Here is a 72,089-nt window from a genome sequence, read left to right on the forward strand (position 1 = left end):
CTTAATCTTTTTTTCCAACCATCCCCCTCACCAAGATGGGGCAAAGATGAGATTTAACGTGCACCTCAGATGAGAATTTACCCTTCATCCGTCTCCATGCTTGCTAGTCCCCCTTTAGCAGTTGGTGGCCAATTCGTGCCTTAAATACGAACCGTCACCGAGCGTTGATGTTCTTAATTCCGCAAGAATTATTTCGCTCTCGTTTCGTTAACATCAAAAATTAATTTTGATCGCACGGTTTAATGTTTGCTTTAAGTGGTGGTGGATGGCTAACGTGTCCCTTCCAAAATAAAAAGAAAAGCGAATACAAAAACAGCTACATCCACCAGTGATGTTTGAGTCCGAGGAGTTAAACTAAGTCCACCGAACAAATCAACATCGGACGGGGAATCGTGATTCGTACGTAAAGCAGCATGACAAAAAAAAACAAATCATGAAGCTTAAAATCCCAAAAAAAAAAGTAACATCGTTTACCGAAGCGTTTTGCCAGTCAGTTTTATGTGCATTTTAATGTTTCGTGTGCATTTTCGTTCAGGTCGAGGCATCGCTTGGGAGACCTGCTCCTCGCTTTCCGAGTGGGACAAGGTAACATCAGCGTCCATGTCCTCGTCGCGCTTGGACGGGTGCGCATCTTGCTACGAAAGTGAAGGCACGAAGGCGAGAAGAAAATCAAATCCCACTGCAGCCCGCTTATCTTGGATTTCGATGGATTACGTTCCTGTTTTTTGTTTTGTTCTCTCGCCCCGTTGTGTTTTGTTTCCCTGCTTCGGTAAGAGCTTCCTCCAAGGGAAGGGCGAGAACCCTCGGAGTCGGAGGGGAGTTGAGAGATTGGGGAGGCATACTTAGCATAAAGCAGTTCCGTGTCGGCATGGGACATATTCAGCTGGATGAAGTGAACACCCGACCAAGGTGATGGATGGTGGCAACCATGAGCCTCCTCAAGATAGCCAGTCGAGGTGAGATAAAACAAGCGAAATGGGGGAAAAAAGCGACCGAAAAACCTCATACGACCGATACGATTATCGCTCGAATATCGTGCGGATCAAGAGTTTTGTTAATGGTAATGGATTTAACGGCCCACGTGCGTGTGTGTTTTCGGTTATTGGTTAATTGCCCACGATGGAATCGTTTAGCGAAATCGCGCGCCCCGGAATGCGTTCCACACAGACCCGTGATCACACCTCACACATCAGTCGGCAGGCAAATTTTGCCGCCGATGAAGCAATTTTAATGCTCGCGGTGGGTTGAAAAGTACCGCTAAAATGCATTCGATGTTAAGCAAAAGCCGAAATTATTCCGGAAGAAACGAAACAAAAAAAAAACTGCACTTCACTGCATCCAATTTGGGTGTGCTGTGTTTTAGCCATTTTGTTTGCTATTATACCTTTTTGTACCAGCGTGCAATAAACCCACAACATCTCGTTAAATGGTGGCTGCTCAAAACAAAAAAAAAGAGCAAAGATACCTAAGAAAAAACCACATCCATCTTTAACTACCTTCGACGGAACATTCCAAGGTCAGGAAAGACGTAATGGTTCAACGCCTCATTACAAACCAATATTTGCCCTCTGTGAGCGATTCGTTCCATGTAAGCTTCTTGTGCGTAGTGCTGCAAAACACCCCAAAACCGGTCACACATATATTTATGAAAACAAGAAAAGAGAACCGACCATCCTTCACCAAAGCCACAGTGGTTACCAGCCCGATTGTCTCACAGCCAGAGACCTCCCCATTCTCTGGATCTCCCGCGTGGGCAATAAAACTTTCCGGTTTTTTTTGGGACACACGATTTCGACGCATTTATTGGATGCTGTGGTGCGTTAAGAACGATGGTGATCTACGATATCCCGCCTGGCGAGGGTCTATCGATCACCAAGATTCTGATGGATCATTTAGTTCCCAGGTTACGTGCCAAGGTTACGTCCGCGCTTGATGTCCCGAGATCGAGCAATTCCAATATGTCTGCAATGCTACTGCAAAACGGTTGGTTTCGACCACCTGCCTGTGGGTTGTCAGTAGTAGTGGTCGGCAGGGACAAGGACAACGGACGGAAGCGCATCACACCTCAAGAACCCTGCGGAGGTGTTAGACGCAAACAGCGCGGAACCAAACTATTTCGCCAATGCCGTTGCGCCTGCTGGCGAAGGAAGGATTCGTTCCACCCCGAGTACGAGATGTATGAATGTACGAGCGGAGATTTATGACGCCATCGTTACGCTGGAAGACGCTAATTGGGGTGTGGGCAAAGGTACAGTGTTGAATTCTCCAACGTACGAGACGGAATCGCTTCAACTTCTCCGAACCGAACGATGTGAAGTCTTCAAGGACTCGTGAAGATATCACAATTCGCTTGCCTCCTCAACTGCACAGTTCGCTTGCCTTAATCCACAGTCGTTTCCTGCCCCGGAATCGGTATCCTGTACGCCTCCCACGTCGGGGAGTTTGGTTTTATGGTGCTCCATAAAATGGCAATTTCTTACCACTAATAAATGCACATTAGTCGCGTTAACCTGCTCATTACGCCTCGGCAAACGGCTGCTGCACGCATCGTCATCCGACGCTACGTACGTCTCGGGATATTCAATCGACACTCCCGCGGGTTATTTTTATTGAATTGTGCTAAAATTCGTCTTACGCTCCGTGGATGCATGCGTGCGTCGATTCGTGTCACTTAGCGTTTAACGATCGATCTTTACGACCATCGTACGGTGGATCGTACCGCAAGTTGCTGGATTTGCCAATCCTCCTTTAAGACGTACAACGTACTGCAAAGAGGCAATCGCAACAAATCTATCCGATTCCGAGCCATCAATCGTGAACGATGTGACGTGAACGCGGACGCGGTAAATCTACGTTGGACATCCGTACACATTCCACCACTTATTGGAATAAAGCCTCACAACAAGGAACCCTTTCCAGTGGTCATCGTCTCACATATAATGTCGTAAAAATATCACAGTTTTATTCTCACAAAAAAAAACAATGACGGTACCTCCTGGCTAAGATCAAACCAAACAGCTGAAACAATTGCGAATTGCCTTAGGAAAAGTCCTCACTCATTGCTGCAATTGTCATGTATGTATTCCGGGTGCGGATTGGTACGGAATGGTCATAAAAATGGTTTCATTTTTATTACACTGCACGGTTGTGGCACTTTCTTCTATTTGTGCTGTTTTTGCAAACGCTCGTACTTCGGTGTGTCCTTGTATTATTGCGTTTAAAATGTGTGCATTTGTTCGCTGCAATGTTCCGTGTCGGCATGGGTGAATAGTTGTTTTATAGCGCCATAAAGGCAATAAGCCAACATCTATGGCGGATGAATCATTGTCGGGGATAACGCTTACGTTTGCGAGAGGCATCCGATCGAAGCCTTGTTGTAGCCGATGCCGATGATCGGAACATTCACATCGTAAAAAGTAACCATTTGCTACTTTTACTGATGCTATTAGCAGCTTCGGTGCTTGCATATATCTTTTTCTCAAATCCTTTCCCCTAATGTTTGTTCATTATTTATTTTATTGTTTAAAAGGCAAAAGGATGGTATGAAGTGATTTTTATGGTACAAGCTTATTTAGAGCTCAACCTCGTTTTTAGCTGTTTGGTGTGCTTTTGTTTCATTTACTGGAAAGTAATAATTGTTGAGTTATTATTCTTTTCTTTTACTGATGTTTATTGTGTTATTAAGGTGATGTATCATTTTATGTGTTTCAAGGGTATCGTTCAGTATATATTTACATACTGGGAGACAATGAGATGAGATGGCAAAGGAGAGCAGAATTTACTGCTTCATTCATAATAGTTCAAAAATTTATTGGTGTATTTGTGTCATTTGATGCATGAAGATTACAAAAAAAATTAGAGAGAACATTAAGGTAGTTCATATCAAGATTCCAGAGAAGAAAGATCCTTAAGGTCCATCCAATAATTTCTTAGGTTTTTGAGAATAATTGATTAGGCGCGTCTACACGATATTCTCGATTTTTTTGGTAGGTGAAGAGCTCAACAAAACTATTCTTCTACTATTTCTATAGATAAAAACTGCGTCAAAAAGTGGATATAGACATTGAAGATTGCATATTAATATCTCGTCACCATCCCCACAGAAGAGCGTCTTATGATCTTCATCAATCTCAAATGACTCTTTTTAAAAGTTCCAGATACTCAAAACAATGCCATTCCTCTTTGGAAACTTGGAAACAGAACCCGAAATTCGTTTAAGTTTAGGCCAATTTATTCTACTTGAAAATGTACCATAAAATATCCTCATACAAGAAAAAATCTCTAAATCGAAGGAGATCTCAACAAAAAGATCGAACGGACATCTCGTTGGAATCTGATTAAAATGTTTTATTTGCATTAACACCAAACGCACAACACAAGCGTTTTGCTGTACGTCAAAATCGTAAATTCAATTTCCTTTTACTCAATTAGCCACAGCTATTTAGCGCGAACGAACGCATGTCTGCATCCGCTCCCGAAGATGTATGATGATCGCTGCCCGTACACATCTTCGCAACGAAACTTAACGAATTTCCTGTACCAATGGCAAAACGCAAATTGAAACATTATTCTGCAAAAATAATCTTCCCTGGCGGTCCCGACGGGGCCACAGCGAGCCCCTTCTCATCCTACCACAAAACAAAACCTGTCAGAATGGCTTTCCACGGTTCAGCGGGACTCAACGGTTGATCCTTTAACTGCGCGGGATGCGAAAGCATCCGTGGCAGTGTATGTGAAATCAAGTGAACCTTTCATCACATCTCACATTCTGGCAGTTTTGCAAAAAAAACCAAACGGATTGCCACGGTCATCGACTTTGACTTTTAACTTTTTTTTTGACGCGCCACCGCCAGAAGGGCCATCAGGAACGGGGCACGGTTTTGCAAGAACCGAATGGCTCTCGTACCTAATCTCACGAGCTGCACATGGGAAGCGCATCATGGAATGGAAAAGAGCAGCTAAGGATCACTCCTGGGGTGGGATGCAAAACAAAAAAAAAAAACAAGGAAAGAGAAAGAAAAAAACAATCTTTCAACATGAAACTAATCGAAAAACACTCGCAACGAGGCGAAATCTCCCTATTTAAATTGTCAAAATCAAACAGATTATGCCGTCGTTGTACGTCTTTGCCCGTACCATGAGAAGTGGATGCTTTATTTTTCTTTCGCTACACCTCACGGTTGGAAGGGACTGTATTTTTTTCGATTTCGCAAGGAACCCGAAGACTTCACACGGCATCCGTTTAACGAGGAGTGAATCTGCCTTCGCTGGCACTGGCGACTTAGACCGGCGACTACGCTTCGACTTATCCCATTTGCGTAGGTTCAGGGCCGTAGCAACCTTTTTCCGCAGGTAGTTACTTTGCACCGGCCTACGACGAACCAGGAAGACGCAAAATTCGCCAGTAAAGATATTGGCAACAAGAGGGGAAGAAATAACAGAAAAGATCAACAGAACGGAAGAACTGGTACTGGATGGTAAGAGAAAAATAAGCGAACAGCTAACGGAAAGAAAACATTGCTCAGAAATAAACCGAAAAACGTAAGTATGTAGGCATCTTTGCAGGGATTAAATTAATCTCGGAAGATATTTCAATTCCGTTTGCTTTCAGCCGCTGCTTAAGATGTAGGTTTTAGTTGTCACGGGAGGCCGACCCTTGCCACGGTGCCGACGGTTTTTTGATGGCCGTGCATCAGCCCCCCTGAAGCAAGGTGCCGAGGACATGAGCGCGTCAGATAAGCTGCATGCGATGCTCGGCCTGGCCACAGCTATGCAGAAAAACACCGTGTCCCATGCAAACGGTGTGGACACACGGTGGTAGATAATTGCATTTTCTGTATATGACATTTAAATTAGGTCTTAGGAGGGCTCCAGTTTGTTGAGCTTTGGTTCCAGCTGCGCACAAACTTACACGATGGGTTACCACCCCTATTCCGTTTTCGATACATTTTGACAGCACGGAAAGGCCAACAGACGAACGAAGCGTCATGCCCATTCCCGTCCGATTGGAAACGTGTTGCAGCTTCGAATAAATTCATGCTTCCGTTTGGATGCGCAATACGTCCAAGGGACAAAAGGTGTCGAAGGCTATTATCGGTATCGAATAGGATTTAACATGTTCTTAAAACCAGCCTGCAGCTTAAAAAGATAAGCTGATGCGCGTCTTATGCAAATCGCGTAAATGTCACGATGGTTTTGGGCAATTGGAGATGAAGATACGGTTATTACATTTGGAAATTTACAGTATTATTGCCATTGAGGTTAGGTCAAAATTATTTTGAAAATCATTGAGAAATTTAATAATACTTCTAATGATTTGTTTAATTAAAAAAAAGGAGTTATTCCAGCACAAGGTTTTTGAGGGTTAAAAAAAAGCAATTACTAATTAAAATTTCTAGGAAACTGTCTTCTGAAAATTGTACTCACTTCAGTTTCAGACTTCAGCAAAAAACAACACAAAAGCACTGAAGAACTGCTATTTCTTATGCTATAAGTAGGTCTATTATTATAGCATAGTAATAGTAGTATTAGTATCTCATTAGTATCTCAGTATTAGTAGTATCTTCAAACCTCAATATTACCCTTGGACACTATGGCGCCGCTGAGGAGGTATAATTCTTAATTCGCCCCTGAGCTAAAGTCATTTGATCGGAGAAGAAAGGAAATTAAAAGATTTTATTGACACTTACTCAATGCTATTAGTTCTATTGAGAAAGGATTTAAAATATATCAATGTGTATCAGTGTTCAAACTATTCTTAATTCCCCTTAAATCATTGTAATCTTGTATCGTACATCTTTGCAACATATTTATATTCCGTATTCATTTTTTTGTTCAAACTCACTACATTGCACATGATTATGGGTTGAAAAAGTTATTACCACTCCTTAAACGCCGGAGATCAATTTATTATATCTCAGGTTCAAATGTGAGAAAACCTCATCTGTTAGTTGCATGATGGACATAATTTCTAAATTGGACCGTAAATTATTTATCCCCCCCCGCCTAGGTGATCTTACCCTTCGCTCGATTCTATGCGCATGTTGTACAACCGCCATCAAACCGTCATAAAAAAGACTCGATCTTATCTAAATTGCGGTCACCTCTTCGTGTTCAACAAGTATGAATTATTTCAAACCTCTTTCCGCGATCTTGCCCCGTAGTTTTCAGTATCGCTGGTCGCGTAGTTGCACTTTTTTTTTGCGAAATTACATTTTTCCTCAAACGGCATCATTAATGTTTGCTATTTGATAAGACATCAATTAATATCCGGCTTTATGGAGTTGCTTAACGGCCCGGTCGCAGACGTTTATTGCTTTCTAATTAAAAAACACGGAATCAGGATTCGACCGCCGTGGCGTGGAAACTTTATCCATAAACCTAAATCAAAGGACCTCTCCTTAACCCGGTGACGTGTCGATCGGATCGATTGAATTTACTGGGCAAAGATGAAAAAGAAAAAAAACCACGGCACCGGCCCAAGTGAATGGGTACACGGTTGTTAACACGGGCGGATTACCGATCGGAATGGTTTGCTGTTTTTATTCGGCTTCACATTCCATGGCACCGTAAGCAGCTATAGTCGTAGTGTGACCTCAACGATCGCACTAGTCGCGTCGAGCTGCGCCGCTATCGTCGTACGCGCTGCAGTCATGCAGACCCCGCCATGACGAATATTGGTTCGCGCGTCGTAATAAAACTGGTAAAACGGCTTTAAAACTAACATAAATCAATCTCACTGCCTGGGTTTTGCAAAAACCATGGCCAGAGTTGCATCCCTGAACGGTAATAGAGTGGGAAGATCAAATTCGTAGACTGCAGCTGCAGTCAGTAAAGGGTTCTTAAAACTTTTATTTACTTCTCATCGGTTTAGGAATGGAAATATATTTGCTAACACAGAAACATTTTGTTTTTAATGTACTAAAATAAAATGTAGTAAAATAATCTCGAGAAGTAGTACGATGCCATAAAGAAGGGCTGGCTTATATTCTATATGAATGCTATAATTTTTATAGCAAATCTCATTTCCAGTTTCTATATCTGCGTAAAGTAAATTAATGGTCAGCCTTTGTTGTAATACATTTGTCCAGCTACTGGCCGATGCATCCTCACAGTTGTCGGGCCGTTTCTCTTCTACGTTTTGCAAACCTAGCGGGTGGTACTACATTCGGCCATGATGATTTCGCCGACTTCTAGACCGCGAATGGCAACCGTTTAGCTTGGTTGTGCAATGTGTGTTTGATTTTTTTTCATCCCTCTCATTCATCTCAAAGTCTCTTACTTTAAACGATGACTGCAATTTGCCGTAAATGCCCATAAGATTAAGCCCCACGCCATCGCCATAAACTCCGTTGAGGTGAGTCAGTACGGACGGTTACTTCGCACAGTACGAAGCAGATATCAAGCACCAATCCTGAAGGCAAGCAAGGGCAGAATCGTTAGTGTGCGGCGTTAGCGTTTCGCGTACATGTACCGCGGAATCGGGTGATCGCAGACGGAGGTAATGTAGCGATTTACTGAAAGATACTGAATCAGCTATCCTTCCTACCTCGCCTACAACAGCACACCGATAAGAAGATGGATTGGAAAAGTAATAAATAGAGAAGATAATTTTGCTTACATCATAGCGAAAGGGAGCCGTTTTTTGTTGTTGCTGTTATTGAAGGACACACAGATCTCATCTCTAACCAATTGACAAGAAGCGATTGGAAGACGCGACACGAATCACGCGACCGCAGGCAGCTTAGATGCAGCACAAGCGTATGCATTTCCACAGTGTCGTACGACACATCGGTGCCGTTTGTGCACAATGGAATGACGCCACATTTGGCCTCATTTGCCATTCATGAGTGGAGACCAAGATGTGATCGATTAAATGCTGATTGCATGATGCAAGAGCATACCTGTAATTACTGCTGCAAAACCGTACTGCTTTATGCATGCCGGCCCCCCAAAACGATGGCGGTCAGGTAGGCCCCAGACCCTGGAGGACGATTTCTTCTTCCTTCGCCGATTCGGACGTTCGAACGTTCGAACGGACAGCGGCTAACGATCGGCACGCTCGATACTAATTATACGTCCCGGCTAAATGATTCATTCGGCTCGCTAACGTTAATTAAATTGAAGAAGGATTATCATTGCAATGCGACCGGCATGTACGGTGGACGATCGGGGTCGACCAGGGTCAAATGGGGGTTCCGTCGGCCGTCGACCACCGCACGAAGATGTCTAACGTATATAAATATTTTAGCCCGGTTAAGGTGACCACTCCGGTCGTGCTTTGGCGGATGCGAATAAATTACAGCTATTGGTTCGGTATTGGAAATTGTGATGATGTTGTTGTTTGCTCGACGGTATTTGAAAAATAATAATTTTGATTCATAGGAATGAGTACTTCACGGAAGGGAAAATCTCCTCAACACATTGATCCAATACCAACAATGTAATTTTCTTGCAGCTCCATGATATAAATAAATAGAATAACAATATTCATATATAAAATCTCTTCACGTTATCTTATCTATTGTTCCAACAATTTTGAATATTAAAATTTCTATTTTTATTAGCATCTCTTTTCCTCGCTTCATTTTTAATTGTACTAAGCTAGGATGAATAATTTGGAACAAACTTAAAAAAATGTTTATTATTTATAATACCTTCCATTTTTACCAGTAAATCCAGGCCGTTCTAAAGGTATAAACAAAGCTTTTAATTTTTTTATTTGAATTTCCGAAAAATTTTATCCAGATTATTCAGGTTTTACCTTCGATTAAAAAAATCATCAATACTGATTTACCAATCAATAAATCAATCAATCATGATGAGCTGTCATTTATATTGCATAACAAAAGAATTTTCACTGAGAATAAATAAAAAAAATTACTATAAAGCATGCAAGAATCTTTTTTTTTGATACTTGTGTAGCCAGATTTGCAATTTTTTTATCTATCGACTTATTAACCAATTCTTTACTTTGTTAATTTTGTTTCTTTTTCAGAACATGCGGTTTTTATGTTTTATTTGTGTAATATTTATACTCGATTGTTCTTCATTTTTATATTTACAAGTTTTGAGTAGTATTTTGTATGACTTTTATATAAGATTTACTATTTATGTATCTAAAATATTGTTTATCAAGTTTACATTATACAAAACCAGAAGTAAAAATAACACACGTCTAACATATAAGCCAAAACAATTAAACTTCTCATTAAAATTAAATCATTCGCACTCAATGTACAATATTTGAAACCATTAAATATGAAGCGTTTCTACATTGTAACAAATTCCTTCGTTACGTGTTTCGTTTTCATTCCGCGTTACAATGTTTATGCTGAACGGTTTGCGAATGTAGAAGCAGCTGTTTGTAGAGAGTAATTATTTCATTACCACTAAAGATCGATCGATACCCAAGCCCCAAAAACGGTTCACCAGGGATGGCGAAGGAGCAATGAAAGGTAAGAAAGAAGTTCTAACAGCAGTTTGTGAGTAAGAACGCAAACAGTTCATGATTACGGCAGGTTGCATAAGAACCGATGCATGCACAAAGGGGGCATCGGTGGAAGCAATAACTGCTGAACGTGGCGAGCAACAACCATCGATCGCTATCGAATGTCTTCTCGATCGTTTCGGCATCGTGGCATTCGTTTGGCGTGTCGAGCAAAATGAAGTTAAATCAAGTTGAAAGCGTACCCTTATACGGTAAAGCGTGTAAACTACATTGTAAGGGAACGTTCCTATGCAGCAATATTCAACTATGAGCTTTTAAAGTGGGGATAAATAAATAGAGAGTTCTATTTATTAAAACATCGTTTTTATTTTTAATATATTATAAATATTATTTACCAGTTGGTAAGATACTTTACTAATAAATTCGATATTTGTCAAAAAAAAAAATTAGGAAAAACCCTTTGCAAAAAATTTGACCACTTCTTCGCTAATAGTGCACCACGAATAGCCCCAAACACTCCCCCAAAAATACACCCCCTCCCCAGAACAAAACAAACAACAATGAAGTGGCTGCAAAGAATGTTGTGTAGTGTCTGGTCGTAATAAAACCACTTACCGATCGTAGCTCACGCTGCACGCCCTTATCGGAATCATAATTCCTGTTGCCGCCACTGCATCCTTACTGCAACTTCATCCCATACAGCACCCATTGATGCAATACCGAAAACCGCTAGGAAAACGTAACAGTTCGGTTTGGCCACGGGCAAACTTCACCGTACGGGCGATGCCCCAAACCGGCCGCACACCCACCGAAACCATTCTTTGGGACGAGTTCTTGCGGAGTTTCCACGAGCGTATTCCACGGTTTCCGCGGGTCACCGTAATGCACGTATCGGGTGCACGGCTCGATACCTTCGGCATCTTTATTTACCGCGCAACATGACCACAACCGTACCGCTGTTGTTGCTGGAATTATATAAAGTATAATAATTTATTGATTAAATTGTTTATAATTTCGCTTTTTATGAAGATATTAAACCGATAAGAGCTCGCCCGAGAACGAGGTCCGCTGGTTTGCCTGACTTCATTCAATCTTTTTCGCCATTTTGGTTTGTGTGCTCTTGTACCCTTTGACTGAAACCCAATTCCTTAAAAGCGCCCGTGTTTTTTGCAACCGTTCTTCCGTGTAAGTTGCCTGCTGGTACGAAGGGGCATCAATGTTCTTTCCGAGTCGTGTCGTTACGGACTTGGGACTTGCGAACTGTGCGAGTACTTCCCATACTTTCCTCGTGCCAGTTGATGCAAGATGCACTTTTCCTCACCGGGTAGGTGTATTATCTTTTTAACTTCTGGTCTCTTCCTCCCTACCACCCTCTCACAAAAAGGGAGTTATCATCAAGCTCCTTTTTTTCGTTGTTGGTTTGGGAAGGCCCATCACGACTCGTTTCGTGCTGTTCAAATAATAAACTTTTGGTAGATCGATTTTCGTCGTCGTCGTTGTCGTGTTTTAAACCCTCACACTACTGGTTTACCACCACACTATTCGGACCACCCCGCATAAATTGTGCCTTGTTGTGGCCGACTGCAACAATGGATGCGCTGTGCAGTGTGTGTGCAGCTCGACGAAGACCTGAGCCCGATCGGCCATCGCCAATGAGCCCTGACCCGAAGCGCTCTCCGACAGAAACGCATTGTTCTGGGAGGATGAAAAAAGATTAATACTATCTTAATTGCAAACAAAATTCAACACAAAACATCTACCAAAAAACAAAAAGCGAGAGCGAACAAAAAACCAAAACCAAAATCGCGATCACATCCATCGAAATGTTGGCTCATTTTTGCCGGTTCTGGCTCTTTTCAGCTGTTTGCCCGATAAAGGATCATACACTTGGTGGTTGGGTGTTTTTTTTTCTGCTCGATGTAGCGCAATAAACGTTTAACTTGCGATAGCGTTGTGTATTTTGTGATTCAGGAATGCGTTTTTTTTTTGCTTTGGGGTTGCTTTTGAGGTAATCCATTTAATGGAGGATGGATCTTATTGTTTGGTGAAAAGATTTCATTACCAGAAACAATCTTGTTTGTGTGTGCGTTGGCGATTTTTGTTGTTGTGTGCTTTCGTGAGAGAGCGTTAAAAACCAGATGCTATCTAAATTACCGAAAGATATTAAAAGGAAGAAAAAACAGATCGTTTCAATATATCATCGTATCTGATCAGTTGGAAATGTATTTTGTTTGAAGATAAAGCAAGAAGTTGTTTTTAGTATCGGTTTTTTTTTGGTTGTGAGCAGATTGAAGCTGATAGTGGAAGAAAGTGCATTGCTTTTAACGAATTTAATTTAATTTAATTGAACCATTATTTTAAAAGAAATTTATCAAAAAACTTTTCAAGGATGCCCAAAAGTGACCTAAACGCAAATCCGAATGTCTAGACATTGTACAATGTTTGATCTTTGTGAGCAATTTTTTCGGTCTAAGATGAACCATATAGGTGTTTTATACCAATTTCTACACCTTTCTATAATCCATTTTATGCATTTTACAGGAAAAACTTGTTCAAATGTTCCAAAACTCAGTTCAGTTCAAAAGGCAAATGGAAAAAAATGAACAGTAAAGGATAAGCTTGTTTAAATGTTTGTGAGACATTGCAAGTGGTGAGTCCAAAGGACCGAAAAGATTCATTTTTTTCATGGTATGCCGACCTTGATCGAGCACATTAATATGCAAAGCACAAAAAAATATGGCAAAATGAAAATATCCCAATATTAGCTGTATTTTCGGACATTTATCCGTAACATAACAGGTCATGGATTACACGGAGTAGGTAATTTTACAACTGTATTAAAGTTTGAACAGTTAAACATGTTACAGTTAAAGCATGTATTTAATACTACCATAATCACTAGGAATAAATGTGTCCGTTAAAAATAAATAAATGCAAAGCTTGGCGATCGATGCGCACCCTAACATGCATAAAAAAGTTTTATAAGTGTCTCACAAGTCCTCAAAAAACATTTGAAGTTATACGAGAAAGAATTCAATTATGAAACATTTTTAGAATAAGACTGGGATTTGTTAAGGATTCTTAAAGATGTTTGTACCAATTTATATAAAACACTGTAAAATTTATAAAAAAAAGCATAACTAAACCAAAACAAAAATTGGGACATGATATTTTTTTACATTAAGCTGAAAACGATAAAAATTTAAATTCTGTTTTTTTTTATTCACTCCAAACTCCAAACACGATCGGCACTCTATGATCTCTCCTCACCGAAACCAATTCAAAAAGCCTTGAAAGCCAGGCAAGGTGCAACCAATGCAACATTCTCTAGCGCACATTCCACCCCTACTGGAAGTCCAAAAAAAACGGTATTCAGCCAAATACAAACGCTCAACTCGTGATGCAGCTCACGATTTTTCTTTTGCTAACGTATCATTCCGACGGCAAAAGTTAACAGTAACGCAGGTAGCAAAATTGAAATAACAACAAAATAAAAACTCCGCAGCCCTCCAAAATAAACCGAAATCAATAAAATGATTGCACTCGGGGTAGGTGGAAGTTTTTCGGAAATTAAATAGTACCAATGCCTAACAGGGTACGCAGTGAATAGAACACTTTAGATAGTAAAAACGTTTCGTTGGTGGTTGCCCCAATACTGGAGGACTTACCATTCCCATTGCGGCCCGCAACCATTGATGCCTTTGATGGCAATTGGAAGGGTGAAATTGATTTGTTGCCGGATTGCTGCTGCCCGGATGGTTTGGCAGGCATTCGGTGAAAATATTCCCACCTCGTATTTGACACTCGACCATATTCTACCTCCCAAAGTCTGGATGGGTATTTTTCTGCTTCGCTACGCCGGCGGTCGAAAGGGAAAAAGTTGCAAGTCAACATCGACGATTACCGATGCACGATGGGCTGTGTGGTTGATGGGTCCATGATGATGGTGATGATGATGATCAGGATGATGATGGTGATGAAGTGGCTGACGTGTGGATTCTCAAGGCGCACCTCCCTGAAGAGTGGCTCTGCGCGTTCTCGAGTGTGCTACACCGGGCCCGGTACGAATCCGAACCGGTGGTCTCGGTAGCAAAACATATGCCGACCGTAAAATTCTATGGGAAATCGTTTAGCTACCGGTATTAGCGGTTAATTTAATTCCCATCCAATACCGACAGCTCGAGGCTGGCTACGACCAGTGTGTAACGCATCCAGTTGGTAGGGACAGGCCGTGTGTGTTCTGTGTTGGGCGCAGTTGAATGCGTCTACAGACATTATTGGAGTTTTTGGGCAGCGGACGGGTTTGATGCCAGCGAAAGGGTGTGCGTGTGCATGTGCATGATTTTGGACCGGGTGCAGGCTCCTCATTGAAGCGTGAAGGGATAGACAAACCGATCGCCGGTTGGTGCATTGATGCTCGAGCAGATGACATGCTAATTCGGTGGAAACGCCATAAGGAAAGCTAAAAAGTGCTTCCGAATGGAACACATGCGTGTACCTTCTGGTAATTTAATGAATTTAAATCATTGCTGAAGTTTGGTAAATTAGGTCGTAGGATTTGTTGCTTAAGAATATGGAATCACGGCAATACGGCCAGGCCGTTCTTTATGATTAAAAAAAAATTGAATCACAGAAACAAATACAGGATCTTTGAAAACTTTGTTTAAATCTTTTGGCCTAAGGAGAGGTTTTTACTCAAGAAATCTTAAAATTAAAGGAGTGTACTCTTGTTAAGAGAAAATATTGACAACCGTATGTGAAAATAAACTCTCAAACTGAGAGACTATGCAAGCTTTTCTTCACTTTATAGGTTTCTTGGTAAATATACAGTGTTGTTGGTTTCCAAAGCTTGAGTTATATATGTCTTTTTTTAGCTACTAACGTGAATTTTTGGGACAGATATAGATGAGGAAGTCTTCTTTCTGGAAGAATTCTTACATTACCTTCGTCATACACAAAAGAATTAAAATTATGCGAGTTGTTATAGAATTTTAAATTCTAGAAACAAAATTGGAGATATTTTTTTTTATAAAAATGTGTAAATTCAAGTAACTTTGAAAAGATTTCCGTTTTCAAATGTTTTAATAAATTGGTGAACATTCCACATCTTACTCTACAAATTCCTGTTCAACTTGAAAAGAGACTGTAATTGTAGTGTTGGGTGAATCTAATTCCTGACTCTCTCTAATTGACTCTGAATCTCTATTCTGAAGATTCATAAAGCCTCATTGACCGTCCCCATTTAATTTAAGTTTGTTGGCAAAAAATCATTCAGGATTCATGAATCTTTGAGGATTCATTAGAATTTTGAAAATTGATTACTATGATTCACTGTTGATTCATATGAATGATTCTTTTCAAAAGATTCAATAAGGACAACATTAATTGTATTGTATGGAAACGAATCCTCTACAGAGTTTTGTAACGAACGGACTTTAATTCGCAAAAGTGTGCAGAAGTATGATATGCTATTATTCCATCATGTGGAGATACAACATATTCCAGATCAACTTGAGAAGAATCCACAAATTACCTAATTTTTTGAAAAAAAAGAAAAAAATGTCAAACAAAACAAACTAATAGTGGAGAAAGACTCATCGAGTACCTGACGTACATTACTAGGCGATCGATTTCTAACTTTTCATGTAATTTTTTAAATGTATCTCTCTATCGATTTGTAGATTTAAACATTTTATCTGATATTTCAAAGATCTTGACATTCATAGTATGTTTTTATAGATTTTTTTCCTTAAATAAATTAAAAATAAATTCCTTTCCCTTCCCTCATTTTTAATTACTTCACTTTATTTGTTCCCATTTTGCACCGTAACCTTTACGTAAGATTCACGCAGGGAAAATGGTTCATTCCGTTTCCTTAAACAAACTCTATTGCTTACCTGCATCTGCATAAACATATCCTTGGAACGTAATAACGGAAACCGGCTTCGGGTTCCGTTTATATTTTTGCTTATGGACATTAACCGTTTGCCGGTTTATGGGTATCCCTTTGTCCCTTTTTAAGGGTTGTTTGTAGGGAATGTTATTTTTAAATTAAAAATCAATTTCAGCTCAATTTCTTTGACCTCCGGCAGAGTAGGAACTGGTCCGTTTTTCCTATATATTGCTAACCTTTACCTTTAGGCACATTGTAAATTATCTGTTTATAATTATTGCCGCTGCAAGAGTTGCGAAGCAATTAAAACTGGTTTCAATTTTAAAAACCGAAAAAAAAAATCATAATTATTTTAACATTTACTTGCATTGCTTTCCATTCCGTGTGCTAGTCATTTCAATGCAATAAATCTTGAAACAATAACAAAACTCTATTACCTTAACGATATGATCAGTACAGAAAGAAGGCCAACCATACACTTAAAGCTCTTATTTATTTGACTCATTTATCGCCATAATACGCTTCCCAGAGCCCCATTGATGGATGCTAGATGATCTCTTACTGTTGCTTTTTTTTTCTTTAGTTGCCGTTGTTTTGGTTCATCCAAACAAGCCCCGTCGAACCCTGTACGATCGGACACCAATCAATCATATTCTGCTGGACGGAGCTATGTTCCCATAAAAAAGTTGATTACAAAAACCAATAACTCAGCGATACGCTACGATCGCGAAGGGGTTTGCCCGGTCACGCTTGATCAGATCTTTTGCTCACTGTCGTTCGTTTACGTTCTCGGCCGTTCATGGTCGGCGTTATGCTCAGGTTGGTTCCGATCTCGCTAGCGCATCTCGAGCAGATAATTACAAAGTGTATCACATCTTCATCGGTTTTTGTTGTTGCGCGCAACAAAGCTGCATGTTAAATGAACACAAACGAAACGGACACCCGTACCGAAATGGTTCTACCGTACCCCGGAGCCACGTTGGTAAGCATGACCTGGTACGAAATCGTACCATAACTTGACCGGCGGAAGGCAACCAAACCAAAAAAAAAACAACCATGAAAATAAAGATCTCAGTTCGGGGTTCTCCGTTCGATAGCGTCGTTTGTTCTCAGTCTCACTTTGTATCGACCATTTGCTATGCAGACCAGCGATTCATCCGATCTGGAGGCGCCCCAGTCCCGGGCGGCAGTGATAATTGGTTCGTAACGGTCATCAGATATTTTTGATGTTTTAATTAACGGAAAAATCTTGCTCTCTCTCCCTCGACTCAAAACTCTCGGCAAACCATGGCGAGGCTTCTGGTGATCCCTTCACAATTTGTTAGCTTAGTGTGGGCATCGTTTCGGGTTTGGTCAGAGCAATCGAGTGTTCAGAACTTCCTACTTACCACCCTGGCTTGGGTAAAGCGAACCATCCGACATACGATGAACGTTTGCACCGTAGCGAATGAGCCCTACCGTGAGGGCCGTGTCTGGTGCTGGAAGCTTCATCAAAACCAGCAGTGGCAAGGCAGTTCGATTGAGCGCTGTTGGGTTGTGCCCGTTTATGGCCATCGCTCATCGACAGGCCAGCCAAAGCCGAATCCACTTAATCTTAATAATTAAGAGGAAACACAAAGCTTCGGGAACTGTGTGGATCTATTTGAAGGTTCGATTTAGAAGTTGCCCCACCGTAAACTGCACAGACACCGGCACAGATTAAGCTTTCTGGAGAAGGAATTTTTGTTATGGAGCACAAAACGGGTGCCACGGATTCGAGTGGTTCTTAAAAGTGATCAATGATTTATGGAAATTTTCATAGTTGCTTTAAAAGCTTAATTGAATAAATATTTTATCACCGATTGGTTGGTGAAGCGTGAACTTTCCTACTTCTGCTGGGCGGTTACGGTTACCGTACGAGTGCATCCTCACTGTTTGTGGATGCAAATTGGTGCAGCAGCTTGAAAGGGCAGCGGCAACTTTGGGGCGCATAATTAGTACCCAAAATCGTATGCGAAAGTATGCCAGAGTGTGAGCAGGAAATTAACTAACAGCGAGCTTAATTATGATACGAATGATTTATTCACTGTTCATATTGTTTACCGAGGGACTGGGCAGGTTCGTTTTAATGTGGAGAATTGTGGAGTTGTCGAGAGAACCTCTTTTTTTTCGAAGTATGAGAGCATATGTTTTCGTTAAAGTGAGGAGGTCTGAAAACATAATCATCAAGTGTGAAGTTTTAAGTATAATTAAAAGCTTTTGTCATTAAAAGTTGCATCCTCAGTATGTAAGATAAATTTAATTTAATTCATGATATTCTCTTCAGACTTATATTTAGTAGTTGTAGTTGAATTTCTGCAAATTCTACAATTAATAAAGGACATTTTCCAATATATAATACCTGCAACCAGTGCAACAACATTACCAAGAACTCCCGCTCAATTTTCTTGTCCTTTCCAGAATCACAGTCAAACTATGAAACAAATATGCAAACACAGGATCGTCATTTCAACGCTCACTTCCAATGAAATTGCATTTAGAGGCACATTGCATCAGGAACAGTAGTGCATGAATGGCAGTGAATGTTTGATGAATGAATCCTTCCGATCAATTCCAATAGATCCCGCTGCCAATACTGTGATTATTTAGCATCGAACGTACGCATCATATTTACCCAAAATCCTCCCTTCCTTTAACCCCCCTTCATCCCATTTTCCATCCCCGAGAAAAGGTCAACCCGGGTGGACATCGGATTGGATTCAATTTCAATGGCACACATTCGATCGGATGCCATTGCGAGCAGATGCGTTTGCCTAGCGCCTATAATGGTCCGGTAATTATGTTAAAAGGATAATTCGCTTATGGAAATTAGAAATTAATTAACACATCTCACGGAGATCGGACGACGCAAAACCTGGTGCAAGGCATACCGCCAAAACATGTCCACGGGGCCACTTTCGCACCCAGCAGCGCGCGTTCGTCCATGTTTCAGATTGGTGCTCCGCATAATGGCGCTATTTATCCGATCGATTTGCAGACTAATTCGCTATATGACGAAAGATTACCGCCACCGGAAGTCAATCAACGGGCGTCGGGAAAAGCCAATTCCGGCCCGTGCTACATTATTGATGTGTACGGACAGGTTTCGTTTGTCTTTGCAAGCCTTCGGATACGGATGAAAGCGGCGAAACTATGGAACGATGTGGCTAAATGGAACGGCACAGCGGGTATCGGTCAATATTTGCCTACCGGTGCACCTTAAAGATGGCAAACATTGGACGGGTAGAGAGGTAAGGCTTCTCAAGCATTCGCTGTTTTGTGTCCTTCCTATTAGCGGCGTTCTGGTGAATGGTCAGTGGCGCCTAACGTCTAGACAGACATTAAAGTTGTGGTCCTTTGACGAGTTGGTGGCTTAGAATCGGAGCCTTAAGCTGAGATAGGAAAGAAGGTAAGAAATTATTTACTGATGTACAGCAACCAATATTTAGCTATAATAAAACAAAATACTAATTAAATAAGTGAACACGTTTAATATCATCACTTGAGCTAGTTATACAATTAATTTCATTACCATTTGCTTCCCCAATTTATATCGCCTGTTTAAGCTGCAGCACCCAAAAGCTGTTCAAAGCATCTCCGAACAGAAATAAATCATATTTGTCACGGCAGTCGTTAGATCACAGGCAGCAAATAATATTCATGCCTTAAATATCATTTGACATACTCTTGTTTGGCGTTACGCAAAACCCACCCCAAAGAAAGCGTTGACATGAACCGCATCATGATCATCATCACCATCCAGCCAACAATGGCTTACGCAATGTGTGTTAGTAAGACAGCCAAAGATCTGTACAAACAAACGCCCGAAACCGATCCGATAGAAGAACTCGCATTTCACCTAATGCGCGACGGGATTTCCCTTTCACCCTGGTTTATTTTCCTTAATAGACTTTTGTCCCGTTCAACCTGCACCGCCGTTACATTTACGTACGAAATTGACTAAATTTCATTTGATTTCACCGGTGGCAGCACACAAGATTTGGCCAATTTCTATTTTGCGATCTGCAACCCGCTTACCCCGGCAGGGGGGGTTTTATGAAGACAAATGCACAAACAAACCATGTGCCGTGGTGCTGGTAGCATAAACGGGCTGGAACGGGAGTGAAAAGCTTCCAGTGGAAAACCCCGAAACCGTGCACCCGAAACTAATGCAGCCGGACGAATTTGGGGCTAGCGAATGGAGGCGATTCAAATTAACCTCACTTCCCGGTACACCCGGTTCGATGACAAATGAGCCATCGAGGGTAAGCTGCATCGGAGTGGGATGTGAGATACTTTTGCGGTAGCCAAACCGCGGAGGTTGTATTATAAAACGCGCCTCCGACACCATCAAAGGCATCAGTTTAGTTTGTGCTTTCCAGTGAACAGGAATACAGCTTGGAAAGATGAAGGTAACATTGGCTAGGAAGTTCAAGAATGTCCGACGAAACAGGTTAAGAACAATGCGTTTCTCGTTTTGCAGTTTTTCTACATTGTTCCCTTCGCAGTGGCGTTGACCTGTGCAACCGCAGCTGCTGACTCCGGTGCGAGTAAAGTTGTGAAAAAGCGTGGCCTTTGGAGACAGCTCTATCCGATGCATCATCCACAGCTTACCGCTAGGGCGGACGGTCATGAAGGATTCGGCGCTCAGGGAAGTTTTCAGGAGGGCGGTAAGAATGAGCATGGTCACGCCACGACACAAGGACTAGGTCACTATGAGTCCAACCAGGAGGATTACCACAGCTGGAAGCCATTGGAAGCCTTTGGACACTACGGACAGGCGGGAGATGATCACAAGTTTGGCGAACAGTTCCACCATGGAGGAGATCATCACAACGTGGAGTCGGATGGCAAGCATAGCTTTGGCGGACATCAGAGCGGTGGCGATGGAGGACATCACGGGTTTGGTGATTCTCACGGATTTGAAGGAGGTCATGGATTTGATGGACAGCACAGTTTTGGAGGACATCAAGAGCTAGCAGGACATGAAGGATTTGGAGGGCACGGTGATCTAGGAGGACATGGTGGTCTTGAAGGACATGGTGGTCACGGAGGACACGGTGGACTGGGTGGTCATGGAGGGCACGGTGGTTTGGGAGGACACGGCAGTCACGGTGGTCTGGGAGGACACAACGGTTTCGGCGGACACGGCGATCTTGGTGGACATGGAAGTCACGGTGGTCTGGGAGGGCATGGTGATTTCGGAGGACACGGTGGTGTGGGAGGGCTTGGTGATTTCGGAGGACACGGTGATTTCGGAGGACACGCTGCTCTGGGAGGGCACGAATCATTTGGTGATCATGAATCTTTCGGTGGTCACGAAAATTCTGGAGGCCATGGAGATTTTGGAACACATCAGGCCTTCACCCACGGTGATCATCATGGATTTGGAGGACACGAAGGATATTCGTTCGGTGGAGATCATCACGGTTTCGGTGGGCATGATGATCATTCGCACGGTCATCATGGACATCATGGTGGAGAGAAGGAACATCCCATCAAGGAGCTGCACCTGGATGCGGAGTACGAACATGGTGATGATCATAAGGAGCACAAGGAGCACAAGGAACCGAAAATCAAGTACATCCACGTCACGGAACGTGTACCGGTGCCGTACAAGGTGACGGTAGAGAAGAAGGTACTCGTCCCGATCAAGGTCCCGTACACCGTACACTCGGAGAAGGTGGTACCGATCGTGGTGGAGAAGAAGTTCCCGGTCGTGGTCGAGAAGCACGAAATCATCCATGTGGACAAACCGTACGAGGTGAAGATTCCGCACAAGGTTGAGGTACATAAGAAGGAGATCGTCAAGGTGGAGAAACCGGTGCCGGTGAAAATTGAAAAGCCCGTCCCGTACAAGGTGGAAAAGCCATACATCGTGCACAAGCACGTGCCGGTTAAGGTGTGGGTGAATGTTAAGAAAGAGCACCATGATTAGGCTTGTTTGGGTTAGGTAGTGAACTGGCTTGGCTGTTGTACTTCCAGCATGCAAAACTGTTTTAGAATAGGTTTAACCTTACTTTTGTTACCGCTTACAACGTGAGCTCCTTGTTAACTTTTTTAGTGTGACTTTTATTAATAGCAGCTCCATAGTATTTTGTTGAAATTGACTGAAAACTTATAACAAATATAACAACATAATTTACTATAATTTCTGTTTGTCGTTTTATTCTCACTGGCGTTTTTCGATACTAAAGATATTCATCATCTCAACATACAATCAACAATACCCTTTTTATTTGTTCAAAAAACAGATGCTCTACCAGCTTGATCCAAAAATGCCTCCTTCTTGTTCCTAGAATGCATCAAACGTAATAACTCACTCAGCAATTCCTTTCCATTTTTTTCACACCGTGATAACAAACCAATCCTTTAATGCGTTTACCACAAGCAGTGATCCTTGGGAGTCGCGCCCGGTTGAAACTACATTCCGTTGCATCTGTCTGCAAGAGGTTGACTATTTTGAAACGGAAAACGAAATGAAGCATCTAACGAAATACGAAACCTTTCCGAAAGAATGAAGCTCCTCTTCTAACGGCTTGCATATCATTGTCATAATCTTGTAGCACATTATCCACTTAACTCCTTTGGCCCCTTGGGACCAGCTACCCGTCTGTTTCATGTGCCGCACCACACCAAACAGTGTTCCCTGCTTCTTTTTTTGTTGTTATTGTCAAACGTGCCAATAGACCATATTGATTCTCAAAACGAGCGGAAGCGTACCTTCTCGAACGCGTTTTTACGAACCGTCAAAACCATCAATCCGTCGAGTGCGTTTGCTCATCATCGTTGGAATCGGATTACCGGTGTGGCCTCTACAGCGATGGCGGGTCGAGACAATCCGCGCAGGTCAATTTTTCACTCGGCAGCTAATTAATAAAAATGACGTGCCGAAACGTGAAGATCACTTTTCCTGTCGGATGGTGCAAAGAAAGGAGCGCTGAACCTCACAGTAAGCCGAAAGGGTTCGTTGTTTGCACCGTCTGGATGGTCGATTACCGAAACAAAAATAAACATCACCAGCGAACGTAAGCATTTAGCCCTTTAGCGTCCCTTTTTTTTTCTTTGGTACGGCATGTTGTTTCAACTTCATCTGCCCCATCAGTTGTTCGTGAATGCAATTGGAAGAGCTAAATTTGTAGAAGCTATTTTCAACACGTGTCTCCCGAGCGTTACCATTCACGGAGCGTTGGCTCGAGTGACAGACATTCTAGAGCGTTTCGATTTGGGAACCCAAAAAACAAGGGAACACTACGGGAGATCGAAATGGCTGGAGTTTTCGGAAGGCATTTATCTCCAGTATCGAAGGCGCTAGGCGATACAAAACTGATTCTCTTGTACTCTGGCGCTGAACAGGCAGCTGTGTCCGACGTACAACATCCGTCTCCGGTTGCAGTTAACTGCGACGTAACGCTGCTCTGTTGTGTTGGATTCAAATTTCCACACGCGAAAGCGAATGAAGCGTATTCTGCTTGGCCCTGGGAGTCATGATGTTTGTTTCCTTTTTTCGTGTACATATATCTGTGATGCATTTTCTTCGAAGTGCAACAACAATCAAACTGCAACACCACTTCCAAACAAGCAACCAGTCACAATTTACGACTCCCCAAGGACATCCAAAATGCGCGTTGGTGTAAGTTCACACCATTCCATAAAACGGTCACATCCTAATTTAGCACTCTAATATCCGGACTTTGGGATCATGATGCACTTTTCCTTTCCTCTTGGTGTGCGCATGTGGCGCGAGAGAGAAAATGATTTTTAACTCCCATTTCCCACTCATGCATGCATGCAGAAGGATACATCACTAACGTGTGCATAGGACACGAAATACATTCAACAGGAAACGAAGCCTAATAACGAATCACCATGCTCCGGTGCGGTGAAACGTTGCCGTTCGTTTCCGATTTCCGGTCGCTGATTGTAGCGTAATGGATGAGCAAAACCAGCATGATTGTGTTATGGCGATGGTGGTTGAGCGGCTGAAATGTTCAAAATTCGTCATAAAAGTTCGTTAGGCAAGTTGTAAGCGTAATTAAACTAAATGTTCCAGTGACCTCGTTTGCACAACGACGGGTTTGTAGTTTCGCACATGGAATAGTGTTAGTATTGGGAAAAAAACTAAAATCAATCGTTTATATATGAAAGACAAGTCAATTCAAGTGAATTCCAAAAAGAATTTATTTACAAAAGGGTATTTTACGAAACGCAATATAAATATAAGTCGATATATAACATAAAAAAACATTCAACTGAAATCTCCTTACCATGACAGATAAGTTATTTAAAACAAAAAAGAAAAGTAAAACAGTCACAAGAAAATGTAATATTACATCAAACATGAACAACGAAAAAAAAAAAGTAAATAAAAAAAACACGGTCAATTATTTTGAGATTAATGATTAAATGCCTAGTTCATTTTATTAAAAAATTATTTAAAAAAAGAGAAAATCCATATAATAGTTTACAGTTATCTATTGCAAGCAAACAAATAGCAAACAAGTCTATAGAAAACATAAAAAAGAAATATATAACAACCAATAAATTGAATTAAGTTTTATATAAAACATAGGAATAATTACCAAAACTAAAACGGAAAACAAAAAAAATATACAAAACAAAAATTTTATAACCTCACTAAAAATCATTTGTTTTTGGGAGATTCGTTTTCTAAGAATGATAAAATAAAATGAATATTTAATAAATAACAGTGAATGATCAATTGTTTTGGTATTATTGCAACAATAAACTTTTTCCAGAGATCGTTCATATTTCAATCAAGTTTTTATTCTATTTTGGTTGCCAAGTACAGAAGCATGTTTGTAGCAATGAAATGTGATACAAATTACCCAACTATGTTTACACAACGCTACCAGAAGGTAAGCAAATGCGCATATGTACCCACAAAAAACACAAGTGCTTATTTTCATAGTAAAATATGACTGTTTATGCTCCTTTCTCCAGCACACGTAAAGTGCCGCTAGAAGTCAGATCTGTGAGAAACATTATACCAAGTGAAGGTGCAGAATTCAAAGTGCTCAGCAAGAAGTTACATAAAAAAGTGGATAAGAAAGTAGAAAAAAAAACAAATCGGGAAAGCACTCACTCTGTGTCTGGGAGCGGTGTGAAGTGTTCCGGTACTTCTGACCCATACAGCATCGTGTGCTACATTCGACGCTCGTTATCGTTTCGGCCTGTAAGACCCCTTCGATATGTCGCTCGGGGAAGAAGTGCATAATCATTTAAGCATATGAGCCATTTCCTTTTCGGTGCGTTGTAACTCGAACATGGTTTAGCGACCCTGCGCCAGGATGCATCATAAATAATATCCACCAACGAGCCACAAACAGTATTGCCCGACCGACCGACTGCAAACCGGTGCAGCTTGCTACTCCGCGATGCAGCTATCGGCATTAGCACCGACAGCAGCATCACCATCATCATCATCACCGTCATCTACACCATATCCGTTCCCTAAGATGCCGATACGATCTACGCGCTACGGATGATGGGTGAGGTCCCATTAGTTGTGTCACTGTGTCTTTTTTTTCTCAGTTGCGTTCTGCGAAATCCATCCACTGCTGCTGGGCTTGTGACTCGTAGGCATGTGGGCTATGGGTCTTTTGGTCCCGTTTTCCGGTGACAAATTTTTTAAACAAATTTACGACCACCACAAGCTCGAGTGTCGAGATTTTCGGGTGTCAAACTCATAGCGAGAGGGTGTCAATGGCAAAGCGTCGTGACCAGCTGCAATTCGTGCGGAGCAATTATCACGCCACTCAAACGGTTTTTCGCGGCCATATCGCCGCCAAGTACGTGGTTTTTTGGGGTGGAAAGGTTTTTGGAGTGGATTTTTCTTTCTCTCTAACTGCCTTGGGATTTTTTTTACTGGAAAAGTCGTACGGTGCGTGTATTTTTGACTCGTAACGATTATCCAACGATTTGTAATATTTTAACTCAGCAAACAAAAGCAGTTCGTTTTGAGTATATTTCTAAAAATGGAACAAAACAATCGTTATTGAGCCCTTTTTTCTATTTAACTCCATGATGGAAGTATACGTGGAATGTAAAATCGTCCAAAAGTTCGTTTGTAGATGTTAAATTAAACAATTCTTCAAATAATTGTTCAACCTCCTGTCTGCATAACTTGCCAATCGAACCCGAATGGTAAATCGAATAAAAAGTCGAATATCCTCCAAAGGCGTCCGAATGATTCGACCTTTTTAACAAGATGCTTCGAATGTTATTTCACAACCGCAATTCGAAAGCGTTGCGGTTTTTTGATAAAATTAAAGCAAATTTGTCTTGGAATTCTCCGAGCTATTCGAATGGAAAGAGGCAACTGGCGCAGTAGAAAAAAAAACTCTCTTATTTCGCAGCCAAAAACATTCTTCAGCTTCGACCGTATTTTCACTACCAAATGCAAGATCTACCAAGCATTACTTTAGACACCGCGAACGACTTTTTTGTTCTCCTTTCCCTATTTTGATTTGACCGCTTGCAATGGCATCGCTTTGAAATCCTTGGTGCGTATCGTGCCGAAGAATGGAAAACTTCTTTCGCTTCGACGTTCACCAACCTCTTTCGGGAGTCCTTTGGCCGGGCGCAATCCTTCCGTTACGCCTGACTGATGAGCTTTGAAGCTTTTGTTCTTGGAGCTGTTGGAAGAAAGAAACGTTCCGCCAGTCGGGTATTGCCCGCGGCCAAGGAAAGGATCGTAACCCGTTCGGCTGAAGATGTGCGTTCAATCTTTTCTTTATTTTCCATCTCATGACGTATCGCTTCGGGTGTGGGCATCAATGGGGTAAACCTGGGTAATGTTTGCAAAGGGTTTCGGTTTTCCAAAAAAAAAAAAAACTCGAGGCCAAACATCGAGTGAAAAACTAATCTCGTTAAATGGTGGCCGAAACCAGCCGGCGGAAGCTACGGAACGAAGATAAGCACATCGAGCACATCCTTTGGGCTATGGTTGCTGCTCGAGTTGCTCGAAGGCGCAACCCATTTGAGAAGGCGGCGATAAATCCAACCAGCGTCTCTATACAAACCTCAACCAACCGGGTGTGTAGTTTGCTGCCGATGGTTCTGTTTCCATTTTCTGTTGCACAAAATCTTTCGCCGGAGAACAATGTTGCTTTTACCCCCTTCCTGTTCGTGCTTTATTTTATCACAAAATAATACCATTCATAAATGGCGACTGTTTATTGATGGTAAGCGATGCGAAATGGATCAAACGGTGAAATCAGGCGCTTTGGAAATGTAAACGGATTTGACGCAATGGATCCGGTTGTTGAGGGGAAGGTAATAAAAAAGAAAGCAACAAAAACTATGGTCCTTTGTTGGTTGAAAATACAATCTTTTTAGTGAGTTATCAAAAAAAGTTGTATAAAAGAATAAAAAAAAGATTGGTTAACACATTACTTACTGTTTGAATTTATTTCTTTACGTGATCTTATGGTACAGTCCGTACCATAACTATAAGACCATATAAAAAAATTGTTTATCGAAGTTTAATGATATTTTAAAAATATCTAAGACATAGACAAATTCTGAAAATTAAAAAGAAAAACAGATAATTTAAATTTTTGCTAAATTTTTAAGAATTATTTAAGAATTGTAGAGTAATTTATTTGCTTAATATAAGAACCTTTAAGACTACTTGATTTTTTTGCCCAAAAAGTCTATTATTTTATTACACACTGTATTTAAATTGTTAAGTTGTATAAAAAATGGTAATCTTGTTCTATACAGTAATACCCTCGAGTAGAAATGTAACAAAATGCAACAAAATGCAGCCTGCCGACACAAAACAAACAATGTTTGATCTGTGCATTGAACGAGAGGAACACATGAACACACACACACACCGATCTCCGACCGCCTGTCGATTTTCACAGCTCTTCACAGCGGTCACAGTTAGACTTTGGCTGCGAACGTTGGAAACGTTGGATGAAATAAAAGCGGCCAAGAATCTTTGCGAAGCAAAAATCGATGAGATCACCCCATGTGGTGGATTAATTTCGGTGAAAGAATTCGATTGTTTGCAAGTGGTACGGCGAGTGTACCCTCCGGGACCTGCAGGCGACAGGAGTTGGCCAGTGTTTTTGAAGAGTTTTCTTTGGACAGATTTTTATTTATTTTTTTCAACCATGAAAATGAATTTAGATGGTTTAATCGGGGCTTGCAATTCGTATAATTTAATACTCAATATAGTAAATTATTTCTCAAGAACCTCGTACAAAACATTGCAGGATTGAAAGCCAAATTATAATGATACATTAATATATGAAGTGTTTGCTTAACCGAATAAAATGTTTTTTTTTTAAATAAATATCTTTATTAAATGTTTATACATCTCATTTAAAAATTTCGCAACTAGTTTTGAAGCCATTGTGTGGAATTGCATTGCAGATTTAGCACTTAATCCGACATTTTTCAATTAATACATTTCCAGCTGAGAAGATTCAAGAGGTCAAACTCCTCGACACCAGGCAGCTGCATTTGCCGCGCCACACAAAGCATCAGTCAGCATAAAAAGACAGCCCCCGGGCTACTGTTAGCCGTTTGCGAACAACTTTTGGTAGGCATCTTTGCTACAATTTTGCGATTGACTCGCGTAAGAGTGGATTTTTTTGTTTGGCGTTATTCATTCGCTACCCTCAAACCGGACCGATTGATCACAGCGTCACACGTTTCGCCGATGGTGCAAATGAAGGATCAAAAGCTTTGCTGCCATCATCCATCTTTTTCGCGTTCGCGCCCTGCAGCCATTACGCCTTGCGTCCTTGTGGAAAGGACTCCACAATCGGCCAAGTAATAAATTGGATCGTTTCTTGTGCGCTCTTCCTGCCTGCGCACCGGTACACTTCCTAATTGACTTCCGCCGAGCACAGCACACTTCGGGCGGTCAAACTTTGCTTGCTTGGTGGTCCGTTTTTGAGTTGGAGCTTTTGCTGGGCCACCCGAGAAATATTATCAAATTCACGGAACTGTTGCTTAGCGTTTTGATGCGGTGCGGTGTGAAAAATGTGTAAAATTCATTTGACCGGTAGAAAATTTAATTATAGCATCAGCCGCACACGCCTCCGAAGCGGCATTATACAGGTGCTGATCATCCACTGAACCATCCAGCCGGAACGTTCTGTCACGAGACATCGATTCGGATGCATTTTTTGGGGAGGGGGGAGACATTCCTTTAACGGCACCCGATAATGCGTCCTAAATGGCACAACAAACCGTACCGAATTCTTCGGTACAAATCAACCAACAGGGCCGGATGATGAGAAGAATTCAGCGCCGAACAGAATCGTTCCTGAATGTGTTCGGACACACGCGAACAGATTTTCTACACCGAGGTGATAAAAGGTAGCGATCACTCGATCGTATCTCCTGTCGTTCGGTTGAAACAAAGCAACCCGGTCCTGACGAAGGGAAGGTGCTAATTACAACCAATTAACTGATTCCCATAACAGCCGCATCGAATCGGCGTAATTCAAACAAAAAATCTTCTTCATTAGCGCCCGCTGGCTAAGAGTAAAGGGAAACAAACTCGAGAGATGCATCCGAGCAAGCAACCAAAAATGAAAGAAAGAAAGAAAAAAAGTACCTCACTAACCGCAAACTTTAAACAAAAAACATCAAACACATCTGCACCTGAGATGTTCAATCTGGGCAACCGAGAATCCGGACCTTATCCGCATTACCCGGGATAAAACCAATATGCAACCGGTTCCTGTGTATTCTACCACAGCTTCAGTAAAACGGAAAAAAGCAGCAATAGGAGCAGGAGAACCGAGAACCGACCGTATGTGGAATGTGGATAGCCAAAGGTGCAAATAGACGTGCCATCTATGGGGATGGGGTTACGTAGGACGTAACCACACACGGATACGGCTTAATTAAGCAAACAGGCTAAAGATCACTCGGCGTTTTTGTTTCTAACGTTCTATCCGCTTTGGGGAGTTCGAGTTGCACGAGTCTAGCGCTGTAACTTTGAAGTCTTGAAGTCTTGACAGTTGAAGCTGAATGTCCCCATCATCATGTGATATTTGAGAACTTCTCTACATAATGTTTTTGATTTGCTTTTGAATTTAAATTTAAGCAAGGAATTCTTAATTCTTAGCGTGTATAGAGACATTGCAAATAGAATAGAATCATTAGAGCTGAGAAATGATGGCAAATCGCACACTTCCTGTCAAGTTCTAGCTTTTCGACCCGTACGCATGCAGGCAAATGCGGGCAATGAAAAATGAACCAAATGAATAATTGATGCAAATATATCCATCTTAAGCAACCTTTCAACAACCAGACACTGACACCCACCTCTCTGTTCCGGAGCCCACCTCACTCCACCCCACAAAACACCCGCTCGTTGCATATGCGGTCGTCACAGCGGGAGTAACTCATAAACACATTTCAGCAAATCGATTTAGTAATCATCTCATTTCTCGCATCAGAAATTAATCACCACTGACAGTGGTGATATATTTTTCATTCCGCAAACAAAAACACATGCTCCACATGCGTACATGCAGCATCATATGCCACCGCGAACGAGCAAAACACTATTAGTGGCCGAGGGTTTAGTGTAGTGCAGCATCTGATCCCGGGATCTGTCCCGAACGGGGAACTGCACTGTGCGTCTTCGAGACGTTCGGTATGGGAATTGATTTTAAACTTCCTTCCTCATTGTCATTAATTTCCATTAGTACATATCGTCTAGAGCAATTTGTTGGCAACGCTTGGGCGTCCCCGTGATCCCCGGTATCTCAGCATGCAGCATTTGTGGACTCACTGCGAAGACATCGCTCAAAAATGGCCACACCACCATGTTGTTGGCATCGGATAAAAATAATTCATCGGGCGCTTCCAACTCTCTCTCTCTCCAGGCGAAGTTGTGTTCGTGTGGTCTCGAAACCATCGTCGCCAGTCCGACCGGACCCGGTCACCGCATCATGACGCGCTGTCAGCGATGCAATATGTTCCTGCCCTGACAGCAAGTGGAAAGTTATTTGTCAAGAAACAAACCGCGCTACACTTCCGCTAGTTTGCATTGCCCCTTGGAGTACGGAGCACACTTTTCAGGCATCATTTATAATAATGTAGTACCGGGCGAGGATCGTTACCCGGTCCGGACCCGCAAAACCACCAACCAGCAGCCATTGGAAAATGGGCGCGTCGAAATGTCGCCAAAACCACCACACCATCTCAGTGGTAGTTTGTTGCAGCTCGGAGGAACTATTTCACTGATGCGTCCTTGGACATTTCCCCAAAAACCACATCGTCCGCGGTTCGTTGAACTCGTGGTTGTGTCTCATGTAACTCGCGGATCATTGGCATACGGCAAACGGAAACCCGCCGATTGATGGCCAATTGTTGATGGTCGGGAATTTATTGCTTCTCGATGACTTAATTTTTGGGAACCCAAAATCGCCCAAAATCTCGTACGGTACGATAGCCGTGCTGGATGGTGCTTTTGTGTTGTTTTGTTTGTTGTTGTTTTATTTTGTTTGTTGCCCGTGTTCGAGGTTTTTTTTCCTGGGGTGTGAAACTTTAAACTCCGCCGTTAACTGTCACCATCATGCACACGACATTCTAAATTCCAGAGCTCACGCTTCACAGCGCCCAGCCCTGTAGATTTGTTGGAATGGGGATCCCCAAGCGTGGGGATGCGACATATCTGAGAGACAACTGAAGGCGGCTTGAATTACTAATTTATATGGGCAAGAATTTGGATTTGGATCGTTCCCTTTTCCACCATTTTCCACACCGTCGTTACAGTTCCAGGGCCGTTGGGGGGGGAACCGCGAGCTCATGTGTGTTTGCAAGTAACGGAGGATTTTTGTGTTTCACCGCTGCCTGTTGTTTGTGTTCTTGTTGAAGTCCGTTTATTCCAAAACAATTCTACAACACGCCACAACGTTCGAAATCGCCCCGGAATGGTTTTCTTGAGGGGAATAAATTAAGTTGTCGACCGTTTTTGGAGTGTAAAAACCTTCGGCCACAAACTACGCCACCGGTACAGCACCGCGTCCTAGCTATTGTGGGCTTCGCAGTTGCGCTCGATGAAGGAAGCGTCTCTATGGGATTTAGGTGACGATGCTTCCAATGCGACGGATGATGCCTGCAGTGCGAATGATTATTTCCCAGCCTGTGCGGGTATCTTGGGGTCTCTGGGTTTTTTTTTTCGCTTCTTAGCGTCGTTTAGTTGGTATGAATTTTAATGAGAACCAACATCGTGAAGAATGTGTGGCAGTGGCAGGTGTTGAAAATAATATCCTCACTTTCAGTCGCTACTTGATTCACGGCATGCGCGAGAGGGTGAGCGTTGGGATAAGCATTTATCCGAAACACGATCGATTGGGTGCGGAATGTCACGATAATGTCGATTATAAATATAACACGTATCGGTTAATACAGTAGCGGTGTTTATTGAGAACTATTTTGGTCGTAGCTTCAGAGCTAATCGTTTATTTATATTGAAGAATTTCAACTATTTAAAAGCAAAACACAATCATTTGGAGATTTTAGTCGCCAAGATATCAAATGCCTCCGACAGAATTTTGTACTAAAGTTGAAGATTTTAAATACGAGAGGAAATTAACTTCAAGCAACCTCAGCAGGACTTTCGACAAGAAATTAAATGTCTTTTCATCAAAAATCTCTCGTTTTCAAGAGCTTACGTTTTGTTTTCATCGTTAATTGATATCAATTCCAGTTCTAAAGTTTGATGATTCATTAACTCCCTTCCAAAGCGTTTAGACATCACGTGAAGTCTCATTTGTAGCCCAAAAATAGAGTTGTAAAATGAACATTCCTACCTTTTATGCGTTTACAACCTTATTGCAGCTTAGAAACCCAGCAAACAAATTGTAGCTCACGATTGCTCCTTTAAAACATTTTCCAGATCTAAATCAGATGGACACTTACCAGTGATGTCACCTGTTGAAATACGATCTGGACATGGACATTGTTTCATAGAACATCGTGAGATCTGGATTGATTTTCAGGATACATCTTCCAATCCTTTAGTTCAATAGTTTGTGTTCGTTTCGCTTTATAGCCGCCATTTGCCATGCCCAAATTTTTTGAAGTTACACATCCATCGTCCACGCTCCGGAGAAGACACATTTTCCTCCCGGTTTCGGGACTACGATAGTCCCCACCCGGAATGGTGCCTTTTGTGTACAGTTTACAAGCACGGGGTCTATTTCAACGAACCATGCGAGTCGGTGTTATTTATTGCACTTTCTTCATAGGCTGAATTGTTTGTTTTGTGGAAGTTTTATGTTTTAATGGAGGTGCCGTAATTTGAATGGAAATCGAATCAAATAAATATCTCATACAGACCCGCACCACAAACAAAAAACCCGTCTCATCGTGTGGGCCGATGTGTTTTGGGTACGGTGTGTATGGGGCGTATGGCCGTTATTAGTATGATTTCTTTTTCCACCCGAGTGCGCCCCATCCCTGCTCGCCGCTCGCACTGTTCGGAAGGTTCAAATTGCAGGAACGAATAAATTTTTCTCTACACCCTGTGCGCACCGTGTCCTGCTTGGTGGATATTTTAAATTTATTGACTTGTAACATTTTGTGGACTTGACTGACTGACCGGTTCGATCAGTTTTTGACGCACGGCCACAGGTTGCGTTTGGGGTCAAAATAGCAATCCGTTTCTTCTGACGAACACAACGACACGCTAGGAAACTGAAACCGACAGCGAACATCGGAGTGATCTTCGATGGGATGTGGGTAAGCAGCAGATCGAGCAGAGGTCTTCGGAGTCGTAGTCTACCCATTCCGTTCGCATCATCAAGTGCCTGAAAGTGCAAGACGACCCTTGGATCCGAAACGCGAGAAATAAAAACAAATGACCGTTATTAATCAAGCGGAACTTACTCGATGGTATTTGGCCGTACCAAAATGTAAGTACATGGGTACAAGGGTACGTTCAGAAAATCCGATCTTGCCCACCGTGGAACTACTTCACCAAAAACCTGCCCATTTTTCGTTACTCATTTTTCGGATTGAGGAGCTCTACGAGGGACCATAAAGCACGACGACCCTTAGGGCTCTCGCTCGTTCTGGAAAAGGGTGTGTATTCTTGTGACATTTTCTCGTTCTGCTGGAACTGTGTCTACATGAAAGTGTTTTGTATTATATTTAGTAGCCCTTCCTACCGGTTCCAACCGGTACGGACTCCAAACAGACATGCATCTCTGCCACAGTTCTTGCACCCTACGCTTGGAACCGTAAAGTCTTCGGCATCTTCCCAACTGCCAACTCTCGCCTCTACCATTCTAGGTCTGTTGGAAATCAAATAACCATAAATTTCCAAAAATTAAATAGACACAACACCAACTGGCAGCCGGTTCGGCTGTGAGCCGACAACCAGGCGACACTTAAAGAAAACCCGGCGGGAAAGTAAACGGCACCGAGGCACCATAGTGGGAAAGAATTGGTATCGAATTTCTAACGAAAGGTTTAAAATGAGAAGGCTCTCGGGGGATGGGACAAGTGTTTTTTTTCAAACTCTTGGATGCACTCGGCAGAACAAGCGATGCGTGAGTTTTTCGAACAAACTGCATCACCAATGGTACCAATTAAGTACGGAAATTCGTTCCTCAGAACGTGGCCTGTGACGCTTAGGATCAGGTTTGCTTGCATTTGGTGACTTTATTGCATAGTTTGTCGCTGGGCTGCGATCGTATTCTTGGTGATTTTATGTAAGCAGCTCGTCAGTAGGTTTGTGATCTTTATCGAATGGCAGTATTACTTGACAGTCAAGGTCGTGTGCGGTCAAAACCGACACGTGCATCACCAGTGGTAGATCAAGAATTGCTAAAAGACGATTGAATTAACGCCTTGCGGGGCATTCCCTAGAAATGTGCGTCAATTCGACAGCGAACCCACGTGCACACAATTCTACAATCTCGTAAACGCATTTAGACGAGCAGAATATTGAGAAACATCCCCAAATATCAATCTTTTTCTCATTAAGCGAGGGTTAGCACAGAAAGCCCAACCAATTCTAGCCCCCGGGACACACCGTACTTGAGATATGTTAATAAAGATTTCTTCTCTCGCCCACAAGACGGGTCGTCTTGGTGGTATGCTCGCGTTTCCACTCTAGCTCGACCCGTTGGCTCATAAATTATGCACAAAGCTTTGAGCTTGTGTCGGTTACGAAAACAAGCTCATCAAAAATTGACGTTCTGATGATTGATTAACTAGGAACTGCGCGAAAAAGCCGCCAGTATCTTAGGCACTAGGCGTGTTGTGCTAGGGTACCTCACAGCTCTGACGATCTGTGGTGGTCGGTTTTTGGGTAAACTACATGCATCCGGTACCCCATAGCATACGTGCGTGTGAAGCTAAATGAGTAGGCGAACTGAAGGAAAAAAAACCGCCTCAAGCCAGCTGGTCAACCGAATCCGATCCATCCAAAAACCGTCATGACAGCCCGGTACACCGCTACACAGGGTGATGGCAAGTTCTTCCTGTACAACGAAACCTGTGTGCAAAACTAGACTCAAATCGTTCTATAGTTCCCCTGTTTGCCCTCTTTTCCCTCCATCTGCACCGCCTAGGAACGTGCTGACAGTATTCGTCAGATTCCCGACCGCAAGGAGGCGGTCGTCTGTTCCGAGATGCGAAGTGTTCCACGAGCGTTCGAAATGCCCATAACCCACACCAAAAACCTTCGCTCACAAGTGGCTAAACACGTCCGGCAGTAACAGTTGGGCCCGATCGGAGGTACGATGGCCCTGTGTACTTGTCAAGAATGAATAAATATTTTGATTGATGAGGATTTCGTTTCGGCAGCGGGACCCGACAATGCTCGAAACAATGCTCGCTCGACAGGCCCGATGCATCGGAGCGGAATGCACTTTCCAACATGCCGGGTGCGTCGGGTTCTCGGCTTCCCAAAGCGTTGGAGCGAAATTTCTACAAGATCTAACCACCCAACAATGCCAGCTGTTCGGAATGCGTCACTTTCATCGCCCATTTTCCAGCACCATGCCCCATAATATGGCCGGACCAATAAATTCCTATACTGTCGGCTCCATTACGGGGAATGGTCGATTCGCATGATCGACCATCGGTTGTGGAGCAACAACGCTTCCGCCACCCTCACCAGCGTCTCGATCCGGAACCATTAATTTGTCGAATGACTTAACAGCTCGTTGGGCACATTGACGAATAAATTAGAACGACTCGATTCTGCAAACCCCCTTTTCCGGGGGGAAAGGGAAAGAAATTGGGGAAGTAAATTCTAGCGTGGTTTTGACTCTCACCCGGTACGAAACGGGGTACGTTTGTTTACGATTTGTTTATGGGCAAAGAATTAATTTGAATGGTAAAGAAATAAATTCGTACGGCCACGAACAGGCGATCGGCTAGTGGACAAAGTTTCTCCAGCACCGTGGGCTAACGCATGGTAGAATAATTAATGATAGAACTGATGCCGATGTCCTCCCTTGGGCCGTGGTACCAAAAATAGAGTGAGGAAATAAATTCACTTTTGTTTAGTGATTTTTTTACAGCTTAAAAACCGCAAACGGCTGCCTGTGTGTGTTTGTCTGGTTGACATTATCGATCAAGCGATCGGAAAAGGATTTTTTTGCTGATAATGCGGATGATAGTAAGATGTTTCCAATTTATTCGAGTTGATTGAGAAATTGTGTTGAGCAGCGAATAGTTCCACAGTTATCTTATTGTTTGTTTTCTGTTTTGTTTGAATGAATTTATTTTGGCCATAATTTAGCTTTGTCGCTAGAATTGCTTTTAACATTTTTGAAGTTATTGCTTAGTTCTAATCGTTTTTTTGTTTTGTTTTTATGTTCAAATGTCCATACTATTCTACAAAAAAATAACACTTACACTTTCAATACCTTTGAAAAGACTTGTGGGAATCTTGCTTAAAATAAACTCAAGCTTCTAAAAGAGCTGAAGACTATCAATAAAATGCTTTTGTTTTTAGACGTTGATTTCTCGTTGTGAGGATGTCCTTGAATTCTCAAGGATTTCGTTGCAGAACTGATCAGACTCTATGAGTTATCTTGTTTAAACCCATTTATTAAAGATATCTTAAAAAAGATTACAACGCATGCTGCCGAGAGCATTATTAAAAGAAATACGTATATGTATGTAAACATGATTTTTTTGAATAACAAAATAAAATATCAACTCGATCTTGCTCGTTCCACAGCTCTCCTCAATAGCATGCAAATTTATCCATCAAAATCTAATTTTTAATCTCACAGTTAGACTAGACGGCAAATTTCAACATACAATTTCTACATTCTGTAACTTATATTAGACTTTAATTTTAAAAACAAAGAATCTGAAGTATTGACACCTTTTTATCGACTTTATTCAATATTCTTCTAAGAGTTTTGTAATTTTAAAAAAACCTCTTTCAAGAATTCAACCTCAAATAAATATCCCTTGGCATATGACGACCCCTCAGCATATGGAGGGCACTTCATTTCCAGTGCCTTAACCTTGAAACTACTAACCCACCGCCATTACGCTTTATTTACTCAAGTTCAATTCCCCGTCAATTCAACACATCTGTTTTCCCGTTACAAACTCAAACCCCTTTGCAGTGATTTTGCAAAATCCATCCGATTTATTTCAACGTCATTATCTCCCATAAAGTCCCCGTCCGGCCCCTGGCCTAATGGTACCGATCTTATCTGACTGATAAAACGAGGTTGCGTCTCCCTGCCATCCCATCTGTCAGTGCCCAACTTTTCCCCGATCAACCGAAACGAAACCATATTTCACGATGTATTTAGGCGCACTGGAAAACATACAACCCACCATAACATGAGTTCGTGTAGTTGTTTGTGCTTCGACGGAGGACTTTCTAATTTGCCACCGAAAAGGAAAACTTCGTTGCTCGTTGTTGATATTCATGCCGAGGATTAAGCATTTCCATCCACCCAAACACCGGGGTAAGTTTGTGGACACGGGTCGGGATCGTTATAGCTTTTTAATCCAATACACAGTAATCCCGCTTTAATTATTCGACCTAAGCACAAAGCGCTACACACTGGATGAGTCGTCAGCATGTTTACTTCAGCGAACTTTCATCCCATCTCGGAAAAGGGCGCGGCATCTATTTGCGGGAAGCTGCTAGTTGTTATTTTGGTGATCAGCGTAAAGGAACGTTGCTCATCCCAACCACGCTCGTGTGTTTGTTCTTTATTCTGCACACCAAACATCGAAACATGGCTCCACTATGAAAGTGAAAGCAGTACTTTCGTGGAGCATAAAATGGCACTCGTCTCGTCTGGTGTTTTGGGTTGAAACCAGCAAAAAAAAAACCCCCCAAGGCACTTGATTATCACGGCTTACTGCTCACTGGCGAATAGCTTCCGTTAATTACGGGGAAGTTAATTTTCCACCCATTGGCCAACAGTTTGCTGGAGTGTCTATGTGTGTTTGTTGAGGAAAAACATTGTTGAGGAGTCCTTTATCTAACAACCATATGTGACTATGTACGAAGGGGATGTATTATGTTTTGGGTCATTTGCCAACTTCAAGAGTGCCATAACTATCTCTTGAGACATTCAAGCAAAAACAAACACAAAAAAAAACTCACTCTTCTCTACTGACCATCCCATTAGACTTTGTCTTTAATTTGTTGCTCTTTTAATTAGATTACAGGAAGCAGTCAGCAAAAAAGGGAATACGAAAAAAAGGGGGAATAACTTTATCCAACTCACTACCCCAAGAGCCACAACTCATTAGGAGAATAAAATTTACGATCACAACTCTTACTCCTTCCAAAAAAAAACGACCCACTAAGCATGGAAGCAAACGTCCATTCGCTCTCCAAAGGTGCATCGATCATAAATCAACGAATTCAGTTTGCCAAACTCATCAAAACATCTCCCATCAACGGGCGTTTCATCGAACAATTAAATTTACATCAATAAAGCAATAAAGACATTATTATGAAAATATTAAAATGTTCCGAATGGGTGAGTTTATGCTAATAGTTGCTAGAACTCCACTTCCTCCAGTTTTCCAGCCCAGGGGTTTTTCGATGGGTGGTGATGTTTTCGGGTGGTGGATTCGCGTTGATGTTCGCGCTTCATCATCATCATCATCGCGAGCGGGGGATTTTTTTTTGTTGGTTGGAGGCAACCATCAGAACTCCACGAATATTGGCACGAATCGGGGTACTGCAACCTCAGCTAAGGGTAGACGAGCCTGAATTTCTGAATATCATCCATCCGTTCATCCAATGTTTCTTTCTCCGCAGAAGCCAAACAGCACAGAAGCACTGGGCATGGGAGGGTTTTTTTTGTGGCTTCCAGCACATCATTCGCGTCATGTTTGCTAGGTTTTCTGTACCCCTCCAACAGCAACTCCCTCTCAGTTTACTCGCACAAACAGTTCACTTCGAATATTCATTCAGTGAAGTTTGGCTTTCGGTTCAACTGGCGTTTTTTTTTTTGCTGTATGTGTGAACCTCCTAATTCCCTACGTATTCTCCACTCAGTCGAAGAATCGTTGCTAAAAATGTAAATTTCAATATTTCCCTATTCAATGCTCCACTTCATCCGGCGGGAAGGGCGCGCGCTCTCGGAGCAGAGCTACTGCTGCCGGACGGAGATCATTCTATTATCTAATAAAATATTCAAGCTGAAAAAGTTAAGTTGATTTCCATAACAATATCATGCCTGTGAAAACACTCCACCGGCGCATCCATTCCCCACCCTTTTATCCCTTAACAAGAATGGGGGGAGGGAAAATGATTGGAGTTTCGAAGAAGAACTGAGGAAGGTTTTTCCCTTTCGTAGCCGTTGTTCCACCCGGAGGTATGGAATATGTTTTTCTTTCCCGTGCAGCAAGATCGCGGCCAGCTTATCTGCTGCTGAAACTTCGCCAAAAACACCCAACTACTGCTTGGTACTTCGTATAGGAAAAAGGTAAAAAAAATGTTGCTCGAAAAAAGTTTGATAAGCTACAAAAGTAAGTGATGCTGTTGTGCTGTTGTACCGTCTCCGCAACTGTACTGGAAAATTGATATTAGAGTAATAAAAATGACTTTTGTTTTTATTCATTACGCAAACCACCCCTTCCTAGGGAATGGGGGGGCAGTTTGAAGAGGAGGAAGGAAAATTGCTGAAGAAAATCCAAAAAACAACAACAACAAACAAGCCTTCGTTTGGATTACGAAAATCTCTTGTTCTGCTTGTGTTTTTTTTGTTCGTCCCTCGGTCTCGGTTAATGTTGTGCCATAACATTGACGGATGCTTCTTGTACACGGATGGGTACCGTACCGTAATACCGTGTTGTGCCGGGAGTGTTAGTGATGCTTGGAAAATGTCAGACCTCGTTGTCTGTCCTCCTCCCCCAATCTACCTGGGCGGTGAGTAAGTGAGTGCAAATTAAATTATGTGGCAACGATTACACGGTCCCAACGATTCTGCACGTTTTGTGCTCGCGGCCAAAAACGACAGAAACAACAGCAAGAAAAAAGGTTCTAGCAACAACCCGTGCACACGACAACAGGAAGCAAAGAAAGGATGATGATAGAAGTCAAAAAAGGCATGTTCTTAACCGTCGAGAAAACATGACCGCTGACAAATTAACTGCAACTGTGCAACAAGAGCAAACCGATGCGTGCCCATCGTCGTGACCGAAAACCCCGACCGGTAGCCGTGTTGAGATGTTTTGTTGTTTTTGCTTGGTCCCATCCCAGCCAAAAACCTAGAGCGCATCTCCACCCCGAAAAACCATTACGGTACAGCTTTTTATTAATACCTTGTACCGTGTACATCACGCTTGCGTTTATGATGCCGGCTGCATACGGAATGGGTGTCTAATGGTAAGCAAAAAAATGGGGTTGTACTAGTCGCCCGGTGCAGCAAACAGCATCGATTGGAACGATCAATAAAAGTTAAAAGCATTCCCGCAAACATTACGCGCCCGATTTCGGTCGGTAAGTAAAAATCTCCATTTGTACCATAAACACATCGTTACAGCTATTTCGGTGCGTGCGCTTTGAATGTTCCTCCGAGAGGGGTCCCGCGAGAGGGTGGGATTTGGGAGGTCGGCTGAGGGGGGAATGAGTTTAATGTCGCGAGTTGATTAATTCTTCAATCACTGGTTCCATTTTCAACCGCGACACAACAGCACGTGAACAGCATTTTGTACTTAAATTGTGTTGTTTTGCTTTTATTTTCTCCCGCACAGTTACCGATGGTCAACTTCGGCTCGAGTGCAGAGCGGTAATTGGTGTGTCATTAGTTGGTAGAATGCATTCTTTAAATAAATACTTTTACTCGAATCGGGTTTTAAGGGCTTTTTGGATAATGCGCACTTTGTTAAACCTATAAAAGTGTTTATTTTTAACAAATAGTTTGTATGAAACAGGACGGGATTGATGTGTTAAGTTTGATCACTATTCAATAAAAAGCTCTGTTGAGTTGAAATTCTTAATGAGGATCAAACAGAAAGTGCGATGCTGTGGACTTGTGAATAATTTAGCATGTCCATTTTTGATTAAAACTTCTTTTTAAACTAATTACAAATAATAGCAGGTACAAATATCAAATCAATTTAATGACAAAAATTTAATTAAGTAACCGTAAGTTATACGAAAATCAAATAAAAATGTAATATTAACTCGAATTCCTCAATATAAGCATAAAAAATACAGAACCGAAACAATATTATTATTAGTTATGTATTTGTCTACAAAACACATAAATTCAAAATGGAAAGCACATAAAATGCGGATTAAGACCCTCGGAACCAATAAGCGTAAGGTTGGGAATGGAGCCCCAAAAGGTTAGCACCTTCGAGGTATCCCTTCTTGATCCGCTACTACTTAGATATTAATATTGCTATAACCAATTTCGCAATTCACAAATAACTGAATTAACTCCAACCTTAATAGCTTTATACAATACCATTTTTACATATCTCTTCAATATCTTATATTCGCTAGAGTAACTTCTTTAACTCTTATTTATTTATTTATTTATTTATTTATTTTATATTTATTTGTTTATTTATTTATTTATCTATTTATTTTTGATACCAACAACTTGCTTTTAAACGTTCTTTAATGTTTTTTCATGAAATTTATTTTCCTTATATTCAAATTGTATAATTTCTCCCAAACGTTTTTCGTTTCATGACTCAACTCATGACTCAAAAAGAATTATTTCTACGTTAAACATTACACGTCTTATCGATTATCTTCACACTTAAACTCTTTGCCTAGTTTCCTAACGTTACAGCATAGCCTCAAATCGAGGTTTGCTAAACTTTCTCACGTTCGCGCTTAAATTTCGCTTGTGTTTGCCTTATTCTCAGCTAATTGAAGTAATTAAATCAATTATCAATTTTGCAACAATCACCGATGCATGGCCGTGTCCAGCTCACGCCACCACCAAAATGCAGTTTAATGTGCATTTTGCCAAACGATAAACGGTTCAATTGCGTCCGTACCTCATGGCGCCCCTTCACGTTCCACCGTGATTGACCTTCTGTAAGCCACATCGCATCGATGGGTAAGCGATTTTCAATTATCTCGAAATGTAGCCCACACATGCAACTCTGCTGCACTGCATGACCCACAAAACAAAAAAACGCCTCCCCCATTTTCGTCTCATTTTGCGAACAAAGATAAGACTCCCTTCGTGTAGAGAGTACGTTCGTTTTGTGCGCTTTGTTCAACTTTCTTACTTCCTGTTGACCCGACAGTTCCGGATGGAGGCTAAATCTTTCAGCTAACTTCACACACGCGGAACACCTGCCAAGTACATACCCATTCTGGGCAGGTCGTCGATTGTCCAGGGAGCAAGCAAACATGCGGCGCTTTGTCCTAAAAAGGGCTTTCGTGTACTAGAGGAAGCTTTTGACTTTAGGGACGACAATGTCGAAAAAAGAGAAGGCAAAAGAAAAAAAAACAACAGAGAAAGGAAGAACTATATTGACTGCCCTTACAAACTGATCACAAAAGCCATCTAGCTGGCACTATGCTGGTACGCCGGAAGTGAACGGTAAGCGAGGATAATATCCTACGCCTCTTCTTACCTTTCCGCTGAAACCTGCGGAAGGTTTCGCGGACCTTCGAGGCGAGTCAAATTTGCTTCTGTTTGTTTTCGACGCTCGAATGCCTTGTAGCACAGGTTTAGTAAACGTCCTGCAGAATAAAGGCAACACCACCTAAAAAACCCACGCACACACGCCTCCGTATCGTATCGGGCACGTGGTTCATTACCGTAGATTATGAGCCGCTTCGATTGATGATTGCCTTGGAAAAGTTTCGCCACGCGATTCCACCGAGGCCATGATAAAATTCGATAATGCCGGTGGCGAAAGCACCGTGGCTTGTAAGGCAGAGAAGGTGCGGTTCTAACGTAAGCGCATATTTTAGAACGAAGATTTTCCTGTGTTGTAAATACTTTAAATTATAGCAAGTTGTTGATTTATTTATTTTTTTAAGATTATTCTGCTATACAATCTTGCTATATTTTTTACTTATACTTAAATTTTTTTCTATCTTTTTTAATGATTTCTAAAACATTTATTAAAATTTATTTCAACACAAAATGAATAAAAATAATACATCTAAATCCTATTACGTTTTTTAGTAATGAAAATCAATATTAAAAATTAATATGACCAATTTATATTTGACGTCGCTGGAGTATTGGAGCCGCATTATGGCCATCTCAAAAGTTTACCTTTCTGGGGTGGAGTTTTGTTTTCCCCCCTGTAAACAACTCAGCGAGAACAAAATAAAAACCATACCTCCCATAAAGCAATGCCGGAACCGTTTCTACAGCCCGAAGGAGTAACTTTTCCAAACAGAAAACAAGCCTAGGCTCAAGGCTCAAAAGAGCCCAGCTATTGATGTAATGACTCGAACGGTTTTAACAGAGGATCAATTTACATGTGCCCTGTTTTGTATAGAATAAGGCGTACCTCATGTTCTACGACTACCAACGATGTCGATGCTTACCCAATTCCCTCGAGGTTGGCACAAACAAGCCTACCGGCAGAAAACATTTTTTGGGAAAAATGTACAAAAGTTTAATGCGAAAGTTTGGCATAATAATGAAGAAAAAAAATAGCTACAAACAATTCGCCCTATTCAGGCCAATCGTACAAAACAGCGCAGGCACAGGTTCACATTTTCCCACAACCACCCAGAATCGGTTGAATTGAAAAGTTTGAACTACAATTTTTCTTTACCCACCTTTCCACAAGCACACACACACTAGCTGTGTACCACCGCAAAATGGTGGTCTACTTGTATGGCGGGACCTCACACGGACACTTGGTACGGCTTGGTGCCGTTTTTTAATGTTTTTACCTCACCCTGGTGTCATAAGGGGTCCGATTTCTTTTCATGCTGTACAAACAAAAGGAACAAGCGTAAGAAGCAGCTAAAGCAAACGAAGCACCTAGAAGTGTGTGTGATTTTGGTTTTTGTCATCCCAGACCAAACATTGGACGCTGTACAAGCGTCCCATTAGATCAATGGGAGAAGATGTAGGATCAACCACCGAGCGAGACTTTCAATCGTTTGGCTACGGGTCTACTGTGTGCGGTATGGGCAGATGGGAAGTTAGAGAACCTAATTTACCACCACCAATCGACCCGGTTGGCAATGTTGGCAAACAAAACAAACGACATCACACCGCTTTGAATGGGATACAAATGACTTCGATGTGACGTTTGGTAAAATTCTTAGAAACAAGAAACGAAGGATATAAAACGAGATGGAATATCAGGACACCATCTTAAAGAGCAAAAAGGATAAAGTCAACGGCAGGAGTAGGCAGGTGTGTTCTCAATGTTTGTTCTTCCAATTATGCTGGTAAGAAACATCATAGAATAAGGCTAGAAATTATTTTTCTGACTTTGTTAATGTATTGAATTTTATGAGAGGAGTATATTGAGTCTTGTAAGGAATTTTCGAACAACTTCCACAATATCAGGAAAAATCTTCAAAACAAGAGGCTCAACATGTTAAGAGTAGTCTATACCGCAAGATAATACGTGAACAAATCTATCATAAGAATGTTTTGGAATTATTCAAGTTCCAGCAATTCTTCCAACAAGTTCCAGAAATTCTTCCACGACTTATGAAATAGAAAACTTTTGGAATATGTATGGAATATGTATTTGGAAGTGAATACTACAACCTCAAGAGATCTCTGGCTCCTCAAGATTTAGTTAGTTCAGAGTATGTTCTTAGAATAGCCTTAAGAACAATCCTCTGGCCACTTCAATGAAATCAATCCAGAAATTCAACTATGCAAGAATTCTAACACTAGATCTCTCTTAAAAATAGAAAGTTTAAAATAAAGCACACACATTATTACTGAAGAGTTAAAGATTTGAATAAAGCTGTTAAAGATCGATGAAAATATTTGTAACTAATAAAATGCCTCTCGTAAATAATAAAACATACACACTCAACCCAATGAGAATGCATTTAATTTTCCGACAACTGTAAATCTGTGACATGAAACAATATTAATCACCATGAGGATGCACATTAAAAGTAGAAAACTCACCTAGTCATTCCACTCAAAAGTCAACCAAAAAAGGCCGCTTGAAAAACAAACGCACGGGGTTTTGAAAATATTCGTCTAAACAAATAGTTAAAAAAAGCAGGAAATCTCACTTTCGCCCAAGCCTTCGTAATGATTGGCAACAAACGGTCCTAAAGGTTTCCCTGCTAGTCTTCCTAGCTAGCGGAGACAAATATACTCTACCGTTCCCGTGGAGTTTTGAGCCGGCTCGTCGAATCCCCCCGTGTACGAGCTGCAACTCATCGTCATCGGTCTGCAAAAACCTTTCCCCCGTGTTAAGGACCCATGGTATCTCCGCCGTACAACGTTCGCTTGAGGTTGTTGTGTTGTTGCCAATAGCCCATCGTGTTGTGTCGAATTTTTCTGCTTCCTTTGCTACTCTTACCTTTCCTTTTTTCGATTTTTCGCATTCCGACCGTTCAACATGAGTTATACATTTTTTGTGTGTGTTCTGTTTTTTTTCTCCCTTTTTCCCTACTTTTCTTTTTTTTTTGGCACGAATACTGTGCCTTCAATTTGATTTACCACCAACCGACAGTGCATTAGAGGAGTATTTTGGGTTGACTTTTGGGCGAGCAGAACAAAACAAATTTCAGACGAGAACCCCCTGGCACACCACGGGTGGTAGTTGCGAAAGTAATTTTTAATGAATTGCTTTTTTTCCCCCTCTTCCCTGGTCCCTGTTTCATTGCAGCATACAAAACCCCTTGCAGGCTGCAACATGGAGAGTCATGGACATGGGCAAATGCACTTTTGTGAAGAGCAAGAGTGGAGTGACGAACGGGGAAAACCGGGAAGAACACCGGGAAGATCTGGCTGTGTAACGATGCCGGAGGACCGTTTTCGGTTGTTTCGGACGAACTGTGACAAAAGGTGTGAAATTTATGAGCGATCAAAACACAGTGTGTCCGAGTGTTCGACTCACTGCGCTCTACCGGTGTGTGGGTTTTGGGTTGGCTCTTTTTTCGCCGAAACTGGACCCGTTCCAGATGCATCCCGGTAACCCTGGTGTGATTTTATTTTTCACCCTTACAGAGCATAATTTACGATATCTTTACCATGCAACCACGGATGTGGACGGTTGGTGGCAACTATTTCCGGCCCAAGTACACCAAGTTTCGCCCAGAGTGACTTCCATACATTCGTCTCCCATACCCTTCACCGGAGGAGAAGTTATGAGTTTTTGCTACTAATTACTCTTCACCCTTCGGAATGCAGATTAATGGTTGCATCCGCGATGCAATACAGTAATGGTTTAACGATCGTCGGTTTATCGTGCTACGACGTTTGCATGGATCGCCGCATATGGTTGCAGCTGCCATGTACGCATCAGGCTTTTTGACGACAGAAGAAAATTCGCTAATGATCTATCATCGGGAGATTCAGCCGAAACCCGATGCAGCGGAGTGGTGAAATGTCAGCCACGCTACTACACGATCTTACCTTTGAAGTTTGCATGCAAAAGCGCACCCAAGTCGGTTGGATGACTTCGTGAGCGAGCAGGTCGGTAAACTCGCGCGGGTTTCATTACGCGGGAATAATTATGAATTAATTCCTTACGAACATGATTAATGCTCAATTTGTACATGGCGTGTACACCCGACATGAGAGAGAAAGACGAAGAAAAAAAGACTGCAATCTGTGTTATTTTGGGGTAAACAGCGCCCATGTACGGTAGTTCGGCTCTAAGCTATCTGATACTGAAGTCCCATGAGCAATATAGTGGTACGATTAATGTACGAGATGACAGAAATTGCTCTTCACACAAGCTAAACGGTAACGGTTACAGAACTGCACTGGATGCTGTTGGTATGAATTTTATTACCAGTTTTTTTTTTTGTTTATCTCCTGCCTTCCAACAGAACGTACAACGGGAACTGTTGGGTCCCGAATAATTCAATCCATAAAAACACATGTTGAAAATCGTTAAAACACCCAAAACATTATTCATCTTCTCCAGACTCATCGAGACAGACCGCGTAGAACAGGCAGCAAAATGGATTGTTTTTATTATAACGTTCTCGTGCGCTGCGTTCTCGTTCGTTGCCATTTCTGTGTGTGATTTTTTGTTTTTTTTTTGTTTTGCGACTTTGGTTGTTTGCCTTCTATTGCATTCCTTGTCTGAAAACTCTGGACATTTTCTTCTCGTCTCGGTACCATCATCCTTGCCAAAACATGGGTGCCATGTTTGGCCTGTACGCTGTCACCGTTAAGGTACGTCAAGAAGCTTGGCCGGCGCAAGGCAACAGTTTGGAGGGAAGCTAGTCTATACGTCCTACTGGCGTGCAGCATAACTACTTGACAGCTCGGCAAACTCGACTACCGGCGTTGCGTTGTTTGAACTGGCCGACAGCTAAAACAACTAGCGGCTGACAGCACGATACGCGTAGTTTCTATTCCCCGGTCCGTCAAGTCGACGCACGTTTCCTGCCGGCATGGAAGGACCCGGAGATGAATGAAGAAGCAGCACAGTCTATCATCGTTTTGCAAATGATTTTAGCAGCTAGCTTTTTCTTGTTTTGTGCTGAACGTTGAGTGATGTTGTAGCGTTTCGTATGAAGATTTGAGAGTGTCCTTGTCATCTGAGTGGTGAGAACTTATGTTGGAGTTTTTTTTCTTGTATGCTTTTCTTCAATTAAACCCTTCATTATTTTCTTCTTTGTTTATTAAAAGTTTTAATCCGAAGAACTTACATAAAAACTAATAAAACCTTTTTGCCTCAAATTATACTTAATGATCAAGGATTATTGTTGTGATACAATGAAGATTAATTGTGAAATATTTAGAGCTCTTTTACCTGACTCTAATATGAAGTTTCTTTCCCCTTTTTTCCCTGAGTAAAATATCACAACTTTCTGAGCATTATCCTTCTCGCTTTTCAAGCATATGTTATACGATTTTGTCTGATTAATTTTTATTATCAACACATACACACAAGCAGATACCGAAGCGATATTGAACGGAACCGCATTTTTATGTCCACTTTCATTCAAACCATTTCGGTGGTTAAGCAGATGCGTTTGATTTATTTACACACAATAGTATAAAGGAAAAGGTCGAACTGGGTGCCCTAAACTGGCCGAAAATGTCGAAGCCACAAAAACCCGCAAACCAAGCGGTATTCAAGCGGTGCGGGCATAAAAGCCCCCGGTACATAACCATAAACAAATAATTTCAGTCCTGTCCCATTTATCACCTAGGAAGGAAAAACCCTCTCACAGGATAAGCGCAAAAACCACAGGAAGAACCGAATCATCAACATCAGCCTGATTCGGGCAGTCAATTGAACGGGACAGTTGTACCCGGGCGATTTTCAGCCGACTTTAATTCTCAAACAATCGATAAGCAAAACCCCGAGGATGATGGGATTTTCAATTCTTCTAGGTGTTCTGTTTGAGGTCTGTTTCAATTGTCGAAATGAACGTCCTTTTTTTGTTGGGACACCCGGGGTGCACAATGCGTACATGATATTACGCCATTATCCACACTCTGCCGTCAAAGTCAAAACATTTGGGGACAGACGGGAACACTACCCGTACCCCGGGTAGGACAAACGCTATAGAAATCGCATTAATCACGCACAGGAGAAAAACGAGGGAGAACCACCAATCGTCACTACGAAACGGATGGGACGATTGTCACGGGACCGCTGTCATGGTTTCCGATTCCACAATAGCGATGGGATGGACTCCGAAAAGCTCCGAACTTCTTCAATCTAGCCGCAAAAATGTCAAACAATCCCGACCGCCCAGGTGCACAAAGAGGAATCGATCTATCGGCAGCCGCTTCTTCCGGGATGCATTTTATGGTCTCCTGTAGGCTCGTTTGTGGTTTAGGACTTTTTGACAAATGAACAAGTTTTTCTTCCAGAAAGTTGTCCTTTCTTTTGCAAACACCCCTCGTCGGATGGAACTATTGTGCATTGCCTGAAGCAAGGAGTTTGAGGTTTGCAAAACCGAAAGGGCCGAAAGTTTTTCTCGGACACTGTCCGATTTTGAAGGCTTTTGGTCTATCTTGTCTATCGATTGGTAGCTTGAAGATTTTCGATGCACTGGAAGCTTGTTCACACGTTGTAGACCGGAGGGCACGGAAGTTTAAAGATGTCGATCTGCAATAGTTCTCCGTTTTGGCTTTGTTTGCAAACAATTTGATTGTGGAACGATGTTCTATTTCTTGCTATTTCTGGAAGATGCCTTGAGGTTCTCGAATTATTTTTGTTCCCTATTTCTTTAAAATTACGTGAAAAAGCATGCTGAGTTATTCTTGGAAAATCCTTCAAAAAAATTTTAAATATGTACTTCGAAAATGGTGGAGAATCTAAGATTACTGATTACTGGACATTAGGAAATACATTTCTTATACATATCAACTCTCAAAAAATCCAATTGTGTTACAAGATCATTTTTATTTTTTAAAAAGTTCTTCAAAACTCTCAAACAAGAATGTCTTCTAAGCACACCTTCGTGTATCCCGGTGTCAGTTAATGGACAATATTTTTAAATATAAACTAGAGTCCTCTTCTGTTTTGTGAGCTTCCTCAAAACACACCAAAACTGCTTCGTATCTCTCATACAAGCGTGCAACATAAATCTCGCCCCCCTTGAGACTCAACTGTAGCCATTTATCTTGCATAAGTTTTGGCTAAAAACATGCTCCTCCACTACTTGTGCTTGCTTGTTCTTGTTCTAGCAAGAACAGAACCCACAACTCCTTGCACAACCCCGTGGCAGTGGTTTGGTAGCGATTTGAGGCATTTACCAAACTTTCTCACGACAAAAACTTGAGGCTTTGCCATCGGTTCGGTGGTTGATACTTGGTTGTCGAGCAACCATTCCCGGAACTTACCGTTCGGTGGTGCTGCGAAAACTATTCCCGAATTTAAACACGCAGTGGTTGGGTGTTTTTTTGCGGAAGGTAGCAACATTTTGGACAATGTGTGTATACGTATCATAGTTCATTGTAGTGGGGTCATACTGAACGTACGCGACGCCAACATACTGCCCCTTTGCGATCGGTATGAGCGAAGACAAAGTTTTTACCCACCAAGCTTTAATTGCAGTAAATTTAATCGTACTTTCAAGTTCATGCCATTTTGTCTTGCCAGTACGATACTTAGCATCTGGGGACTAGAATTAGCTTCAACCTAGATCGTACCCCGTTGATAGGGATGTTTGTTGCGAATGCATTGTAGCTAACGTAAAATATTTTTCCTACTGCAACTAAACAACATTAAACATGGGAAACATAATAAAAGCATTATTTGCATGTCCTTAAAAAAGAGACTTTAGACTCAAATACCTGCAGCAAAGGGACGAAACGATCTCATTATGAAACATATTTAAAAATTCCTCAATAATTTTATTGGAGCCTACCTTCTGATGCCCTCGATGCCAATCAGGATCGTAATAAACTTCGTCAAACCTTCACCCAAAATCCAGTTTGCCGGTTGTTATCCGATGTCAGATCTTCCTCAAAACTGTCAAGATTATGGTTCCGAATTAGAGAGATCGTTCGTGTGGATTTTGACCCACTCAGTCCCGTCAACCGTCAAACAACCGAGACGAAGATCGCTCGTGATGATCCTTAATGCTGTGAATAATAATAATCATAACCCATCCTTGGAAGATTGATCGAAAGCAATGGCTAACAAAGAAAAAAGCAGCACATTTTATCACAAAACCAAAACGTCAAAGCAAGAGCAACTCACCGATAAAATGGTTTGTGTTTTTACCAACACCCGCCAGCACGTAAAGGACTTCCAACCAAGAAGCGGACGAAAGAAAGTTGAACGATGCACGAAGGGTGAAACCTGATCTGTGCGGTGGGACTTTGGGTACCTGTTGTACCGGAGGCTATCAAACGTACGGCCGTGCCTCACATTTCGATGCTCCCCGGGTGCGGTTGAACGCGACCGTTCTAGTCAACGCGTTCAGCCAAGTTGTCTTTTGATGTCCGGAACGATGCACTACAGGTTCTTCTTCACAAACGGACGAACGCCCCCCGCCCAGAACGGTGATGGTAATTTGTTCGGGGCAAACTGTAACATTCACCCTTTTTGTGGCAGAACCGACAGGTTCTAGGTTCGCTTTTTGGACAGACGGGGTCGTAAAAACAGCGATCACCTGACGGACTCGCAGCAATGTAGGGAACAACAACACACCCTCCGTTACAAGTGGTTCACTCGAAACCCTGGAAACCCATTTTCTGTATGCTAACCGGAGGGTAAGGTAAATGTTTGCCTTCGAATAATGATTATTTTTATCTAAACACGAGGAACACACCAACCAAAAACGGGGTAGCCGGCAGACGGCGGCAGACAGCGGCAAAAACATCCCACAGAAAGGTCAGCACTGGAATAACATCAGTGGTTGAAAATAGTTCCACAAACATTCGACCATCCTGGAAGCTTTTTCTATCCACCGGTTTTGACCGGCTAACCTCGTAGTCAATCAGTAGTAGTAGTAGACAGTTTATTTGGATGAAAATTGAATGTGTACAATATACAAATTAGACGTTAATTTTAACGGGTTCGATCTCATCTTTCCTCGTTATTTTAGGTTAGCGTTTGAGCTTGTCGGTTGTGAAAGTAAAGTATACCTATCTGGCGTTTGAAAGTTTAGTGGGAAAAATTTTATACAAAAAACCCACGAGAGTAAGAAAAAAAAACTTATATCTATTAACTTAACTTAGTTTTGTATCCTAATCTAATGACTTATCTAATCTTATTCTAGGATTTTCTTTTTATTAGAAATCTGAAATTAATTGATTGGCTTATGATTTCGTGCATTCTTAGAAACGGTATGGGTTTCGGGGTAGGTAATATGTGGGGAAGTTGGGTGTAAAAGGAAGGTGTAGGGATTTGTTCTTTAGCCAGTAGTTACATGTGAGTTCGTTTGGTTTCTGTTATTATAGTTTGTTGTTAGTTTTATTATGTGTTGCTCAATGGTGTTTATGTTGCAGCTTCTATGAACTAAATAAGTCCTATGCCATGAAGGAACATTTAATATAGTTTTAAGATACTTATTCTGACAGATCTGAAGCTTCTTTTTGTGTGTTTTGGCACACTTTTCCCATACAGGAGAGGCGTATGTTATGGTTGGTCTGATTAAGGCAGTGTAGAGTAATAATTTGTTTTTGAAACTAAGCTGTGATCTTCTATTTAGAAAACAATATAATATGCGGAAGATTTTTTCACTTTTGATAATTGTGTTTTCTATATGTTGTCTGAACGTTAATCTTTTGTCTAATGTTAAGCCAAGATACTTGGCATTTTCCTTCCAAGGTATAGATGTGTTTTCTAAATGGAGCTGCGTGTTGGGAATTTTATTTGAACTCGTGAAGCGAGTAAAAAATATGGCTTCAGATTTCTCTCCATTTATTTTTAGTTTCCACTTGTGACAATACTTTGAATAAATATTAAGTGCGGAATTTAATGTTTTTATTATAGTTTTAGCCTTTTTTCCACTTGCGCTTATTGCTACATCATCAGCATACAGATATTGGTTGCAATCTTTCATTTTTGGTATGTCAGAGATGTAAAGATTGAATAAAAGAGGAGAGAGTACACTTCCTTGTGGCACACCTGCAGCAGGGGTGTAAGTGTCTGAGATACTATTAGAAATATGAACTGAATTCTTTCTGTCTGTGATGAAGCTCTGAATAACGTGAATTAAGTAATTGGGAAATTTTAATTTAATTAATTTAAAGAGCAAGGCTTTATGCCAAATGGTGTCAAAAGCTTTTTCTGAGTCTAATAGTACTAAACCGGTTGATTTTTTGCAGTCTCTTTTGGAAATAATATCTTTTTTTAGTCGATCTAACTGGTGTGTAGTAGATAATCCTGGTTGAAAACCGAATTGACATTTGGGAATGATGTCGCACTTGTCTATGTGAGCTCTTAACTTTAGTCCTATAATCTTTTCGAAAATTTTTCCAAGGCAGCTTAGAAGGCTGATTGGTCTATAATTTGCCGCTAAGCTACTGTCTTTCCCCGGTTTTGATATGGCAACTACTTTCGAAGTTTTCCAGCTACCCGGAAAATATCCTAGCTTTAGGCAACTGTTGAAAACTACATTCAAGTATATTATAACATTTATTGGAAGCTTTTTTATGGCTCTGTTATTTATGTTATCTATACCAGTAGATTTTTTGGATTTAAGATTTTTTATGATTTTCAATATTTCTTTTGGCTTGATTAATTCCCTAGGGCCGAAGTCTGAGATTCTTTGATTTTTGAAAAAACTATTGACGGCCTTGTTAACTTTGTGTTCTTGATTGCTGAAATTGTTAATGGTTGTGTTGTGTGCCTTTTGGAAATGAGTTTTAAAAGACTCGCATTTTTCAACAGAAGTTAATAATGTTTTACCACCCTCTTTCAACGCCGGAATGTTTTTCGGTCGGTTTCTAATAACTTTTACAAATTTCCACACTTTGTTAGGATTATTTTGGGAATTCATTGACGCAAGATTTTTTGACCATGCTGTATTTCGTACCATATTTAATTGAGTTTTAATATCATTTGATAATTGCAAATAAATGGATTTGAAGGTCGAGTTTTGTCTATGTCTTTGTATCTTTTTCCTGTACATATTTCGTATTTTAATTTGATCAATTATTGTGTCCGGTATAACTATATTGTATTTTCCTGGAATTGTTTTAGGCACAGCAAGGTCATGAGCTCTCTTTATTTCCTCTGTTACCTTTTCAAGCATATTGTCTATCTGTGAATAATTTTGTATGTGGCTTAAATTGACTCCCGAACCATCGATTGTGTTTCTTAGGTGGGTTTTAAACGTGTTCCAATTAGCCTTTGAATAGTCAAATATTTGAACGTCAGGTTTAGAATTTATCGATAAGTTTTCGATGCTAAATTTTACTGGTAGATGGTCTGAGGTAAAATCAACCGACGTTGAGGGATCTGATATGTTGTGTTTGTTGTTTGTGATTATTATATCGATTGTGGAAGGGTTCGTATTTGTGTTTACTGGAAAATATGTTGGTGAATCAGGATGGGCTATAGAAAATTGACCTTTTTGCAGTTCATCAAAAAGGATTTTCCCGGCTTGGTTCGCCGACACACAATTCCACAATCTGTGGCGCGCATTCAAATCACCACATATAAAAAAACTGTTTCTTATATTAGTAAGCGCTTGAATATCACTTTTAAACTTTAGCATATCAGAGTTTCCTCCAGGATGATATGTTCCAATAATCGATATAGGGGTGTTATCATGTCTAATTTCTATACCAATAGCTTCAATTACTTTTAAATTATATGCAGGAAGTAAATTATGCTGTACACTGCTTTTAACCAGAACCATAACGCCGCCTTTGGCCCCTTGTAGTCTGTCAATCCTGTAGGTTATGTAATTACCCACATTAAACACCTGACCTGGTTTGAGAAATGTTTCGCAAACTATCATGATATCTGTCTGGGTTTTATCTAGGTAATGAATAAGCTCAAATTTTTTGTTAGTAATGCTGTTTGCATTCCAGTATGAAACTTTTATGTCGTTGGATCCTGCCATCACGGATAACAATATTTTTGGACTATTTTGAAAACCACTAAAATTTGGTCTTCTTTATTGGAACAGTTCCTCAGGCACGAGAAGGTTTCTTTCACTATTTCCACTATTTCCTCTGAGTTGAAAAGGTTATTTTGGCTATTAGCCGTTACTTTGGCAAATGAACAATAGTTGGCTTGCTGTGTTGTAAACTTGTTTATGTTAGTGTTAGGAATGGTAGTTCGTGTTGTTTGTTTTGAAGGAAGGAGGGGAAAATTACCGTTTATGAATGGTTCCTGTGTCGATACTTTCGGCCTTAACTTATCCTTTTCGGCAGCAGTTTTGTTCATGCGCGTCGGGCATCCAAAATAATTTGCAGTGTGATTCCCACCGCAGTTGGCACATTTCAGTTTGTGCGGCGGAATAATGCCGTCCGTAGAGGTCTTCGCTACTGGGCAGTTTGTAGAACCGTGATGCTCGGCGCACTTTATACATACCGGTGGTCTGTAGCAATTTGCTGCTCCGTGGCCAAAACGTTGGCAGTTCTTACATTGCATAATCGAACTATTGTTCGAAAAATAGCGCCATTTCACCACTTGGTGTTCTAGAGCCGTGATGGATCGTAGCAATTTCATGTCCACCGTTCCCTTTTTGAAATGAAGAAGGTACACAGCTTGGTCGTCGTACCGCTTCTTTTTTATACCCAGCTTCTTTACCGTCACAGGTGTGATGTTTTCATCATTTAGTATGCGTGTGACCTCTTCCAGTGGCTTATCTGTTAAGCCTAGCAACACGATCTTTGTTGTTTTTTCTTCATCCAATTGGTATGTGTGAAACTCCGAGTTCGTTGATTTCAGGTAGTTGACTATCGCTCGGAAGTCGGCGCTTGTAGTAGTGCGTACCAGTGTACCGTTGTTTGTTACTGATGTGGTGTACTTAATTACACCAGCTGCAAGAACTTTTTTATGTACGTCACCTACGTTTGAACTGGTTACCACAATTGGTGGTGGTAGTTTGGTCGTCCGTGTGGATGCGGTTGTAGGATAAGTGATGATTTCTTGATCGTCGATTGTTTGAAGGATATCAAACTGATTTTGTTCGGCTTGTCTTCCCGTTTTCGGTGGGTTTCCAACATCTTCCAACGAATTTTGAAATGCGCTTAGAGATACTGAAGCACGCCTCTTAGTGATAATATGCTTCCTACGACCCATCTCTGGGCTAGGTGATGCACTGCCTGAGTGCGTTATTCTTATGTGTATGCGTGTGATAGTACTTTACTCTCGAAAAACACGTCCGTTCGCTATCGAGTCTGGATCAGTACTGGCGTAGTCAATCAGGGAATATCTATTCCTTTTTCTTTTTTTCTTGTTGGGTTTTTGTTTCGTGGTGGCCTGTTTACATAGGCCCGAGTCCGTGTGGGTGGATTATCGATGTTCAAAGATTACAGCAAGTGGCGATTAAGAAAATCGATTGGCTTTAGACATTGTGAGTTCTGAGGGAGAGTTTTCTCTCTTTTTTTGTGTTGTTTGGCAGTATTCTGGCTTCCTCAGTAAATGGGACGAGTGGAGTTAAACATGGGGAAGTTTTTAGAAACTTTAGAAGCTTAACACTGCTTACCATGAAGAAGATTAAAAGGTATTAACGTAAATGAAGCAAACGGCAAAGCAGGTTTATCAGGATTTTAGATGAGAAAAATAAATTCAAGGAAGCTATATGCAGATGGACTGTCCGGAGCAACTTTTGGGAAATCGTTTAAAGAGATAAAAACGGATCCTTTTTGGAATCGAAATTAAAGTTTGCAACCTTTTTTTCGCATCAATTCTTGTCGCGAAAATGTTTATTTTAAATGCTAAAGTACGGGGGGGAAATACATCTTAATTAAGTTTACTGTTTGCTGGTTGTTTATTAGCAAATAGGAGGGATTTTTTAAAGCACTGACCCACCCGTATGGATTACATTCTTGCGCTTTTATGTGTATCTCCATTACCACCAACCAATAAAACATTGATCGTTTGGTGATCAATTTTAATAGCGCGATCGTTGCGCGTTAATCAATACGAGCAAGTGCATGTTTTGAGTGTTTGTGCGAACAAAAATTAAACCATTCGCGGTTCAAACTTCAAGATGACTTACGAGTTTTAATGTGCCATTGCATCCGTTGCCGTACGGGTAATAAAACCTCCCTCCCCCTGTTTGGTTGCATCTGCCTTCAAAAGCCGTTAATTGCTGCCATCGAAGATAAGAGCACACATTCGACATTTTCTCACACGTTAGACGAATCTGCGACGAATTACCCAACGGGTCGATCGAGTTTCGTGCGAGCGTAATAAAAAAGCTCCACGCAATTAATCGCGAACAAAAAAAAAACACCCGAACAACTTCATTTACGGAAGGCTTTGAATAAAGCTTACTGGGGAAAGAAACATACGCAAGTTCCAGCTGCTCGTTTCGGCTGGATTCGAATTAATTGGTTCCCGAAAAGTGAAGAAATTTGATTCCATTGCTAAAAATGATTGTTTTTTTGTTGTTGTTTATTTCGATGAAAAATCTGCACCGTTTCCATCCGGCTTCTGGATGTGAATTTTTTCGTTGGTCATTTGAGTTTCCTTTCCAGCGAGGTGCGTTGGAATCCCACCAGGGTAATACATCCGATAGTACAGGGCACGGGCATCGTATCGATGGATGGGTTTGAGTGAAGTGAAGCATCCCGATAAAACTGTGACAATAAAATACTTTTACCGAAATGTCCACCGAGATACGATCACTTGAAGGCCCTTGTTTTTTTTTAGAAGGCGAAAACTCCCCAAGGTTTCGACATACGGTTTAGTTCCCGTAGAATTCAGGCTCTTTTCCGCAAAAGTAGGGTCGGGAACAGAGAACGAAAAAAAAGGCATTACCACTATCGGGACCAAAGAGGCGTACTGGGATCGTCAAAAAGGACCTGGGAGACTGGGAGGGCGGACCATGCTAAGCGCTTTAATGTTGGGTATCGATGTCAGTGCTTCCTCTCGCCGTCACATTGGATCCTGCCGTACGGTTTGGCCCTTCGGCTTAGCTACATGATTTTACAGAACCGTGCGACAGACTCCTGTAAGCATATGCTGTAAGCAGCAACAACAACAAAAAAGTGGCATCATATCAACCCATGCCAAAGGGAAGGAAAAATAAAATCAAGTACATGCACACCACGAGAGATAGACGGAGGGAACTGCAAGTACGGTGGCGGGATGTGCCGCGGAGATAGAATTGCACTTTTGAAGATCTCCGACGATACCGAATCTTTTTGGCGGAACCGGTGTGCCGGCCTTTCTACACAAAAAAAGGAAGGAAGCAAAAGGGCTCATGAACGGTGTGAGAGAATGGAAGCAGAAAAAAAGTCGGGAAAGAAATTCCATATCCTTACTTGCCGGCCGACCGGAAAGCAACGCTCTGCTGAAGCGTGGAGAAGATCGGTACTGGCGATGGAGATGGAGGTTGGGAGAGAGCGCAAAAAAAAACCACCCGGCCCCGGGCAAAAGAGATCGAAATGACAACTTTGAACTCAAGTATCCAACAATTGTCATTGTCAGTCAGCACAATTCATTTGACGAAAGTGGTAAATCGATATCTTTTTGCCTCGCCGGGAGCGTATCACCGTTTGGCGATTGCCATTGGCAAAAAAAAACCCGACAAAAGTCCTACGGCAAGATCGGTTAACGATGTACAGCGCCGCATGCCGCTTCAATCGACTGTAACAGTAATGATCGAGCAGATTGTTGCCGCAGAATGGATTGTCATCTGGGGGCATCAGAGGACTTTCTTTTCGGTTCGACCAAATGGGACGATTTACTTCTTGCTTTGCAGTGCTTCATTCAGCACTGTTAGTGACTCTTGTGCTTAAAGTGCGATATGATACCGTGCTATATTGAGTGGAAATAGAGTTTAGTCAAGTTTTCCAATAAAATTATTTAGATATATTTTATTTTTCTACTTTTATGAAAACTGCTTATGTGGTATTTAATTCTCTTTCTTCTATCTTTATATTTTTTTACTGGAAAATTTAGCACTAAATAACATCAGCTCCTTACCGTAACGATATCGAATGTCTGACGTGCTTCTTAACTACCATCAGCTTCTTACATCATGTGCCCTTTCTTTCCTTCGGCACATGCCTTTCATCACGTGCAATGATTGTGCAGAAAGAAATATCACAGACAAAAAATAAATCCAAACCTTTCCCCAACATATTCTAGCAACTTGACAAATACGAGAAAAAAAAGTTGACTCCTTCCCTAACGGATGACAATGAGCTGTTGCGTTTTGTGATACGCCGGTACAGTTTAAATGTCAATCGGAAGGAAGAAAGTGAAGCAACAAAAAAAAACGTTGAACCAACTATCGGAACAAAGGTTCCAAAGTGCCGATCAGATCAGTGCGGAAATGAATGGGATTATTGGGCGGGTTTATTTGTTTGTTTTTTACCTTCTAGAGCTACATCCAGATGTTGTGTTTGTTTTTTAATGTAAATGGAGTGTGGTTAGTTGTACAAATATAATAACTCTTGTTTGGTGAGCGGAACAAAATGCACTAAATATTAATATTAATATTGTTTTAACAAAGGAGATTATTAAACTTCTCGTTAAGGCTATTATATATTTTTAATAAATAAGTTTTTTTCCATTTCTAAGAGTGATTTTCATCATTTTCTGAGGTTATCTTTGCAATTAAGATTACAATCGCAAAAACTTAAAGCTCTGTTAAGCACTTCTTACTGAGGAGTTATATATTTAATAATAACAAAATCTTTAAAAACTCTGCGTAAGTGGGAAATATATATTTTCTAAAACAGAATTAAATCCATGAAAGAATAATATTTTAGCTATCCAAAAATAAATATTTGTTAAAAATTATCGTAGAATAAGTTATTGCACATTTTTGAAGGATGTTATCTGAGAATTTAAAGTAAAGATAAAAGAAGTTTTGCTCAATTTTTTTTATTTTACACGACTTACTTGACTTAAGCAAATTTTGATTATAAAGCCAACAAGAAAACAAATCTTGAAATATAATAAAAATGCTTCTCAAGTCTAACTAGCGATATGTGAGCTGAAATGTGGACTAATGCTCACTTCGAAAAACGCCTGAACTTATACAGCAGATCACAAAATAATTATCGTGTTTAATATAGCATCAGAGATTTTATAAGCTTTAGTCTAAACGTTGTTTCGTGCTCCAGACTAAGACAACTTCGGGTTTAAACTGTCCAATAATTGCTTTTGCTTTTTAGATCACACTCTAGCACGAATTTAATACTTTAACCTGGTCTAGCGAATCCTGCAAAGCTCTCATAAACATTTCATAAACTGCTGCAACCCTTCAAAATAGCTTAATGTGTTTTTCCTTCAATAAGCAGGTCCGATCAAAATCAACAAAAAAAACTTCAACTGTTGAACGACGCTCGAGCGCTTCTGCTCCATCTACCAATTAGCGAACCGAAAATTGCTCGTGTTGTTGAGATTACCGGCCTATTTTGGTGATGACATTAGATTTCGAACACTCTGCCCATCTGCCCCGCCTTCCAGCAGGCAATGTATGCTGGCGTACATGTTGGAAAAGTGCATACGAAAAACAAACCGCCACCGTTCGACGGTTTGGCAACCGGTTGCTTCCAGTGGACGGTTTGCGAACGAGTTGATAACACGCTCGATTTCAGCAAACAAAACAATCGAGTTTCAATATTGCCACCCGCTCCCCAATTCCCAACCCAGGGGTGTGTGTGGGCCGATACCAAAAATTTGCCATCGAACGCCATCGTCCGCCCGGTGGATATCATAAACTAAATCAATTTTACGCCCGACTGAGTGTGCCTGTCCGGGTCCTTTTTATTGAGTCATGCGCTCGCATGTTTCGCATCCCGTCCCACGCTTCACAACCCATGCGGGAAGATGTAGTATGCACTGTAAAATGCATTTTCATTCCCGGTGCAAATGGAATGGGTTGTTTGGGGGGGAGTCTGTTTGGCTCGCAAACTCTTTCCCATTTGCGCACGACGACACGGTACACAAATCGATCGGATGGAGGCTTGCTGTTTGAGTTTCTTCTTGGGCATGGGTCCGCCCGGAAGCGAAGGAACGGGGTCGGAAGGTTTTCACAATGGAAGGATACGGTCGAGCTACGGGATCCGGTAATATCTCGTCTGGACACGGCCGGTCGCTTTGAGTTCCATGGTGCAATCGTGTGCAAAAGATTTCACCTCTGTCGCTCCTAGCTTGCTTCACGGTCCGATACACCGGATGGGTGGATATAGTTCGATTTAAAGCACTGGGCTTTCAACAACTTCTGGCCGTTCTTGTTGTCATTATGTTGACCCGAAGAAGGATGTTTGATGGTGCAGTATAGGAAAAATCAAAATGTAATTAAAATGGGTGCAGAAACTGTAAGACGAACTTACTCAATAAAACATAATTGTTAAGGCCATTAGCGACGTACGAAATTATGTAAACAAATAAAAACGCTCAAAGAGAGAAAATTTTAAGAAAAATATATACAACATACTTTTAAACGAATAAAAAAAGAATAAATAAAGAAAAGTGAAACGAAAGTTCAATATAAATAACAGAAAAAAACTATATAGTTAGTAAAAGAATAAATTACACAAACAAATAGATGAACAAAGAAATCAAAAGAAAATACATAGAAAATACATAAAGATATAATTATCCATAACTTTTATGTTTATCTTTAAATTTGCTTTAAAATTAATGTCATTATTTTATTATTATTGGTTATCTATTAAAATTTTGCTAATAAAAAATTGTACGTTATTCCATTTATGCTTTTTCATAACGGATACATTAAATTTCACTTGATTTTATGCTTTCTTGAAAAATTTCCCACTCGCATGCTGCCAAACGTATATAAACTAATCTTAATATTGATGCTCAGTAACCAACACTGAGCTTTACTAGTTCCAGAAATACTGCACTAGACGGTAAGAACCTCTAACCTAATATCGGCTAAGTAGAGTGGAAAATAAAAACGAATGATCAATTTATTTCCCATCCCACCTTTCGGGCTAGGAGCAAATGTAGTTCCATGCGAAGCCCCAAAATAGTACCTTCGATACTATACACCCGCCCCAAAAAGGATGCAGTCCAGTAGCAGTCCAGTCCATCCGATAAACGATTTGTTTCTCTCCCTTACTTGCTTACCTTTCAAACTATGCTATTTGCTTTTTTTAGCAATCTGGCCCTTTTTTTGCTTCGATTCAATCGAATCAACGCTATTGCTAAAACTGCACACAACTGCAAGGAAAGAAAACTGTTTGGGAAGCAAGAAAAAACAACTTTCCTCTCCACAGGGAACACGGCAATTTTCGTTCGACCCAGCCTTGAATGGGGAGAGGGCGAGTGGATTTTCCGACTATTATCGTAAGCGATTTCACAATATCACTACAATCAATTTCTATCTGCTAGCACACTCCCGATTCGGTTGGAAGTGAAATTCTACACACAGCATTGTATGCCACCCAATGGCGTTCCGGTACCTCCGGGGAGTCAAATTGTTTTGATTTCATCACATCAATGAATTAAATATGGAGTAAAGCTCCCGGCAAGAATCAAACCAGCAGGGTGGAAAAGAATTTCCTTCGTGTCACTACGAAACCTTTTGCGGCGTTCTTATGCCGGAAGGGAGAAAAGGAAAAAAACACGAAAATCAATGGAAATAAAATATGCAACATTATTCGAGCGACAATGATGCAGAACACCTATGTATATGCATTACCCCATATGCAATGTCCCAAGTACGGAAACGATTCACAATCAATGAAGTGATCCCTCTTCGTGACAAAGCAATAGAAAGAAAAAGATCGATGAGATGATGAGCTGCCAACGGTAATCCAAGCGCTTTGAAGATGTTTATCAAGCATCGTAGCAAAGACTTTCAATTGTCCGAAAAGGTGAAGTACGTAATACAACTTTTTTTTTTGGGAAAAGAACTTCCCATTCTACCAAATGGAAACATTTTGAAATCAGGTCACATTTCATCGGTATGGGATTTTCACATTACCGAGTTATCGCAACTGTCACAGCCAATTGAGGTGAGGTGCAGCGTGAAGTTTCAGGATGTGACGGCAATTCTTTCGATGAGCGGCATACGATACGATCAAGCACAACATGTACTTGAGCGATTGTTACAACCAAGATGAGGCACCATTGTCAGTAGTATTGCACAGTTGATACAATTATACGCATTGTGCAGGATGTTTGCAACTCGTATCGTCTCCGTACGGCGTTGAAGAAGCGAACAAAAGCTGCATGAATTAGGTGAAGGAATGTTTAATTATTGAAATTTTTTTAACCGTGAAACAATTCCTTCTTTGGTTCATAGATAAGAAACAGATTGCTTGCCATTGTGTGTGATGAAAATGTTAAGTTAAAAGTCATAAGAAAAAAAACATTAGAAATGCTTAACTAATACCAAGTTTGGTATTCTGTACTAAAGAGCTATAGATGTTGTAGGAGAAAAAATGCTTAAAAATGATTTAAACCGAATTTATAGCATCATCTCCGTTATTGAAAAATATTGGACTAATATAAAATATTGGAAAACATATACTATTTTGTCAAAATATCATAAAAATATTGAAAATTCAAGGCAAAATCATTACACATATTGTTTTTTGCTATGGCAAGGGTGTTATTATGTCGTGGAAAAATAAATTTTCACAATATTTGAAAATAATCTGTTCCGGTTTATACCAAAATTGAAGTCTGCTCGTTTAAAATAAGGCATCAAAAATATTCAATTCTACATTCAAGCAGACATTATAATACCATTTGTACCGTACAGTATTGAAGAATGCGGGTAGTAATTCCCTAAAAAAATTTAATTCTTGATTTGAATATTCCTCTAATGCTGTTGCTAAATCCTTCACTGCCCACTTCTTACTTGAAAAGTGAAGCTACATCGAACGAGTTGAGGCAACAAAAAATCAAATCATCCACTGCAATCGGATACATAATTTTAATTTTCTTTCCTCCCAAAAAAAAGAGCGCAGTCCCAAAATGGTATGCAGATGATATTCTGTCCAATTTTTACAACCATTATTGGTGTACTTGTTTGATGTCATATCGCTTCCTTTGGGGGAAAACACTTAACACCTAGTGAACTCCCGGTACCCGGAAAGATTTTGACGGACTTCACGAATTCCCCCCAAACTAAACAACACCAACAAAAAAGGCAAAAAATTAAAGCAATCCAGAACGGCCCCAAAAAAAAAGCTATATTTTCCTCTTTCTATCATGCCATAGATAGAACAGCGAATTTATTGTACTCAGTTCGCCTTCGGTTGACCGATATTTCCCGGGTCTACCAGGGATACCACGGTGGAATGACATAAAATATGCAAATTTTCGTCATTGACATTCCATTCCATTCGGTTCCACAAAGCCGCACGAGTTGTTCGATGTTTCGTGTTTTGCTTGTCTGTGATCCGTTTGAGGAAGGATTCATCATTCGTCTGTTTTTTTTTGTATTATGGTATGTGTGTTACATCTCCCTCCAGTCGATTGTTTTATACCTCACGGTATCATAAACCGCGCAGACGTACGGATTCTCACCCGGTCCGCTACCATCATCACCACCACTGTACCACTAATTATCGTCTTCATTATCAAAATATTTGCTTCCAAACCCTTGTGGCAAACCCCGTACGAAGTTAGGAATGGAAGTTTCGCTCAGGCAATCAGTAAAGGAAAGTTTGGATTTTTGGGGTCGACTAAAAGTTAGAAGCGCTTATTCGTTGCATTCCATAAAGTGATAAAAAATTCAAATCAATCACCGAACCCGTGGTAGGAATTGAAAAATGGTGATCCCGTTCGATTTTGGGGGTTTTGTTTTTGTTTAATTACCGTCTAGCGCATTTGCTGGTTCTGGGGCGCTATTGTTGGCCGTTTTTTTGATTGTTGTTCAAAATTCCCGTGTCCACATGTCCTTTTGCTTGTGTCCCGGGTTCTCGACGGGTGATCTAAGGAAGAAAGAAACGAGTTTTACAAAATTAGTTTGAGGGAGAGTAAACGAAGAAAAAAAAACGTGTTGGTAACAGTGTTTCTACTTCCAAGTGGCATTTCTGTCCTACCTGGAACTTAGGTTAGGAAGGGTCCCTTTCTTATCCAGCCTTCTTCAAGCCAAGGATGAGGACACACTGAATTAGCTCCGATTTTTCTTTAAGAGTAAGCGAAACATCCAAAAGGGTCCTGTTTTTTTGTCATTCTTAGAAGTTTCTGAAGATTGCGAAGGAACGGAACAAAACGAATCGGACCGAAGAGGAAAAAAAATAATTTTGAACCATTTTGTCCATTTTCCCTAGTTTTGTGTCATATCCCTTTTTCCCACCCTTCGATGCATTCGGATGCACTTGCACATGATATTGGAACGCTGAAGCAGAGCGAAAGAACGCACGCGAGAGAGTGAGAGAGCGCATGAATTCCCGCGTTCGGGATGAATTTCTCTTTCGTGCCCTGATGAACTCTTCGGCTTCGGCTTTTCGCTCTCGCGGTTTCAATTTGCCAAGAGCGAAAGAGTGAGAGAGCGAGAAGAGAGTTTAATGTTGGGATGAAATAATGGGAAGAAATAGAAGAGCGAAATGGTCAAAATTCGTACCGGTTTCGGATGCATTGGGAAATTTTACTTTAGCGCCGCACGTTCACCGATAAGTTCATTCGTTAACAAACTCTCATCGCAAGCGGACGCACGTTTCTTGCGCTCCGCCACTACAGCTAAGCTAATACCGCCTAAACTGAACGAGAAAACAAACGTCTAGAACGGTGTATAATAATTAGATGAGCATTGCACAAACTTGCTTATAGTTTTAAACTTCATCAGAACATTATTGTTGTAATCCCGTACATCGATTGTGAATGTCGTGAAACACCCGTGTGTAAAGTGTGTGCTTGCTTGCGTGAAGTAGAATCACACGCACCGACGCAATTACGCAAGGAAGGAGTCTGTTTCGTACACGCAGCACAAATATATATACGAACATTTATTTCGTACCATCAACCCGACGGTGTGCGTGTGTTGTGAAAATTGTGAAGTTTTCCTTCCAGTGCCGAGTACCTACCCCCAACGGAATCGGTGTAATTCGTGAAGCGTAGCATATAGCAAGGCAACCGGCAAGGCATTAAAAAAAACCTCCAAAAAATCGAATCCTTTCCCGAGGAAAAGAAGGAAAAAAAACGGGAAAAATATCCCGCCGCATAATGAAGAAACCGTGTTGCGCGAAGTGATGCGATTGTGTTGTGGCGCGTGTGAAAGCGAGTGTCGTCGTACGTCGTCCGGCTGGTGGAAAACCGGCTGGCATACGGGCGGTGGTGGTACCCGGTACAAAACCATGATGCTGTCCGTGCTGGTAGCATCCTTCCACACACCGACGAGAAAAGCAGCAGTACAGCGAGCAGTAGCAGCAGCAGCACCATTGACGAAAAGTTTCTAGGCACCTCCTGGGGGCAGCCACCGCGTTCTTTGCCACCTTTTTCGGTTTTAGTTTTTTATTTCGTTACGACATTTCCGTGTGTTCTTGTGTGAGTGAGTGTTTTTTTTCTGTTGCTCCCCCAAATTTCGGTTGTGTCCGCCTCCCGGTTTCAACATTTCCATTTTGTGTGCTATTCTCTGTGTACGCATCCTGTGTGCGTGTGTGTGAATGTAGTTGTGTGCATCTGCCTCGCCCACCACGAAAACAAGCGAGAGTGCTTTGAAAAGTTTTTCCAGCACCGCAGTTCGTGTTTTTGCACACACAAAAAAGAAGGGCCACAAAAGCCGTGTGTTGTCGTGGTGTGTATGCGCTTGTGCCGGTCGTACGTGTGTAAGAAATATTTCTGTGGCAACGGCCAAAACGCATAAAATTCGTTAAAAGTGAAGTGTAGTAGAGTCCTTTCTCTGTGTCCGTTTCGTTGGTGAAAATAGGACGAAAGGTGTAGAAAAGCAAATTGGTTCGAATATCGCCGCAATTCGATCCACCAACAAAAGATGGAGTTCCTGAAGATAGTGTTGTTGTTGGTGGCGTTGGCCACCGTGACTGTTGCACGTTCGAGTGTGATGAACCGCATGGATGCGGCCCCGCGTGGCTGCAAGTGGCAACGAGTGTTGGACGAAACGGGCGAAGAGGAAGCACCGGCCACGGTAACGACGGTGCTGTCCTGCAAGCTGAAAACGATCGGTGGTACGGACACGTTGATGCGCAATCTGTCCTCGTACCAGATCGAACGCATCAACTCACTGCGGCTAGAGTGCAGTGACATTCTGTTTTTCGAAAGTTCTCTCGAAGCGAACCAACATTCTGGGGCATTTCTGGGATCGCTTCGCCGTTTGCGCGATCTTAAGATCGAGTACTGCAAGATCAAGTATGTGCCTTCGATGGTGCTGGCAACACTGCGTGACCTTCGGTCGCTGTCCCTCCGCACACACAACACAGACTGGTCGGCGATGAATCTAGAGTTCCATCCGGAAAGTTTCCGTGGCTTGACGGAGCTTAAGCGGCTCGATCTAGCCGACAACAACATCTGGAGCCTGCCGACGGACGTGTTCTGTCCGCTGTTCTCCTTGCGTCATCTCAACCTTACCCGCAACCGGCTAACGGATGTGTCTCAGCTGGGTTTCTCCGACTGGGGCAATGGACCAACGGCACCGGGTAAGGCGTGCAACACCGGTCTCGAGGTGTTGGATCTGTCGCACAATGATCTGCTTGCCCTGCCCGACAACGGTCTGTCGTCGCTCCGGTCGCTCAGTGTGCTGATGCTGCAAGACAATCTGCTGACGGCTCTTGCCGACCGTTCGTTTGTGGGGCTCGGTTCCCTGAAGGTGCTTAACATGTCCAGCAACAAACTAGTGGCGTTACCGCCAGAGACGTTCCAATCAACGCGCGAACTACGACAGATCTATCTCCAGAACAACTCCCTCTCAGTGCTGGCACCAGGAATGCTCGAAGGTCTCGACCGGTTAGAGATCCTGGATCTGTCCTACAACGAGCTAACGTCCGAGTGGGTGAAACGGAACACATTTGCCGGCATGAAGCGACTCGTAGTACTGGAGATTGCCCATAACGCCCTTACCAAAATCGACCGGCACGTGTTTCGGGAGCTGTACAGTCTGCAGATTCTTAACCTGGAAGCGAATCAGATCGAATCGATTGCCGATAATGCGTTCAGCGATCTGAAGAATCTGGTAGCGCTGACACTTTCCCACAACCGATTGAAACGCATCGAACAGCACCACTTCTCGGAGCTGTACGTGTTGAACCAGCTGTACATTGAGTCCAACATGATCGAATCCATGCATGGTCGTGCACTGGAAAACCTTACCAATCTGAACGATCTCAACCTCAACGATAACCGGCTGACGGAAATCCCGGAGGGATTGGGCAAGCTGCGCTTCCTGAAATCGCTCGACCTCGGCAAGAACCGTATCAGCTCGGTCAGCAACGCATCGTTCGAGGGTCTGGAGCAGCTGCTTGGTTTGCGGCTGGTGGAGAACCGCATCACGAACATCTCGCGCGATGCCTTCGTAACGTTGTCTTCCCTGCATGTTCTTAATCTCGCCTCCAACCAAATCCGTCACATCGACCAGTCAGCATTCAGTTCGAACCCAACCATACGGGCGATCCGACTGGACAACAATGATCTGGAAGATATTAGCGGTGTGTTTACCTCTCTACCGGCACTGGTGTTTCTGAACGTTTCCGACAACCAGATCCGCCTGTTTGATTATTCACATTTCCCGGTGTCACTCGAGTGGCTCGATATGCACCAGAACAACATTACCGAGCTGGGCAATTACTACGATCTGAACAATCTGCAGATTAAGATGCTGGATGTTTCCTTCAATCGGTTAACCGCGGTCGATGCGAAATGCATTCCCGACAGCATCGAAACACTGTTTCTCAACAATAACGCACTGGAGGAAGTTGCAGCCGGTACGTTCCTCTCGAAACGCGCTCTGGAAAAGGTGGTCCTGTACGGTAACTACCTGCGAAAGCTGGAAATCGGTGCACTCGCACTGACACGCGTTGCCGATGATCGTGAGGTGCCGGCCTTCTACCTGGGTGATAATCCGATCCACTGTGACTGTACGATGGAATGGCTGCAGGGCATTAACAAACTCGCCCATCTGCGGCAACATCCGCGCGTTATGGATCTGGACACGGTGCTCTGTACGATGGAACACGAACGGGGTGCAAGTATCCGGCCGCTAATGGATCTGCGTCCGCACGATTTCCTTTGCCGCTATGAGACGCACTGTTTCGCCACTTGCCACTGCTGTGAGTTTGATGCGTGCGACTGCAAGATGACGTGTCCGGATCGGTGCAGCTGTTACCATGACCACACGTGGAAGGCAAACATTGTGGACTGTGGTAGTGCCGATTACACCGAGGTACCGGAACACATCCCGATGGATGCGTCCACGATCTATCTGGATGGGAACGAACTGCGTCAGCTTGCCAGCCATCAGTTCATTGGCAAGAAGAAGCTGGAGGTGCTGTATCTGAATGGTAGCAACATTCGCGACGTACACAACCGTACCTTCAACGGTATACCGAGCCTGCGGGTGCTACATCTCGAGAACAACTACATCAACGAGCTGCGTGGATTCGAGTTCGATCAGCTGACGAACCTGAACGAGCTGTACCTCGACCACAACACGATCGCATTCGTTGGGGAGCGCACGTTCGAAAGTTTGCGGTTTCTGGAGGTGATTAACCTGAGCGACAACCGCATCAGTGAGTTCCGACCGTGGCAAGCGTTTGCCGCTGCTAGTGAGACCGGTTCGCTTGCAAGAGTGTCTCTAGATGGAAACCGGTGGCGCTGTGATTGTGAATCTCTTCGCCGGTTGCAGCGTTGGGTGCGTGGCGTCAGTGGCGACTTCGATCTGCAGCGTATGATCTGCGCCGATGGTCGGGTTGTGGCCGATGCCGTTGCGTCTTGCGACAGTCGGCAACCCGGTACGTTCGGTGGAGATGTTGGAGGAGCGGGTGAGGTGGACGGTGACGGTCCTCCGGCCGTCCATCGGACGGTTCTGCTCGGGCATGGACTGATCGGTGGAGGTTACGTTCCACTGTTAGCTGCCATTCTTGTTGCCATCATCGGTACGGCGCTCATCGTGGCGTTGGCCTGTGTCTTCCGACAGGATGTGAGGTTATGGGCCCATGCCCGGTACGGCGTGCGGTTAGTGAAGGACCCAATTATCGTCGGTGCTGGACGGAAGGAGACAGACTCGGACCGACTGTACGATTGCTATCTGGTACACAGTGTGCACGATAGCGATTTCGTCGGACGACTGCTCGGTGCTGAGCTGCAGCTGCACGGTTATTCCGTGTGTCTGCATCACCGGGACGTACATCCGGGTGCGTTCCTGGCTGACTCGTTACAGGGTGCGGCAGATGCCGCCCGCAAACTGCTGCTAGTCGTCTCGATGAACTTCCTGCAGACCGAATGGTCACAGCCCCAGTTCCGTGTGGCCCTGCAGTCGGTGATTGAGAGCATTCGGCCGGCTCATCGGCGTCATAAGATTGTGCTCGTGCTTACCGCACCGGTCGAGATTGTGGCGATGGATCCGATCATGCACCTGCTGATCCGCACCTGTACCGTAGCGTGCTGGGGTGAGCGAAAGTTCTGGGACAAGCTACGGTACGCGCTGCCGGACGTCCCGAAAGACCGAGTACCTACCAAGCTCGGTGACATCACGCGTAGTCCGGCGAATCTGCGCTACACACCCGCACCGACATCACTCGAGCAGTGGTGCAAGATCAGCCCGAGCGAAGGTGGAACGGGCGTCGTAGTACCACCCGGTGGGCCGGTACCGGTTCCCGTTGCCATCCCGCAGAGTACACCATCGCAAAGCACCTGCAACACGGAGGACGAATCGTCGTCGTCCGCATCCTCGCAACACTACGAGGCTCCGATGAGTCAGCACTACAACATGAGCCGATCCAGTGCCTCGCTTGGTCACGTGTACTCCACGATACCGGAGACGCCCCAGATGGGGCGCAACGGAAGAGCTTATTTCGTGTAAAAAAAAATACAAGGGCGAAGACGGTACTTTCCTATTTTATGTATGTTTTTTCCCAAAAAACAAGAAAAATGCGCGTTTGTACATAATTACTATATACACACACAAAACCTAGAAAATAACGCATATACGAATACGAAGTTGCTAACGGTTACGATACTTCATAGTCAGAAAAACGCAAATGTTTGCAGTCAAACGCTATACAAAGGCAGTCAATTTTGTTGATTTTTAGTTTTAAACAAATTTGCGAATAAGGTATTACACAACACTCGCCTAACTCGTTAACAAAAAATGATCTCTTTGGCCACGCAACGTAACAGGGGATATGCGTGACGGTGACGACAAACGTGTATCTTGGGTCAAAGGGTTTTGAGGACCGCTTCTGTATAATCTTCCGAAATGTTTAAAATTTTCCGGGCATTACATGTTGGTGGACAGAAATTAGCACACAAAACAAAATGAAGCAAAAATTTAAAACGAAGCACAAAAATTCCCCAACTAAAAAAAGAACGGAAAATCGCCTAGATGTTACTCATTTATTGCGCCACTGCTCTTATTTGCCAAATATATTTCAATGTCTTTTACAAGCCGGTCAAAAAAGG

General features: G+C 42.0%; 2 protein-coding genes across 3 annotated transcripts in view; both read left to right on the forward strand.

Moving 5' to 3' along the window:
* Nucleotides 1-15,495: 15,495 nt before the first annotated feature.
* LOC125769101 (uncharacterized) lies at nucleotides 15,496-22,538 on the forward strand. 2 transcript variants are annotated; one of them, XM_049437565.1, is made up of 3 exons: nucleotides 15,496-20,773; nucleotides 20,845-21,532; nucleotides 21,569-22,538. In XM_049437565.1, exons 1-3 carry the CDS (start codon nucleotides 20,768-20,770, stop codon nucleotides 22,297-22,299), a joined length of 1,425 nt encoding a protein of 474 aa, XP_049293522.1. In that variant the 5' UTR covers nucleotides 15,496-20,767; the 3' UTR covers nucleotides 22,300-22,538. The 2 variants fall into 2 exon arrangements, with proteins under 2 accessions (XP_049293522.1, XP_049293521.1); XM_049437564.1 differs by having other exon boundaries at nucleotides 20,845-22,538.
* Nucleotides 22,539-65,464: 42,926 nt separating this feature from the next.
* Nucleotides 65,465-72,089, forward strand: part of LOC125769089 (toll-like receptor Tollo) — a 7,868-nt gene continuing 1,243 nt past the window's right edge. The window contains exon 1 of the mRNA XM_049437537.1: nucleotides 65,465-72,089. This exon is cut by the window's right edge and continues 1,243 nt beyond it. Within this exon, the coding sequence (XP_049293494.1) occupies nucleotides 67,453-71,490 (4,038 nt within the window). The 5' untranslated portion in view covers nucleotides 65,465-67,452 and the 3' untranslated portion in view covers nucleotides 71,491-72,089.

Source organism: Anopheles funestus, chromosome 3RL (assembly GCF_943734845.2).
Source record: "Anopheles funestus chromosome 3RL, idAnoFuneDA-416_04, whole genome shotgun sequence".
NCBI classification, from domain to species: domain Eukaryota; kingdom Metazoa; phylum Arthropoda; class Insecta; order Diptera; family Culicidae; genus Anopheles; species Anopheles funestus.